Source organism: Sceloporus occidentalis, unplaced genomic scaffold (assembly GCF_023333645.1).
Source record: "Sceloporus occidentalis isolate IW3139 unplaced genomic scaffold, rSceOcc1.0.p SCAF_117, whole genome shotgun sequence".
Classification (NCBI taxonomy): Eukaryota; Metazoa; Chordata; class Lepidosauria; order Squamata; family Phrynosomatidae; genus Sceloporus; species Sceloporus occidentalis.
The window spans coordinates 775,440-847,528 of record NW_028317097.1 but is presented as its reverse complement, the minus strand read 5'-3'; the positions used below and the strand labels follow the sequence as shown (position 1 = coordinate 847,528).

Genomic DNA, 72,089 nt, shown 5'->3' with positions numbered 1-72,089 from the left:
TGTATATGTGTGTTTATGAGCAGGTGTGTGTAAGGGCAGTGTATGTGTGTGTGTGTGTGTGGAAAGCATATGTGTGTGTATTGACAGTTTTGTAAGGGCAGTGTATGTGTATATGTGTGTGTAAGGGCAGTGTATGTATATGCCTGTGTGTGAGGACAGTGTATGTGTATATGTGTGTGTTTATGGGCAGGTGTGTGTAAAGCTAGTGTGTAAGGGTCCTGGGAGGGAGGCTAACATTAGCCTTTTTTAATAAAAAAAAAATATCTGCTGTTGACTACTCATCCAATGATACCCAGTCAGCATTATGGTGGCCACCTCGCTGGCTGAGAATCATAGGAATTGTAGTTCACAGCTAGCATCTGCAGCTTTACTGTTGACTGCACTAACCTGATCAGCCAGCATCAGGGAAGCAGTATGTCTGGTTGAGCCTCATGTGAACTGCAGTTAACAGCAGATGATGACAGGTGTTAGTTGTGAATTTAAACTCCCACGATGCCTAGTCTTGTGGACACCTGGCTGGCTGAGCATCATGGGAATTGTAATTCACAGCTAACATCTACTGTTAACTGCACTTCCCATGATGCTCAACCAGCATCATGGAAGTAGTATGTCTGGCTGAGCCTCATGTGAAAGAGGGACACTTTTTTATCGCTCTCGCAGAACTCATCAATACAATTGCACTTTACAATGCCACGATTGCATCGCTACTTAAAACACGCTACATTTTTGTCAGCACAGTCATGCATATTAAAAATTAAGAAGACATCGAATTCCCATGTTGGGAGGTATGTTGGTGGGTATGAGCGCATCACCATATTCAACGGCCCTAAACATCACAATAACATGTATGAAAGCAGCAGATATGTTTTGATGCATAACATTCTGTATATAAAATTATCTTCTAAATGACTTTCTCTGTTACATAAATAATTATCAATGTCACATGATCACATAAAACACCAGGGCAACCCCCCAGCCTTGCCTCTAACTATACCTTCATGCCTAGAGCATGGAATGGGTTAATCCGACAATTAAGAATGTGCTCCTAGTGCTGTTGATGGTGTTGTTGCTATCAGCCCCCAAAAAAATCTTGTTGGTAATATTCCAAGCAGTGGATGAAATTGTGGATTGCAAACTGTAGGATTCTGTTTTCAAGTCATTTCCCGTTTCCGCAGATTGGATGAGTACTCTGAGTCAATGTAGACTTTTACGTAAAATGGAGGTGATGTCAAAAGTAGAAATTTTATCAAAAGCAGAGAGAACGCTGACTCTAAAAAGTAGAAATTAGTTCCAGAAACATGACATACCTAGAAAGATGTGTAAAATAACCCCGTAATCCACATTTTCAGTATTGGCAATTCTCCAATTTAAAACGTATGAGCATCTTTAAAAGTAACAACACAGGACTAAATGTCTTTACTGAAATTTTATGGGAGGTCTGACTTTCAAGGTAATTTGGGGGTAATGGGCAACATGCTATATCTCTATCCTATGGCACACTAAGCATTAAAAAAATACAGAAAAAGAATGAAACAATTGCCTAATTTATGCTGGTTCACACATTACAGCCTCTCAGCCTCGCCTAACAAACCTTCACTACTGTTTTTGGTAATAAATGGAGACACAGAGTGTAGAAGAAAAAAGAGGAGGAGGTGAGGGAATTCCCAGTGCTGAGAGTTTGGTACCTAATAGTGTTTATAATAATTTATAAACCAACATTGTTTAACCTCTGTGCCTCCAGAGGTCTCATTACTGGATTATTGGTGGACCCTCTGGTGTCTGTGAGCGAAATGGAAAAACGAGAGCAGCATGGATGTGTATGTCTCCTAACTCCTACAATGGTTAACCCCTTGAGAGTGATAAGAATGAGAAAACATAATGAGCTATGAGTATTTGTGCTTCGGAAGAGTTACAGAATAAAACCCAGCGGTGGGCGTCAGAGTCTCCCTAGTGTACTTCCTTTGGGGTATAACTACAGTATCTTCTTCCACCCAACCCCCTATCAATGTGTCAGGCTGATGTTTTGCAGCTGGCTCCTGGACATCGGCCAGAGGCTGCTCCTAAACTTTGTGGATGGAAACTCAGACAGGATGGGGAGACATTGATGAGGAGGGGGAGCATCAAATTCCTAATTTATCTCTTCACAAAAGAGAAATAGTAAACTGAAGGTGAACCCGGACTCAATAACTCAACCTGGGACCAGAACCCAGTGTATAAAGTAGCTGGTCCACCTTTACTTGAAGTGATGCTATCATTAACTAATGTATAGATGTGGCTAAAACATAAGATTTTACCTATTTATTCTACAAGCACAATCTCTAGTAAATAAATAAATGAAAAGATACAGTTCCTTAAGTTCTCTACGCATAAAGTGCAGTGAATTTAATCGCCATGCAAGCAGGGATCACTCACCAGCCACACATTTATACATTTATAAGATGTGCTTAAAAATATAAACCTGAACCAAAGTTAACACTGTTTATGTGCATTTGTTGGCAACATTGGCTGCTATAAAACCTGGGAACTCTCCAGGTTTGACCCAGACTCTCTGAGTGATTCCTGCTTTCCCTGGGTCTCCAGGTCAGTTTAGAGTATGCCCTCTCCCCACCCTATACCTCTCCCAACTACATTCAAACTGAAGGTGCTTGGAGCTAGCCCTGTCCCCTCAGAACTAATCCCTAAGAAGAGGGAGTGCTCCAGGTAGCCCTAGCATGCATGTTCCCAGGTATGGTTAAGGGTTAAGCATGTCTTACTTTCTTCTGTTTTGTTAAATAAGGGCATGGTGCCAGTGGCGACTCTAGAAACAATATATAGGGGGGGCACACAAGATACCACAGTCAAACTGGGGGGGCATTAATAATTTCCACCATTAAATCATACCACTGAAAAAACACACACACACATATATATATATATATTGCCAAAAGTAATGTGCTATGGAATGATACTTTTGTTATTGGACAATACAATACTTGATCATTCAGCATGGGAAGCCTGAAGCCACCATTTAGTACGACTAATCCTTGAAATCCTTTAAACAACACAATACCTTAACTTTTCCACTAAATGATTTCAGGGCCTAATATTAGTCCCTGCTGCCGATATATATACATATATATATATATATATATATATATATATATATATATATATATATATTAGACCCTGCTGCCGATAGCAGGCATAGATCAACACATTAACACACAAACCCATCTTTGCATGTATAGATCAATTGAAATTCACTTGTGATCTCAACACTGAAGGTATATATCAAATAAACAGAATCAGACATACAAATCCTGTATTTGCAGGTATACAATAATATATGAAATGTAGCATTGCAGGTATAGATCAAATCAATACATGGAAACAGCATTGCAGGTATTAATCAACTGAACAAGACATACAAACCCTGTATTTGCAGGTATACATAAATAATGTATGGAAACATAGTATAGCAGATATGGATCTACACAAGAACACACAAACCAAGCTTTGCAGGTACAGATCAATTGGAATTCACATAAAAACACGGCATTAAAGGTATATTTAAAACCCCTAAATTACAGGCATAGATCACAGGTTGCACCCCAACCACGCTGCCCGCATAGAACCTGGCCAGCACCCAGATAACACACATAAGATTTGCTATCTTTTTCCCCATATACACCCTGCCTGTGCCATCCTGTTCCCCAAGGCTCAAACATCCTGCTAGTGCCATCTTTGCCCTTCCACAATTATACATCTATGATACACAAACACATTAACTCATGCTCTCCCTCATTCAGACAAATCATCCACATATTAACTCATGCTCTCCCTCATTCAGACAAATCATCCACATATTAACTCATGCTCTCTCTCATTCAGACAAATCATCCACATATTAACTCATGCTCTCCCTCATTCAGACAAATCATCCACATATTAACTCATGCTCTCCCTCATTCAGACAATTCATCCATGTTAAAAAACTACATCCCTTGGAGCTTCAAATGAGGGGCTACGTGTATTTCTAGGACAAAAGTTGAGTGCACAAATAATGATGGAATATGCCGCTTTGGCTTGAAAATATGTTTTTTCTAACTATAGCGACATGTTCATTTGTGTCTTGCGCACTCCAGGTTTGTACTAGAAACACATGCAGCCCCTCATTTTATGCGCCAAGGGATGTGGTTTTTGCAAATGTGTACTTTTTGTGCCATAATTTAACTTCCTACGTGAGCAGTAATGCAAGGCGCTGCAGGGATGAGATGGTTACTCACGTACCGCACAGGCTAAATGGCTGATTTTAATAATATTTGCAGTTCATCAGGATTTCAAAAATTGCCTCCCTCTACCGTTGGCTAAATTTAACCCCATGATCAAAGGGATCATAGGATTAAAAATTAGTATCGGCCATTTTTAAAAAGGGAATGTGACTTTTTATAGCTATATGATCGCTGTGGTAACATTGGCTACCACAGTGATCATTTAGCTAGAATACGTAAACTTTTTTTTTTTTTTAAGTTAAACTACTTTATGTTTAAATAATTTAATTTGGGGGTCTCTAGGCAATTTTGATCTTTTTTTATCTGCCTTAAGAGACCCCCAAATCATTTTTTTTACATTTTTTTTTTTAACGTAATATTTTTATTCTTTTTTTACAATCTATATACCGTTGGGGGTATGTAACTGCTTAGATGCCTGAGATACAGGCATCTAAGCAGCATGCCCCCATACCTCTTTAACTGACAATTGTCAGTTGTTAATAAAGTTGCGCGGTGACGTCATCGCGTAATTGCGCGAGACGTCACCGGGCAGATCGGGTGGCCCCGGTGATGCCCTTCAGTGTGAGGGGCAGATCGCCGGGGTAGGTGGTGATGGAGGTCCACAGACCTCCATCAAGGTAAGATAGTGCTAGTGACGGCATGGTGCCGTTGTTAGCACCTGACTGGGACTGCTAACGACGGCACCATGCCGTCGTTAGCAGTCAAGGACTGTCCTGGGGGGTTTCAAATTCGGCGGGGGGGCAACAGGGGGGGCAAGGAATAACCTAGGGGGGGCAATTGCCCCCCCTTGCCCCCCTGTAGCGACGCCACTGCATGGTGCATAAGGCAGCGGGAAGGCTAGGCATGTGCCTAGTGGAGAAAAGGACAGGCTTCCCACTCCAACTAATTTATCCTAGTTTTAGATTGTAAAAGCCCACAACAACCTAGTGTTGCCGTGGGTTAGTAAGGGGAGTAAGGGAGTTTATTATGGAAAGTTCACAGTCAGGAGGATCAGGGGAATAGGCAAATTTTGGATTCCAGTATTGTTGAATGGATTTGGCAGTGGCCAGACACCAGAGGGTTGTAGTCAATGGAATATATTTGGAGAAAAGGTCTTGTTATCAGTGGGGTTCCTCAGGCATCTGTAATTGGACCCATTCTCTTTAATATTTTCATTAGCGATATTGCAGAAGGTCTTGATGGAAAGGTATGTCTTTTTGCTGATAAATATTTCCAACAGGGCTGATGTTCTTAAAGGGATAAGCCAAATGGCAAATGATGCAAGAAAACTAGAAACATATTCAGAGCTGTGGCAACTGACCTTTAATGTGGATAAGTGCCAGATAATGCACCTGGGGCATACAAACCCAAGGGCAGAATAAAGGATATTTGATACTGTCCTAACCTCAGCATCCGAGGAAAGGGATTTAGGGGTAATTATTTCTGAGGATTTAAAGGTAGGCAGACAATGCAGTAGAGCAGCAGGTAATGCTAGCAGAAAGCTTGGTTGTATAGCGAGAGGTATTAGCAGCAGATAGAGGGAAGAGCTCATGCCGTTGTACAGATCACTGGTGAGACCTCACTTGGAGTATTGTGTACAGCACTGGAGACCGGATCTCCAGAAGGATATAGAAATGTTGGAGAAAGTTCAGAGAAGGGCTACTAAAATGGTTCAGGGATTACAGGATAAAACTTACCAGGAAAAGTTAACATGTATAGTTTGGAAAAAAGGCATAACAAGGGGGAAATGATAGAAACAACAGAATACTTAAAGGGAATCAACACGAGGAGAGTATATAAAAAAGAAGACAAACTACCACAACAAGAGGACACAGTTTTAACCTAGAGGTTTAAAAGTGATATAAAAAAATATTACTTTACTGAGACGGTAGTGGATGAATGGAATATCCTTACAGCAGAGGAGGAGGTTAATACAGTGAAGGAGTTTAAGCATGCATGGGATAGACATAAGGCTATCCTAAATGTAAGATAAGGCCAGGGACTTAGAAAGTATTCAGAAATTGGGCAGACTGGATGGGCCGAATGGTTCTTTTCTGCCGACACGTTCCATGTTTTTATGTTAAATATACCAGGTAGAGAGGAAGGCTTATGATGCATGTGTGTGATGCATCGCATATTGTGTGTGTGCGTGTGTTGATTATGTGAATAGTGTATCTGGTTGGTCATCAATTGATACTCTGTGCCTGGCTCCTGTATGCATCCCCATCTTTTTGATGGCTAGTAAATGGGAGACCATGAATAAAAACAAGCATCTCGTTTTGGCCCGTTTTAGTCTAGTTAACCTGCAGAGGTTTGGGTTAGTACTGCGAGTATTTGGGGGATAAACATCTCATGGCATATTTATCTGTATTAGAAATTCAAGCTTTTAGTTTGTACAGGATGTAGCAATAATGCAAGTATTTCTCATTGTGGATGAACTGGATCATATTGCAGGACACTAATATCTCAGTTTGAAGATTTGACTTCACAGTCTGGAATTCCTTTGGCGAAAGAACACAGAAAAGCTCAAGCTCAATAGCTAGATTTTCGTTTGTGTTTTGTTTACAAACTGATGTTGCCAATAGGCTCAAAACAAATAAAGACAAAGGAGCTGATAAGATACATCCTAGAGATTTAAAAGGTGACACTGGCAATGTTAGGCATCGGTGTGACAGGTTTACGAGTGTTTACACATAATTTTCTGGCGATGCTAAGGTCAAATATGTACGGATGGTAAAATGTGTAGAAGGTTCCAAATCAAAAGACACATTCTACTATTTCATCTGGAATAGGTGATCTGTTCATAGGAACCTTGTGTGATGCTTGTGAGATTGTAATTGATTGCTAGACGCTTTTATAGGAACAAAAATTACCCATCTACAGAGCCCTTTGGCAGGAGCGGCAGCTTTCAGGATAGATTCGTGGAGATGGAGAAGCACTTCTGCACCTCTCTGTCTGCATTATTCTGGCCTCTCTGCACTTCTGCAAAAAGTCAGAGCAATGTGGATAACCCCCTTATGCTGAAGAGAAGCGGATGAGGAAAGAAGACACGGAAAGAAGCAGACAATGAAACAAGACAGAAGACAGAAGAACAAGAAGAGGCAAGAGAAGAAGTGGCGCTGCAGGATCGAAGACAGAGACATGGAAGCAGTCGGCAGGGAAGATAGGAAGACGTTAAGAGAGAGTGATAATGGATGTGGACGTGGTTTCGGTGGGAGGTGGCAGTGTTTCATGGGTGGACCCAGGCAGCACAATGTCTTGGGTCAGCCCTGCCCATAAAATTTATAAGAGGAGTGAATAGGTAACAGGGATGTGGCACACACTGGAGACAGGTTTAGACTTGCCGTTGGACATATTGGACACATCCCAGATGGGCCATTGCCCGATGACCTCTCCCCATACTGTCAGTCTAACAATGTAGCGTGTGACCACCATGCCTGCAAGCTACTCTTCAGATATAACATGATAGTGTAAGGGTGCATGTACCCAGGAGTCTACAACATGCCTGCGATCTAGTGAATGCTGGCTTTAAATTGCCAGGGCTCATTTTACATCCCCGTTCAGTTTTAACAGATGAGCTCCTCTTAGATTTCTTCATATAACTCAGTAGTAGAAACAAAGCATGTGTCACTGTGAGAAAAGGAGAAGGCTCTTCTAATTGTTCTTATGTGTTTTGGGGTTTCTGGAGACACAACATTTTTGTAAATACAAAAAATAAAATATATATATTTTTTCATGTTAATTACCAGCAAGGAGTAAAATCTGTAGCTCCCTCCGTTTCCAAAATGGCAGGGCTGCAGAGTGCAGACAAATTAAACAATTAACACCAGGTTTTTGGAAGGAACATGAGAAAATTTAAACAGTAAAGCAAAGTTTGGTATGTTTGGTGTTTCTAAGGAATCAATCGATATTTTTTTTAACCAAGTCCAAAATGATTTCTGAGACATGTATCACTCATTAGAGAACAAACTGAGGGCTGTGAAAGATCCCTAAAAAGTGGATTCCAGAAGCAACTGTATGATCCCAACTATTGATATGGACTGGTATGTTGGTTATAGTGAGCCAGTATAATGAGGGAAATTAAACATGCATTGACTAGGCATCCTATATGATCTGCCTTCAAATTCTATGTTTCTCTATAATATACTGTATGTAGGTGGCAAGTTGCTATTCAGACCTGATAACTGAAGGATGGAATACTTATTCCAACAGCTACTGACATTCCGGCTGACTGATTTTTTTCCATCCCTGATTCAGATAGAGAAGACAAGTCTTCTGTAAGTGAGATCAGATGAATAGTTCTTTACCATTCTTAGTGTGAGTGAGGGCTTAAACCATGGCTGCAAAACTCCAGTCATTTTTGGATATCTTAGCATGAGCATATGTATTATGTTCCATATTGCTCTTACAATAGGGTACAGTGAAAATAATGTAACATACGTTAAAACATACTGGTATAGAAGCAAAAGAGGACATGGCTCTTGCGAGCTTAAAATCTATTTGGTGATTGAGGAGGTAGAGATACAGTAGGAGAGTACTGCTTGGGCGAGGATGGGTTGATTGTGGTAAGGGTGATATGGAGAACAATGTCGATGTTGTAGCTGGACAAGCATCTCAATAAAAAATGCATTAAACTGCTGGTTTTCATTCAAGGATACAGAGAATTCCTGGCGTGTTTGCGGCCCTGGAGGACTGGAGTTGTGCCACCCTGCACTAAATTCACAGATTGTTGACATGTCCTTCTTCATTTCACCAAGTCCGATGTGTTACAAAAACCAGCAGCAGGAGGAAGTGTGATGGAGTAAAGAGTTTGTAGGTCGAAGCAGTGGTGTTTTAACTTTTGGGGCCGCATGCCGTCATATCCCGGTACGCTACATCATAACGGCACGCAGCGCCTTTTACTGAAGTCTATCGAGAGTAAATAGCTCAGTTGGGCAAATCAAAGATCTCTCTTGTAACCATCCCATTGTTCAGCGGGGCACTGAATAGCTTGATCGCCCAAGAGAAACTGCCTCCCTAGGCCTGGTCTTAGTCGGTCAAAGCCGGGACACGTCACTGAGTCGAAGTCACATTTCTAGCATACAGGAATTAGAGAGGCTCCTTTCCACAAGATTCAAATCTAACTTCTTTAAACTAGATTCAAATCCAACTAAAGCACACAGACATTTATTAAGATGTGATATATTGGAAACTATTTTCTCTAATTAATCATTTTCTCTATCTTTAACGTTATCTTCAATGTATACTGCATTCTTACTACAGCATATTATAGGCAGCTTTCTAGAGGCCCCACAACCTTCCAATAAAAATTCCTTTAAATTCACATTTGAGTTCCATTATAACTCCTCAGTGCTTTTACATAACTTTCTATATTCAACAAAATCTTGAGCCAAAAGAGTAAAGACTCATACTACATCTGCCAAAGCTTGCTTTTCAGATTGCTTCCCCTTCACTCTTACTTGCAAAGAAAGACTCAAAAAGTGAGATTTGGGACATACATCGACTAAAAGAAATGATAGCACTACATGGGAGCAAAGGATACTTCTCACAAACATCTTCCAAGTTATCCATCTTCCAAGTTACCCGTACTGTATCCAGTGTTCTGTAGTCTGACTAAATGTAAATGAGTAAATCCAAACCACCTGGGTTTTTCTGCCTGGCTAAGGCTTATGGAAAGTTTGTGAAGGAAAAGTGGTTTGAGGGTTAAACTTACAGTTAGTGACATCAGCTTGTGATAGGAGCCAGATGGGAGCAGTTTGGGAAAGGAGAGGGAGGGCAGGTTTGGAGGGGGAGAAACAGGGCAGGTTCAGAAGGGGAGAGGGAGGAATTTTGAACTCTGATTCTATTTGGGCTGGGATTGTAGAGGACTGGATTTCCCCCCTCTCAGCTCCGAGCCGCTTCCTTCTATTCCAGCAGCTGAGCCCTTCATCACTCTCTTTGCCAGAACCAAAGGAAGCAAGCAGACCACTCTGCCCTGCAGAGCATCTAAGGAGTCCCTGGAGTAGAACATGACTGGCACACGCGTGTGAGGCTGACCAGTTAGCGGCTATCACTCCAGCTCAGGGGTATGCATGGTGGGGGGTACTGCGCTCACTTTTATGGAATTTAATGGGTAGATCATTTTATGAGGAATATGGTTTCAATAGGACGATGCATGTTTTGTGAAAAGCTATGTTTTGTTGCAATTCAAACCCAAGACTTCATACAACAATACATATAATAATAATAAACATTCTACTGCATAAAGATGCATGGTAATTGATACAATTATATACATTTCATGCAGAGAATGCCAAGTAGTTCCTTTTTTCTTTATTCTTTTTTTTGTTAGTTTGTTATAATGACATAAAATGTTATTAAGTAATGTAGGATGTTATATGCTATATACTATTAAACAGTGCTGTCTACGCGGTATATAGCAATATGGAATTCTGTAACATTCAATGCAGGATAATACATTTTTATTCAGCACGATACAGGCAGGGTGACAAACTATTTTACAGTAACATAATGAATGGCGTAGAGAGATTCTTATTTTCAGATGCTATACAGAGGGATGCTCAGTGATATTTACATTCAGTGCTATGCAGAGAGATGGCGAGCAATATAGCTTTATTTATTTCTATACAGAGAGATGCAGGTAATATACTTATCTGATGACCTTTTACGAGTGTTGACTTGTGAAATATTAACCCTTTAATAGCTCACCCTGAAGATTCTATGGTAGCCGCTCTGTAATGGGATCACCAAATGGTTCACCAAATGGTTCTAATGACAGTCCTTAAGTGGTCTGAGTGAATTCACATGCATTCAAGCAGGGATTTCAGAAAATACAGTTAGGACATCACATTTCTTAATGCTTTGATAGCAGAGTAAAATAAGAAACAGCTGGCTCCAGACTGGCCATTCTGCCCCAATTTTAGACGCTGAAATTGGGACAGAAACTCTGAGGCTCAGGGTAAAACGCCGTTGAGTTACGGTCAGATAGCTGTGTTTCGTTTTGTACAGAGAGAATCGTTAATTAATTATTTCTATTTGATCTATTACAGTCATTATAAATGACTGGATAAATCTGACACTGCTTTTTCAGTTAATATTTTGTGCTGCTGTATTCTTCACATTACTCTGGTGATGAATGGAGTATGCCAATGTTGATCTTACTTCATTAGAATTAGCTTAAAATTGTACTAAATGACTAATAGGTTGCCTGATTGTGATGGGAGTTACGGTACGCCTCATTGTACACTGCTGTGGAATATGATGGTGCTATCATGATCTCTTTTCACCTTACAAGGTGCCATCTATGACATCTATGTTTTTGCTGTATGTAACTTATGGTTTAAGGCAGTAAGATAATTTGTGAGCTATAATGACATGGCCAATGTAGTGCCAGCTTTCTGGTTAGATCTCAAGACATTTGATGCATATTTAATTGGTTAACTAACTTGCTATGTGCCTGTCCAATATACAAGCGGTAATAAGTGAAAACAGAAACATACTTAAATGAAAGTAGCCAGATACAAAACCCAACATAAAAAAATGATAGAATCAACATTATATGTTTAACTTGTCTGTGCTTTCTAAATGCCTAAGCCTGTTTAGAAATTTTATCAAGGCAAACTATAAGAAAAAGTTTAATTTTCACTTTTCGCATACTCCCTATTCTGCAGTGAGTATGATGCATGTACACACACAATGCACTGGCATACCCCCAACATTTTGCATGTCCAAATAGGGACCCCTATGTTTGGGGGGGTGGCAGGAGGTGGGGCCAGCTGCAGAAGTGGGCAGGGAGAAAGCGCGGCTACCTGCCCCCCTTGACGCCTCATGACGCTAATGTCGCAAAGAGGCTCAATGAAGGTGCTGCTGCAGGACATGCCTGCGTTGATTTTTCGACTCCTTCAATTAGTGGGGGGAGTTTAGAGATTCTTCACAACTGATCCATGCTACCCCCTGTCTACAATAGCAGGACATTGAGGGGACCACACAGGAGAGCTGGCCAGAACCCTAAAATTGTGACTGCCTTTCAAAAACTAGGACTGTTGGGAACTATGCGCTGGTTACTAATCAAAAGTTACTAATTATTACTCACAGGTATACAGATGGAAATGATATCAGTAATAATAATTAGCAAGAAACTTGATATTAATGTATTAAAGAGCACCAAAACTATACACTTGCAGCATTTGGAATGGCTACAGAGTTAAATAGGTATGAGTAGGTTGCCGATCTCTACCAAGTCTTTTTATGTGACTGTGACCTGTTGGTAGCTACTTATGCTAAGTAAGCTATTTAGAAAAAAATTACAGAATCTGAATCATAATTAGACTGAGTATGATGCTGTTTCCATATACATAATTGTGACTTTTAGGGCTGTAAAACTGCAAGATACAGGACAAATATCTTCTTATGATAAATATATAACAGTATATATACTTACATAATAGTGTAATGTTGAAGAATTGTTCTACAGAATATAGGCATGGGGAATAAGAAACTTCTTCTGAAAATGAATAAGACATTTGAATTTAGTTGTGTTGCCATATAATCAGGTACAGATGATGTTCCCTAAAAAATATTCACCTGTGTGAACACTCTAGCGTGTGTGTTCTGTGTATTGTATTCTGTGAAACACATTTTGTACACAATTTAGAAGTTCACATTTGTAAATACTACGGTATATATTGTAATGACCTCTACTTAGTGTTTCCCTCCTCCCTAAAGCCCGCACAGTCTACATGTTGTATTTAAACCAGTTGTGACCTTGGCCATTTCTTCGCTGTACTCAATTATCGAAGGAAATGTTTATACCAACTTTATAAACATTTCGCATTATATGCTGTAGGAACATGAAGAAAGATAACTTGGAAAAAATAACTGTCAAGAATGCATAAAAAGGATTAATGTTTCAAAGGATTAAGGATTTTTGTTGTTTCCTTCTATTTTTTTTGGAGCGGTTAAGATTTTCTCCACTTTTTGCTAAACTGACAAGTGTAGAAGGCAGCAGCTTCCCATAAATGGAGCGTTTTCAGTGGCAGAGAAATGCTGGCATCTGAATGAGACGTTGCAATCCCATATCCCAGACACCGGGGGTAACCCTATCATTGCGGGGACAATATGTCACTCTTTTATTATAAACTGCAATTGTTATCATTTGATTGATGCTTAAAGGGACTTAAGGTTTACGGCTTATCGAGCTTACGTAGCTCACTGCTCCATCTATACGTCTTCTTAATGGTTATTCTAACCATTGCATGAAATGTAATATTACAATGACATAGTAGATGTAATGCTTAGAAATTATCCTGCAGCAGCTATGTACTAAAGGTAATATTACACTACCTTGGCTGGCAACTTTCACAACACAATCAACATCTGGAAAGAAGCAAGGCTGTGTATTAAGAATGTCATTATCAGTTCAAATCAGCAGAGGGCAGCATCTCATGCTGTAATCTCCCACTGGAACTACTGGATATTGAAACTGAACACGCTTTTGTGAATATGAACATACCAGTAATTTATAATTGCTATCAGAATCAATGATCTGTAATATACAAACTCTAGGTGCCTGCATGGCTTAAGTATTGGGGTTGATATAGAGTATGATTACAGTAGCCTAAACTTTTTTCCAAAGGAAAATAGGATCATTGTGGCCTTTGTTAGCGGAGCCACCTTTAATAGCAACAGGAGTGACCATTTTTTGTTTAGAAACAGTAAAAATGCCAATCATCTCCTTTGGAGCCTTATTTTCCAACTAATGTAAAGGTAAACCTTTGAGCTTTGTGACAACTAAGTTAAGGCTGTGGATGTGTTATGAAGTGGAGCTATTAACCCCTTAAGGACAATGGGCGGTCCCAAAACCCATTGAAAACAATGTACGTGCTTTGTCATTAAGGGGTTAAAAAGTTTGGTGGTGATAGATGAGGAGGATAGAGTAAGGACGTTTGTGAGTGTGTATATGTAAGTAAGTGTGGGTGATTGTGTATGTGTTTATACGTGTGTTAGTGTATGTGTTAGAGTGTATATGTGTAAATGCGTCTTATATGTGTTATTTACCAACAAGGGTGGGGGGGCAAGGGAAGAGCAGGCCACTCGGCTTTACCTGCCCCAGGCTAGACAAGATGAGAGGCTACAGAATCAACTACAGGTACATGTAGTCTCATTGTGGCCCCTGGTGTGCTGAATAAATTGGATGGATATAAAGACCTTAATTTTGTGCTTTGCCCGAGTCTGGAATTTGTGCACATGTGAAAAAGACATTGGCTTTAAATATAGAGTCTGATAAAGCAACTTGTTGTTTTGTTAGTCATTGACTACATTGTCTTTCTTAGCTCTCCCCCTCGCAACTGTCCCAGATCGGAGGGCGGCGTTGAACCCATTGTGAATATAAAACGTGTTTTGCTGTGGCATTTTCAAATTGATATCTGTAAGGTTCTGAGATTATGTTATTGTCATTGAATTTCTCTTTACTGGTGAAGGTTTTGTCCTTTGTGTTATAACGTGGTTAGTACATCTTGTTAACATCACATTTCTCCCTTGATTTCTGACCTAGTTTTTGGAAGTATACTCAACCATACTAACATAGCAACCATATGAATAGTACTCAAATATACCTACCATCAAAATACATTTTTCCATTAGCTTGTTGTCTAGGTGCAATAGTTAGGGCATCTCAGGGTGCTCTGATATAACTGCATGACTATGTTGGATGGAACTATTAATATATGTTATACTTATCTATACCTAAATGTAAAAATTCATTTATCAAGCCTTCAGTGATTATCTGTAAATAATATACTTAGATTTTATACATCTTTGTGTTTATTTCAACAATTTTAAACATATCCCCTGCCGCTACCATCGCAATGTGAATAAATAATTGTAGACTGAACACATTGAGACTTTCATTGTAGTAGTAAATGCCACCATAGGGATGAATGAGATTCAGCTCTTCTCCAGATGCGAAGGGAGGGTGTCTATAGGATAAGCTGGCCAGATCATTGAGTGCTGGTATCTTGACAAGCACAAATGAAATGTTTTATGAATCCCTCAGAACAAATGGATGCTTCCCATTGAATTCCATCACACACTGCTCAGCGCTGGGTATACAACTGGAAAATGCACATACAGTTTTTGTAAAACATGCTCATCAAAGGAAACAGCGAGGCCACCATGATTTGTTTAAAAGAGAACAGTCTGGATATTCCCACAGTACAGAAAGGGACAAGACATTGAATATGATAAACTTCTGAGTGTGTAGTGCATAGCCCCTCTCTAAAAAAAACTTCCAATACTTCCAATATAATGCCTGATGGAAAGCATTTTTCAGGGAGTCAATGAAGTCCTTAAACCTAAGTACATATTTCTTTACTTAAGTGATCAGCAGACTGTCAGTAAAAGGAATACTTAGATGAAGGGAAACCACGACTAAAGGGAAGAGGTATATATGAATGGATGTGGGATGGATACTCATTGTATGCTATGTCTTTTGAGAGAATAAATGAGTTTCATTGGCAAAATGGGAAAAAATCTTTAAACATATACCTTATGCTGAAAGATAAAGGAGCGCCTGATTAACATTTACAGTATATTTCCAAAGAAACAAAGCTTAGTACGAATATATATCACAGCACCTCGCCAACGTATGTATAACATGATAAAGGTTTTCCAGCTGCAGTCCCTAGCAGACCACAATGCTTGGCTTAAAGGGAATTATTACTTGACATTTGCCATGAAACACATGTATTTGTGACTTCCCGTCTAATGTGCACATAAATACTTTCTCACACCCTGACCAAATGTTGCACAAATGTTGGAAATATATGACAATTTTTTGCTGGGAATGCAAATGATGTTCATGAGTTGTGGTTTCAAATCCTTGAATTCACTATTTAGTATTAATGTCCACCCCTTACTAATGTATCTGCAAGAAGGGGTGGCTGGCCCGGCATAATGCATAATTCAATAGGGTATGGGACTTTCAAGACCTCACACTGAGTATGGTCCATATGGTCTAAACGGGACCATCCAACATGAAACCGTAATTAAACTTTTCTTTCATCTCCCTCTTTATTGAATGAATCCCACCATACATTACCAGAAATTAATTTAGGATGAAAAATGTCCCTGCCACAAGCTAACAGATATATGGGGACACAGGCTATACTGTCCCATTTTTGCAATGTGGGGGCCCATGTACCCAGCAGGCAGGCACACCAATTGGGAGGTGCTATTAGCCACTGGCCCAGTGGTCATTTGCCCAGCTTGCCCAATAGTAATTTGCCCAGTGTGCCCAATGACCTGTCTGTCCAGTCTGTAGGTGGTTTATTCTTTTCACTGTAAACCCAGGTACATCCTAGACATTTTGGCAGAATTTAGGGAGCCCACTTTGGGAGCAGGCTAAACTAAAGGCATGGAAGAACAGTGATCAGTAATACCGGGGAAAAGAATGGAATTCATTTATATTGATGTGGTAACAAGAAATTACTCTGGGATAATAGGATGGAAATGTCCCCAGTAGAGGAAATTAAAAGCCATTGTGTAATAGTGTCTGTCCTCCCCTCAGCCCCTGCTGAGTAAATGGTCCCACAGTAAAGACCCAGAGACACATGTGCAATGCATCATCTGTGCTGATGAACAGCTGGGCCCTGTTAACGTGCTCCTTATTTCTTTGAATTTGACATTCTTCAGAACTCCTCATCTGCTCGGCACATTTCATCCTTGTCTATAGCCCTATGTAAAGTAATTAAACATGGACAAAACAGATGAGGCATGACCTGTGTACCCATAGAGAAGGAAGATCAAAACAAGGGTGAAGCCATGGAAAACAAGAAGAACGTTATTAGTTAACTCTTTCCAAACAATAATGATCTCTTCCAATCATTTATTAAGTACTTAAGTAGGGCATGTTCTCGTCTCTAGTTTGCACAGATAATTAGACAAACATTTATTTTTAATGTATATTTATATAATACTATTAAAATATAGGTTGTGCACACTAAAACCTAATAGTTATAGTAAAACTATCATGAACACTATCCAGTCGTGTCACTGAGGGTCACTAATGGTGTACAGTAACAGAAAGCTGTAATAATGCTTAAACCTGCCGTAGGTATGTCTGCTACAGCAGATCCGCATTAAACCTAGTGTGATGTAAAGCATCTCATATACATTGATCAGCTGGAGAACCTCCATTCAGTGACTTTCAGAAAGATCACACTAGGTTGATAAGATGGTGACATGTTTTAGGGACAATCTAGCAACTGTAGAAGGCCATCATTTTCTTCTCTGCAATCGACAGACACCACATCTTACTATGTACTGGATATAAGTGTATGGAACCAAGACGGCACTGAGTGAATGAACTCAAATGTCCTGCATTTTGAGTTTCCTAATGTAAATTACCGTACTAGGAACACAGTTAATGTGTCAATGTGATGTCACACAGATGTGTTTGTACACCATAATCAACTAATTGACCAATTATTTATTGGCAGCTGAAAATGAATTTAGACCCAGTATCACCTCTAAAGATGTGCTGGGACATTTGTTCGTAGAAAGCTATGCTTGAATTTGAAAAAGTGAATTTAAGGATAACAGTCGTTTGGTGATTTCATTTATCATCGCAAAGGCAGTCAGAAGCAGTGATTAAGGATCGAGGATTGGTAGCTTCTAGACTGGCTGAGCAGTATGAGTCCAGATAACCAGTAGGACAAGAGGTTGTTCATTCTTGCATTAGGGTGGCCTGTATCCCCACAGTGTTTATGTTATCCTTTATAAAATAATATTAGTCAGAGTCATTTTAATTATGGCAAAAAGAAAGAGCCAGAAGAGCCAGTGGTTGTTGTATCTTCTGTATAAATATTTCCTTTGCAGGTCTTTATATATATATATATATATATTTACTGTTGATTTAACAGGTCAGGAAAGGTTAGTCTCTGTTTACACACAGAGGGATTCACTGGAGTTGCTCGGCTTAGTTAGAAAAACAGGCTTATTGACTGCTTTAGTTCTCTGCACGCCCCACTAAAAAACTATTAAAGACCTAAAAATGCTCAAGATTGGGCCCTGTAAGGATAACAGACCTTTGTTTCAACATATGTCATACACAAACTTTAGTTGCTAACATTCATGGGCTGTATAGCAAGTATGAGAACAAAAGGGATCCAGATCGTACTCCTTGTGGCCATATGTTGAATTGCAACAGTTTTGCTATTTTAGTTAAGCTAGAGGTGATTAGCCCAAAAGGCCAGTCTACCCACCTGCATATTAGGTTTTAAAGCCATTGTGCAGCCATTGCTGTGTGTTTCACATTAAAAAACCTACTCTGGTTTGTTTCAAACCACTTCTTCAGTTTATAATTCCATTTCTGTGTTCATAGACAAATGAGTTGTGAGTCATAAAGCCAAGTAAGCAGTGTAGGATTATGCATATTTTCTTGGCATAATTAATGGGTTTCCATCACCTAGATTAAGACCGTATGTCATTTGAGTAACCTATAATTACTATCTAACAAGTTCAACATTGAAGGAGAATGGAGGGTATGGTATCTGACAGAGATAGAGATAGAAGACAGCAATCTTGTTTGGTGATACAGAAACAGGGATAGGCAAAATGCCCATACAAGGGCACCAGTGTCAATGGCAAAGGTTGTGAAGGTCCATAGAACATCATTAAATTGTCCACTGCAAACTCCAGTAAGTGTGCACCACAGACTCCATGAGCAATGTTGGAGCCTGCCTCTGTACAGAAACATTCTATTTGAATCATGATCATTCCATAGTTTTTCTCGCAAACACTATTTATTTTGTGTGGATAAAAAAATACAACATCCTATGCTCTGGAAGATTTTGGAGTAATATGTTACTTTCCATGACAATGTTGCCTGCACAATGCTCATTTATTTGTGACAAATTGACTGTAGTAGTCAATAATTCTATAACTCCATGAATAAAGTTTAAATCTTTCTTGCGCAACTTTCACACTGGAAGTACTACAATAGAACCAGGCCTAGCAAATATCAGCATGAAGATACCATTTTGTTAAGGAAGATGTCCCATACAGCCCCACCAACAAAGAATACATTTTAAAGCGCTTTTTTTTAAATTCTTTAATATGCATTCTTTACCTGTAAAAAATAGATAAATAAAACCACTCTAGAAAAACCTACAGCTGCAGATTATTGCCCTCTCGCGCATCCTAGTTCTGCGCCAGTTTTGTCTCGAAGCAGCCAATCGCTGGCAGAAGAGTACTCCCAATGAAATCATGGGACCCTCTGGAAACCTCACCATGGCCAGCACTGAACTGGCTGGGGATGAGTATACTGCACATGTGTAATGATAACAATGAGGTACGTCCTGCTGGGGGCCAGAAATCGATAAAATAATGCACCTTCTCTAAAGTACAGGAGTACAGGACAACACACAAAACAAAGGACCATGGGGACCAATCTTCTTGCCAGGTTAAATTACAAGGAAGGGAGGTCTCAAGGCAAAAGCTAACCAGAACATCCATCCTTGATGTCATGCATTTTGCGAGTTCCTAAAGCCCTCAAGGTGAAGGCTTGGACCTGGATGTAATGTGGGTAATTTTTTGCCACAGGACACCCATTACAGACTGGGACTCACTAAGCATTTAGTCGCTATTTTAACTCAACAACAAAAATACAAATGTTTTAGATTGTCTGTCTTACACACTAAACCATATTTCTATCTCATTGAGAGTAAACATAGGCAGGCAACAAACAAAATATGGTCTGTTCTTGATTAATAAAACACAAACATGTTCTTATAGTGAGATGTTCTTTGTTTAATGCATTCCCTATGTAATTACTAAAATATTTCCATTTTATGTAATTAATTTTTTTTCTGTGTGTACATTCTTGGATACCCACCCAGATTGTGGTACTAATGACACTTTCCAGCCACTTTTTTTGTTTTTTTCCGAGTACTGTAATGAAAGTTCTGTAAATTATTAGTCTTTATGGAAAAGGGCTCTAATTGCCCCATACTCTGAGGAAATTTCTAATTTGAGAGGTGTGAAGCGTTTGTGCTGGCATAGAAAGGGACTGAGGTAATGTCCTACTTTAGCACACAGGCTGGAAAGAAGGCTAAGTGGCCCAGTATAGACGTGGCACTTAAGGATGGTTAAAATCACTATGGTATTTAATACACAACCAGTGCAGATGTCAAGAACATTAAAAATAATTGGCTAGAACATCTAGGATATTAATACAGAATGACGTGTGTCCAATGTGTACAATATTTAGCTTAATATTTGCATTTTACAGTAACATGTTGTAGTGAGTTGATGTTTTTCCTAATTGTTTCTAACATTGGATCTATAGTGATCTAATAGATATCTATTTGTGTGGTTAGATTGCGTCATTAGCAATCATTCTATAGAAAACATAAGACTTCTGGTTCAAACCATGTACTACCAGACAAGACGATTTATTCCATGGTCAACTAAATGTTTTAGGAAGTATTTGTAATAAGTAACATCAAGGACTTTATGAAAAGTGATTCTGGTATAAAGTTTTAAAATGGGTCTTATTACCACAGCATCCAATGGAATGGGCCACCCAAGAGGAAGATTCCAATTGTTGCTATGGAGATAAGACTAATATAAACCGTTGTACCAGAATTACTTTTAATACATCATGCCCCATCACGTGAACTTCTTCTTTCACAATGCTTATAACTATACATGCAGAAAAGATCTCCTCATATGTTTCATGTCTCTTAAATTAAAAAAATGAGCTCATGCCTACTAAAATAAAACCATATTATAAAGTTATCCTGAGGAAGGACGTTCTCAAAACATTTATTTTGTCTAACCGTCACATATGGTTCTCTCTGGTGGTTGACTCTCCCCAAACAAAATCACTGCACTTAAATATTAGCTTAGTTACAATCAAATGTTCTTTAATGAGAAACAGGCATTGTATGACCTCCTATAGATGCAGCAATTCATAGTAATTTGAAAGCATGTTTTGGGCATTAGGAAACTCACAAAAGTTTGATTGTTGGTATTTATTAGCAAACAGCAACTCCAATATGTGACAGAACCAGAGAGCGCTTAATAGTAAAGCAGGGACATATACATGAAGGCCGCGATTAACATAAATCTCTGGAACTATAACAGGAATTATGGATGTTTATTGTAAAAGTAATGTTACCAGAAAACATAATCGTTCCAAAATATTATCCTAAAGAAGTATTGCCTTTTTTGGTGATGCTTGGGGTAAACAAATCTAGAATCTAGAACCTTTAGGGATATAAAATGGTTTTATGATCCACCCATATAAATAAAATCTTAGCGTTAAAGAGATTTCCGCCTTACCATACTTTCATATATTTCGGCAGTGGAAGATAAAAGTACAGAAAGAACATAAGCATTTGACAATACCCGTCCACCTGCAACATTTTAGTAAAATGTCATTTTTTTCATCCTTAATTTTAGTTTCAAAATCTGGTGCTCTTCAACATCACTTGGCAAGATGAGGGAGCGTGGCATCGTGCCGTTGGTGGCTGTATTGTGTCTTGTGCTCTCAGGGATGAACAGAGTGGATGCACAGGAAGGTAGGTGTGAAATTATATGACCCGGGCCTGAAGAAAGGTAAGGCAGGGCTGTGGAATAACCGTATAATCGGGATTTGCAATGAGGTGCAGAGAAATGCTTCAAAAAACGTATTTAACCACCAAGTCCAAGAATCTGTTTTACAAATCTAAAACCTTGTTCCATCTGTGTTAATTAATGTCAGACTGTTATCTTTGCCTGCAGAGCCATACAGAATAACTATGCAGCATTAGATGCTATCAGGCAGATCTGAAGGCTCTTTTAGCAAATGTGTGCTAGAGTGTGCTATAGGCGGAATAAGAGGAAATTAAGAGCAAGTGAAGCCTAAGAAGAGTAATATTCTTGTCATGAAAGGCTATCAATCAGAATGAATGATCCAATAAAACAATTATGAAATGCACACGTCTGTGCTTCTAAAGTCTGATTAGAAGACGACCTTGAATATAAGGGATATTTTTCAGAGCATCTTATAATCGAGCAAATACGGTACATGAATTAGTGACTTCATATATTTTATTGCATAAAGAAAATCATTCAATACATAAGGGTAAGGAAGTTAATGCATCAGCCAAGTCATGACCTAAATCTATGACAAAGTAAGACTCTTTGGTATGAAAATATAGCATCAGATCGATGACATTTTCTTGTGAAACAACAATAGACAAAAAACTCAATAGATTATGTGGATTACTGGATTACTATGACAATACATTAGTGTGCTTCGACCAGACTCAAGGTGTTGCCGGATGCAGCATGCACTCCCTTGACTTGCTAATGAATTTGTAATTCCATGATGCTACATCTCTGTAACACACAACCCTTTGCCATGGAGATTACATAATTCATGAGGTTCAAGAGAGAACATCCAATAGATGCAAATTCCACCCAAGTGCCTTGCAGATGGTAGGTGTCCCAAACACTTCAATCATGGCCGACATCAGCTAATACCTGTTTTTAGCTGTCTCAAGATGCATGTTTATTGTGAAAAGCACCAGTCTGTTCCATTGTTGTCTACCAAAATATTCTCTGTGATGGTTTTTTGCATTTCAAACAGTGATGACTCTGATCACAAACCAACCATTGATCACTGCGTAAAGCTAATGTGTCTACATTTACTAATTTCATTAAAGTATTTAATTACAATTGCACATATTTTGATGAGTAAGTAGAGTATAGATTACATAGAAATCGCACACAAACCCATTCTAATATACATAGTATATTAACTTATATACTTTCTTGGATTCTCGATCATTGTTGGGCACCATGTAGCCTGTTTTGGAGAATGCAGTCCTATTAACCTTCAGTTCATCAGGTAGCTGATTTGGGACTTGTAGTTTATCAAAAGCATGTGTCCATTAATCAGAATAAGCTGAGGGTAATGGTTTGGCAGGAGATGTGTTTTGTCTTGTAGTTGTAAATCCCATTTTAATTCTGTTGCGTACGGTAATTGCTATTCTGAGTTTCCGATTTATTAACAAGTAATTTATACATGATGAGCTCAAGTAAATATTGCAAGCTCTGTAATTAGCATGCAATCACTGTATTGGTCATGGTTGTTTCTGATTGGTCATCACCGGTATTGTCATTTATGCCTTAACAAGATTCTGCATTAATTGGTTGAATAACTGCCTTACCAGATCTAATTTCATTGTTTATTGCGACAGATATAGTATTTTACAGAATAATGTACTATATATATTTAAAACACATTGCAACCTTTAGTAGTGCTGTAAAGTATAACATTGTAATTTAATGCTATGGTTATCTAAAAGTGATCAAGGTTATCTGAGTAACACTAGCAACCGATAGCTCATAATATAAACCTTTTAGTCAACATACGGTATTATCCACTGTAAACTAATTTAAAATAAACCTTTAGAAGTAACCCAAAGGACCCATTTACTACAATGTTAAATGTTAAAACCATTGAATACCGTAAATAAATGTAAAAAACAAGAAGAAAAAAAACATATAAACCACAAAAAAATATATTTTTAATTATTAAATACCTTTTATTAATAAATTTATTATTATCGCTCTCTGGTTCTGTGAGTGTCTCTCTCAGGAAAATGCTGTAGATACCTGCATTAAAGCAAAAATCATGTTTCATGCATAAGAGAGGATTTGTAAATCTATACATACAGTAAACAAATTGCAATAAATATTTATTATCCTGTTTTAAGTAAATAGCCAATAAGTGATCTGGTAACTCCTATCCAAACAGAATGCAGAACGCTGGTTTTAAATGTCACTGGTATGTAATGTTATATCATTTTTGTTGTATGTTGTGGCTGTTGAGGATATTTTCCTTTTTAGCTATACATGCTGTCATCTCGTTCCTGCTGTTAGCTACATCCTATAGCTATGGATGATAAGCTCAGTGTCCATTACATTCTAAGTAGACAACAGCTAGAGGTTTCAGAACAATAATGTTTTCCATCTCCATTTTTAGATATACATGACAATGCGTATAGCCAACAAATATGATCAGCATGCAGTTTAAGGCCTCTACATACATAAGCCATACCATTTAATATATAGAATTATTATTCATTACAAGACTTTGGTCATTTTTACTGATCCACACACACCACCTTTTAATCAGAAACACTTGTTTCAACATTTTATTGCAGAATGGAAAGCATAGCATTGGACCTGTAGCTAAGCAGGAACTGATAATGCACATTATGATATCCTCAGCTTCTACTGCATCATGTTTCTTAATGAGTTTTCAGAGAAACATGTATACACTGTACATCAGCATGTTACCACCGCACTTAAATTAACCCTTTCAATGTTTGCATTTCTTTTTTCCTCTATTCTTTTTTTTTTTATTCCACAATCCTAAATCCCCACCACAAAAAACTAACTGTTCCATCAAACAATACCAGACTCTGCTGACCTGGTTATCCTCATTGATGGCTCAAACAATGTTGGAGGCAATGATTTTGCTGTCCTTCGTGACTTCTTGGTGAATTTTGTCGAGAGGCACTTTGAAATAGGAAGAAGTCAGATGCAAGTGGCAGTGGTACAGTTTAGTGATGATGTCAAAATAGAGTTCACCTTGGATGAACATTCTACCAAAGATCAGCTCTTAGAAGCTCTGAGGAATCTACGTCCCAGTGGTGGGGAAGAGTCAAACTTAGGGGCTGCCCTTGAGTATGTGGTGGAAAACCTTTTTACCACTGCCGCTGGCAGCCGGAAAGAAGAGGGAATCCCCCAGTCCCTGTTGATCATTACTGCTGGTCCATCCACTGATGAATTCATAGAAGCATCCAATAATTTGAAACTTAACAACGTCTTCACATTTGCCATTGGTGTGGAAAGGGCAGCTACCACAGAGTTGCAGGATATTGCATCCCATGGATCCTTTGTATTTGTTGCTCCCCAGTTCCAATCGCTGGGTGATGTGGAGAATCAGCTCGCCACAAACATTGCTCTGGTAGCTCAAAGGACCATAGTCCTAGAAGCCCCAACCACTAGGATTGAAGGTAGGTAGGAGTCATGATGGGACCTGGAGGGAACAGTAGCATTGCCATTGAACTTCATCGTGAAATGCATGCTGTTCTACAGACCTTGGATCAGCTGAGCTAAGTGGTTAATTTCAGTACAAGCAGTGGAGAGCAGAGACTCTGAGGGCCACAGCTAAGCAATGGCCTGTTAATATAGCTGTAGAAAAATTAATTTGCCAGACAACATGCTACATACACTCTATCCGGTCCTTACCAACATGCATTTGTTGTATACAAATGCAAGGAAACAAACATAAGAAGCTCAGAAAGGATTTATTCAGTGTGAATAATAAGCGGTCCAAAGTCCCTTCTACTACTCTAGACTCCCTGTTGTCTACATTGGGAATTGCATGTTAAAATAAACACACATTTCTGAAAAAAGTCTCCATACCTTCAACTCAGAAGAGCCCATGGGGATATTACTCCTTTGCTAGTATATTTTCAAACAATATACATTTGAACCCGTTATAGTTCCTAGTATACATTCAAAATAAACATCAAAAACCCATTTACTCACAGTTTTAGGGGCTTTCCTCAGGGAAAGTCGCTGTTATTATAGTGATGCTACTTTGCCAGAGAAGATTTTAATGTAAATTCAACTTTTTTTTGGGGATTTATAAGTTTGACATAGCTATCTTTCAGGAGAAGTTACAGATTCTAATTATATTTATTATTTTGCAGTTGTTGAGGTGAACAGGAGAGACATAGTATTCCTGATTGATGGTTCCACTGCTATGGGGGCCAGCAGCTTTGCGGCAGTTCGTGAGTTTCTCATTAAAGTATGCAACAGGCTAGAAATTGGTCCTGATCTCATTCAAGTTGGATTGGCTCAATATGCCCGTGATGCCAGGCCTGAATTCTACCTAAACACCTACAGCAATAAGAAGGAGCTGGTGGCACAGTTAAAGAAAGTGAAGATCATGAATGGTGCACCAATAAATACGGGAGCTGCCTTGAACTTTGTGCAGGCAAATTTTTTTACTCCAGCTGCAGGAAGCCGCAAGGAACAAGGTGTCACACAGCTCTTGGTCCTCATCACTGGAGGACAGTCAAGAGATGACATTGTCCAGCCATCTCGGGAGCTGAAGGAGGCTGGCATTCTTACCTTTGCTGTAGGAGCCAGAAATGCTGATCTAGCAGAGCTCGAGCAGATTGCTTTTGTTTCCTCTCTGGTTTTCCAACCCACAGATTTCAAGACAGCACCTCTACAGGGTATAATGCCTTCATTTCTGACACCTTTGAGAACACTCTCCGGTGCTGTGATCATTGAAGGACCAACAGAAGGTATGCCACTTTTACTGTGCCTTCCATTAATAATCTGTGGAATGTAAAAATGATTCTGAATTGAGTTATATTTTAATTCAGATTTCTAAATCATCATGGAATTAGATTACTCAGGTCTAGGCTAGTTACTCCAGTGTGTGACAGAGTGTATGTAGTTCTACATATGCAATCAAATGTACCCAGTTTCAAAAAGATGAATTAATGATGATTGCCTGTGCCAACCGACATTGTTGCTGATAATATAAGCCATTGGTTGGCCTTTAGGACCAGACTTGAAGACCACCACTGAAATGTTTAGCAAAACAAATCATACCCGTACATGAGCAAAAAAGCATAATAATTAGGAGTGTTTTAATCACAGTCTTACAAACCTTGTGACAGTCTAATTACACGTACCACAAAGTAAAACCTTTACTTAAAATGTGTATTTTTATACAAGTAAGATATGTACGTTTAGGATATTATCAGCCACAGCAACTGCTCATTAGAAACAAATCAGTTGGGGTATATCTCTAATAACACTCACGCAAAAAAAAAGTAAACAAAGATGGAGAATATCTATATATGCCATCAAAAATGGTCTCCCCCAACAAAGTTTCCTGCATTTCAGTTATGTCCAGATACTTCAATGGACTATTGTAAAGTTAAAGCTTTAAGAACTTGTGACAACATGCTGGCCAGAAGTAGCACACCATACAAATGAGTGCTAACTGCATCTGTCACATTCATTGTACATAATATCTTTATTTGCAAAATAGAGTTTTAGTTTATGCCTAAGTGTACCCCTGACGCTGACATATCTTTATGAAGTGCTCCTTGCAGTACCTGTTAGTCTAATATAAAACATGAATTTCCAAATGTGGAAAGGTTGTGGATGAACGATGCTTGGATGAGCCATATGGCAAATATAAAAAGACTTAAGTTTGAATACAGAATTAAGCAGGGGTGGGAAAGAACCTAAACGTTTAAAAAAATAACGTATATGTAGCAAAATAGAAAAATGGCATGAAAACAAAACTGAAACATGCAGCATTAAGATTTCCTTTCCTCTATCCTCTGTCTCTTTTATTGTAATTTCTTTCAATCTTCTCACATCTCATCTAACTAGTTCCAACCTCATCATTTGTGATATTTTGTTCTTCTTAAAATTGCACTAAAACGGAAATTCCATTTGGGACATAGTTCTCCAAAAAGTTGCAAAAACATTTCAACAAGATTTATTTCTAAACGTTATAATGTGGAAAGTATGTGATAATATGAAGAAACCAAGGAAACCAATTAAAAGAAGAAATATTGAACCAAAATCAAATCAAACTAGTGGTCCATTGGTATAATGCTTACCTCACATGGTTCTTGCACTTAGATTAAATACCAAATATAGCCAATATACTAAATATACTGAAATGTTTTTCATTGCAAGAATAGAACATATTAGCAAAAGCAAGCATAAACAGCATAATGTTTCTGGAGCAAAATGTAATAATACATAGTTTTCTAAATCTCTGTTTCATTCTTAACTTATGAACACCTGCCCATGTTCATACATTAGATTGTAAAGTGTCAACTATGGTAATCCTATACATTGTGTATTGACATTTTTACTGAATAAGTACATGTGATTACAATATCTAGTAGATGAAAGTACTTCTCCTTCACTGTATTTTCTAGACTCCTTTTCCTCTTTCTGTACGCATTCTTAGCTTTATGTGTCTACGTTGTGTAAACACATGGATTTATTAATCTTGCTCTGCTGAATTTGCTGTGATGTCATGTTTATTGTTTTCTATATCCTCCACCCTACCACTTACAGTAATAAACCAAAGAGATATCGTCTTCCTATTGGATGGGTCTGTCAACGTTGGAAATGCAGACTTGCCTTTCGTGAGGGACTTTATCATCAATTTAATTAACAAGCTGCATATCGGCCCTGAAAGCACTCGAATTGGCCTTGCCCAGTTCAGTGACACTCCTAAGACTGAGTTCTATCTAAACACTTTAACTTCAAAATCTGATCTTGTGTCCCGCGTGGGGCAGCTGAAACTCATGGGTGGGGATGTCCTGAACACTGGGTCAGCTCTTCAGTTCATCATTCAAAACCACTTCACAAGCAGTGCAGGCAGCAGGTTGAATGAGAAGATTCCACAGCTCCTGGTCGTTCTGCTGGCTGGGAAGTCCTCAGACAGCATTCAGGCAGCTGCTAAAGAAGTTTTGAATTCTGGTGTCCTGACTTTTTGCATCGGGGTGAAGAATGCTGATAAGGCAGAACTGGAAACCATTGCGTTCAATCCAGACTTGGTTTATGAGATGGAGGCGTTTAGTTCTTTGCCTGGTTTTAGTCAGCAGATGCTTACACCTCTTTCAACGTACGCTAGAGAAATTACAGACGTGACAGGTAATTCTCTGCTCCCTCCAAGTAGTTTTGTCTGTTGAGTATGGAGGCCTCTCTGTAGATCAAGATGTTTAAGATTATATCCCATGAGTAAGAGTCTTTAAGTCAGACTTGAAAGTGTATAGTACAACGAGTTAAAAAAATAACAATAAATCAAACCAATTTTTAACAGCTTAAGCAACATAAAACATACACATAGGTTTAGCCAAAAGTAGGTATCCTAACTTCCAGAAAAGTAAGGCTTGGTAAATAAAACTTAACTATTAATTAATGCTAGAATTAAAAGCATAAATAACTATTTTATCAGATGTTTTACTTAGGAGATGATGTAATGTACGACCTGCAATAATGCAGTAGGGAATCTACTGTACCTAAATTGATGAAGAGATGAGTCAAAATAAATTAAATACCCTGGTATCTGCAAATAGACATTACAGAGTACGCCCATACTCTGTAACATCTATTTGCAGGTATCAGGGTTACTTTTGTAAAAACTACTAATTAACACCTCATTTGATATGAGAGACCATAAAAAAATTAATATGTCCCAGTTATCCTGAAGGCTAATCTCTCATAAAAAGAATCAAGTATTTTCTGATTGTTGGATTTAAAAGTCAATTGTCAATAACATACTTTTTCTTCAAAGTTCAAAGAACAAGGGATTTTCTTTTTTAATTTTCTCTAGATATGACACATTACTGGAGGTTTTGTTGGCCTACAAAACAGCTTCTTTGGATAAAAGTATCACAAAAACACAAAATAAATTACACTACTTAATTAAACTACTTAATCAATGTACAACTAAATCCAACATTGGAATCAGTATTTATTACCTTACTGAAGATGTAATGACTGGTTGGAGACTATGTGTACAATAATCACAGCTCCTTGGATTATGGTAGTTGTTAAAGAACAGCTGATGGTACTTGTTCAAAAATCAAACACCCTGGTTATCTCAAAATATGTTACTGATTTACTCCAATTTCTCCTGTTTCCTTTCTATAGCTGATCAAAGTGCAAAGAAAGATATTGTGTTCTTGATTGATGGCTCAAACGATGTCAGGGCCAGTTACCCATCATTTAGGAGCTTCATTGAGAGAATAGTGGAATATCTTGATGTGGGTGTGGATAAAACACGTATTGCAGTCATCCAGTACAGTGATTCTGCCCAGCCTGTCTTTTATCTAAACACCTACTCAGACAGTCAAGGGATGGTGAGTTCCATCAGAGCCATGGCACCCATTGGAGGATCTTCACTGAACATTGGTGCTGCTTTAGACTTTGTTACCAGGAATGTCTTTGTGAGTTCTGCTGGCAGCAGAGCAGCTAAAGGGGTACCACAGTTCTTGATCCTGCTGACAGGCGGCAGGTCCAGTGATGATGCCAGTCAACAAGCCTCAATTCTTAGAGCTGGTGGTGTCGTGACCTATTGCATCGGAGTTGGCAGAGCTGACCAGGCAGAACTGCAGTCAATTGCCTTCTCTCCTGATTTTGTTCTGTTTGTTCCTGATGTTGCACAGCTGCAGACTGCCTACCAAACAATCTCCCAAAGAGTAAGCCAGATAACCAGAAAGGAAATTCAGACTATGGTCAGCGCATTGCCAACTGGTAAGGATAATGAAAACGATGTTAGGATTGCACTTCTTGTGTAGACTGACAGTAGTAATACTAGTAATGCCATGCATTCTTTTCACGTTTTAACCTTGATCGACTGTTTATCTCACATTACATTATCTACAGTTTGTAACCAAGCAGGCACAAAGTTAAATACAGTAACTTACATACAAATATTAGTGAAGTAATTTAACTATTTTCTCTGTTGGGCTACATTGAACTAATCAGACAGAGCAAAATCAGGTTCCGGCAGAGCTGAGCTCTTATTATTATTTATTATTTTATATAGCACCATCAAATTCCATAGCCCTGTACAATGGGTAGACAGGAAATAACAAGTAGTATGTACCATAACAAATTGACTTACAGAGACAACAGGTGAGGCGGGCCCTGATCAAACAAGCCTACAATATAGAGGGAGTTAGGGTGTATTATACAATAGGTAAAAGGTGCCATTGCTAGGGATGGACCAGCCACACTTCTCTTTATTAGCTGTATATTCACCAGTGCTCTTGGTATAAGTAAGTGTGTACTACTTCCTAGTAATGTTATTTGATACTTGAAAATGTGGACTGAGCGTTAACCTTAGCATTTTATCTGTATTTTTACAGTTAAAGAAAGCAAAAGGGACATCTTATTCCTCATTGATGCCTCTAGCAATGTAGCTGGTAAATTTCCATTGGTACGTGACTTTGTACTTGGAATCATTGAGTCCCTCAATATTGGTCAAGATGACACCCGTGTTTCTGTGGCTCAAGTTGCTGAGAATGTCAAAGTGGACTTTAAATTCGACTCATTCCCTTCCAAGCAGGAGGTTGTTAATGCTGTAAAAAGGATGAGGTTGAAACCTGAGAAAAATTTCAATATAGGTGCAGCTCTCGAGTATGCCCACGACAATCTCTTCACGCCAGAGTCTGGCAGCAGAATTCTGGAAGGTGTCCCACAGTACTTAGTTTTGCTGTCTGCGAGTCGTTCAGAGGATAGTGTAGAGGCACCAGCAGCTAAGCTGCAAAGAGCAGGTGTGGTAACGTTTGCCATCAAGGGTTCTTCTACTGCCGATGCTGAACAATTGGAGAAGATTGTCCTGGCTCCGCAATTTGTGTTCTCAGCAGATGCCCTGACAGAACTGGCCACAATTCAGCCACAATTTACTTATCTGCTGAAGTCTGTGGAAAAGCCAACAGTAGTTACTTGTAAGTACCTAACTCTTATAACAATGTAATAACAAGTGGTAAATATATATAAACAAGCTACATGAACAAGAAACATTGAACCATTAAACAGTTTGCCCCATTTGATTTACCTGTGTATTTGACAAGAGGAATTTACAGATCTCTGGTCAGATCTTACCTAGAGTATTATGTACAGTTCTGGAGAACCCCATCTCCAGAAGGACATTGACATATTGGAGAGAATTGGTAAAAAATGGCAAATGTTTGCAGGATAAAAATGATCAGGGAAAATTTAGCGATCGTAATATACATATATATATAGCTTCTAGAAAAGAAGGGGGAAATGTAAAGATTTTAACACTTAAAGTGATTATTAAAAAAGAAACAATTGAAATAATATTAAAATGGTTTATGTTTTTGTCCTGTTTTGTTAAAGATGATATAAACAACAGAAAAGATATCGTTTTCCTGCTTGACGGCTCTGATGGTGCCAGATCTTTCTTCCCATCGCTCCGTTCATTTGTTCAATCTGTCGTGGACAGGCTAGATGTGGGTCAGGATAAGACACGCGTGGCAGTTGTTCAGTACAGTGATTCCGCCAGGCCAGATTTCTTCCTTAACACCAATTTCGATCGTCAATCAGTCGTCAATGCTGTGAGACGCTTAAATCCAATTGGAGGTTCTCCGCTGAACACAGGCAGAGCTTTAGACTATGTTACCACAAACGTCTTTACCCCTTCAACTGGTAGTCGGGCAGATGAAGGAGTCCCACAATTCTTGATCTTGCTGACCACTGGCAAGTCAAGGGATGATGTTTCTGGACCAGCTAGAGCACTCAAGAGTAGTGAAGTTGTTCCAGTTGCCATTGGTGTCAACAGAGCTGATGTGACTGAGCTGCAAACCATCTCCTTAGTTCCTGATTTAGCCTATTCGTTCTCTGATATTACTCAGCTGGGAAATGCATACCAAACCATCACAAGCAGAGTGTCTGAGCTTAACAGAGGACAAATAGAAATTCTGAAGCAGAGTGTCCCATCAGTGCCTTCCGCAGGTAAGTCTTTCTATGGCAAAAAAATCTCTTTGGACATGCATACTGCAGCACTAATAAGATTTAAGGTTTTGCAAAAGCTAGAAAAAAGGATGGACCAGATGACCCGAATGGTTAATGGAGAATTTGTGACAGTGACATTTTTTCTTTGCGTGTACTGACCCAAAGCTGCTGATAAACTACATTTTATAAGCTTTAAGTCAAAAATCCATAAAACATTTGCATTGCCATAAAAGCTGACAGTTCAAATAAACTTGGTAGCATTAGATCTTTAATTGTCGAGAGCGAATTGAGAGAAACTAATTTTTGTACTAATTACAAAATATACAATGGACATGCGTGGTATTTTGAACTGTTGTTCATCTGTTCTTATTCTACAAATATATTTGTCACAGGAATCAAGAAGGATGTGGTGTTTCTTGTTGACGGCTCAAGGGAGGCCACGCGCGACTTTGACAATGTAAAGGAGCTAATCAGAAGGATTGTGGAAAGAATGGACGTGAGTACAGACAACACAAGAGTGGCTGTTGTCCAGTATAGTGACGATGTTAGGGCTGATTTCGTTCTGAATGAACATTCCACCAAGGATGAGGTTCAAAGTGCAGTGAGGAATCTGAGACCCAAGGGAGGTAATGTTGCAAACACTGGAAGAGCACTGGAATATGTTTCAAGGAACATATTCACCAAGCCTACTGGAAGCAGAATAGAAGAACAAGTTCCACAATTTCTCATTCTTACTTCATCCGGTCCTTCTGCTGATGATGTTGAAGAGGGTGCAAGACAGATTAAGGAATCTGCCCTGGTTCCATATTTCATTGGAAAGAACATCAATTCAGAAGAGGCCAGGAAGATAACTCTGGGTCAAGAGTTTATATACCCTGTGTCCTCATTCCGTGAGTTGCCCAGTTTGGAGGGGAAACTTGTCACATCTGTCACCAACCTAAATCCAGAGCAGATAACCTTAATCTATGAAAGACAAGTAACACCTGGTCAAGGTAAGGAATCTTCTGTTGCTTGGTTGAATTGAACGCATATCTATGCATTTTTGCCTAAAAAGGAATACTAAGAAATGAATGAATAAACCAAAAGTGAACCCAGAACAAATGGTTGTTACCGACTGCTAATAAAGTCACACTAAGTAAAGAGAGTTATAAATTCATAGTGTTAGACTGGGCATAATAACATTGATAATATCATGCTTTGTTAAAAGTTCCATGGGAACAAAATGTAGCGCTATGGTTTAATACAGACATCTGGAGACACTAACTAATTTGGCACTTGTCTTGGCTTTCATACCTACTTCATCAGCTTTGAAAATGTGAGTGAGTGAGTTGGTGGACTATGGATCTCTCACGCTAAGCTAAAATTAGATCCAAATGTCAGAAAGGCAGTGTTAAGATGGAAAAAATGTTTTCATTTTAGCCCTTGAAACTAATCCTAGTTATCCTAACTTTTTTCAGCAAGTCACAAACTGTCTTTGATAACAGGTTTCTCTTAGATGTGATACTACCCTTTCAATGTTTTCAAGGCATATAGTTTAGTAAAGGCTACTAAAAATCTAGATTATCTGAGACTATTTTCTTAGTCTGTTGACTTTTAGTATGACTTGTCTTATAAATGGTGCAAGGCAAAAGTGACAGGAGTACATCTAGAAGAAGGAGGAGGTATTATTAGTAAACTCAAGAGCATTTAGCAGTTTTCTTATGCTTTTTACTTGTTGTTTTAAGGCAAAACATCTCATACTTGGAGTGTACTAAAAATGTGGGCATTCTAGTAGGCAGTGCAGGGGTAAAGAGACCCAGGAGACCACATGTTTTTCTATTTGTGATGTTCTGTTTTGCCTATTGTTAATGTTTTGAGCTTTGCTATTATTATATTTATTAAAAGGCACCAATAACTTACAAAGCCCTTGGCAAAGCTCATGATTAACTCAAATTGAGACTAACCTTTACATAAGGTAAAGAAGGAGTCCTAACCAGCGGTATCTATTGGTTAGGTGCTATTCTAGGCCTGGCCCAGGGCAGCAACCCACCTCCCCAGTAGCCACCCTCTCTGTTGGGCAGTGTGAAACGATGTCATATTCGAGTGCTCCTTCTTACAAAGACCTCAGATAGCAATTTAGCATCTTAGTGTAAATGGGAGACCCCTAATTTCCCCAACCAGCCCCCTGAGCAGCGGCACACATAGGAGCCAGATTTCCCAATAGAACTCTCTGTCTCAATTTCACCTACTGCCCCAGGCCTAGTTGGTTCAAGTACACCACTGGTTCCAAGTCCATTCCCTGAGTACCACCAGTGGATTAATTATTACTGGATAATGCCACCTATGTGTATCTGAATTAGTCCTGAACATTTGTACTTTTCAGAGTAGCTGACCCCTGGAGTTGTGGTTTTTCTTATATGTTGTTTTTTTTATATATATCTCATTAGTACCTGATGGAGAGAGACGGGATATAGTCTTCTTGGTTGATGGCTCTACAAATACAGGATCTGATGGACTGGTGCGCATTCGAGACTTCATATATAACATTGTACAGAACTTGCCAATCGGAGCTAATAAAGTCAGAGTTGGCGTGGTTCAATTCAGTAATGATGTCTTCCCAGAATTTAAGCTAAACACCTACTTAAACAAACCTAGCATGCTCCAGAACATCCGCCGCTTCCGATATGTTGGAGGGACACCTACAAACATTGGGAAAGCTCTGGAGTACGTTATAACAAATCTGTTTGTAACGGCTGGTGGGAGCAGAATAGAGGAAGGAGTACCACAACACCTCGTGCTTCTGACTGGTGGAAAGTCACAAGATGATGTGAGGAGTTATGCCAGACTTCTTAGAGATGCCAATATCAAATCCCTTGCAGTGGCAACCAGTAATGCTGACAGGACAGAGTTGGAAACCATCATTTCTGATCCTCGATATTTATTTACCATCAGAGAATTTACCGACCTTCCTAGAATACAAGATGTCTTGCTTAGGTCTTTTGAAGGCCCAGTTGAGCCTACTTTAGCGCCACCAGAAATCCCATCTGTTTGTAAGTATCCTTGCTTGACTAATGCTGCTTTATAAAACATCTACAACGGTCCAGTTCTTTAGACCACACCACTAGACGTACAATAGTGGGACGGAGAAAAGACACAGTTGTTATTGGGATTTACAGGAAGAAAGGGTTTACAGGTTTCAGTTAATTGTGATATTCATTAATCAGTATTATTCGATTTAGAGGTTGAATATCTCAAATGCAACTGTAGGGAGAGGCATGTGGATGTGCAAAGTAAGAAATACAATCAATAAATCATTCATGTGTACAAACAGGGCAGGCAAGATGAGCCATGTGTTAGTCCCACCTTAAATCAAGCACAGCCACAAAAGGGCATTTATTTTCCATTTAAGAAAACCATGTTTTAGCTGCATACTGTAACTACACAAACTGCACACTAGACTCACTGCTATATTGTTAAAAAGAAAACTATTGTATCTGTAACATTTTCTTTCTGTTTCAGCTGGGAGGAAAGAAGCAGATATTGTATTCCTTGTGGATGGATCTATTAATTTGGGAAGAGATAACTTTAAGGAGGTTCTTCAGTTTTTTTCTGGCATTGTAGATGCTATTTATGATGAAGGAGATTCCATCCAGATTGCATTGGCCCAATACAACTCTGATGTGACCGATGAGTTCTTTCTGAAGGAATACACAGATAGAGACGCCATCATGGAAGCTGTGACAAAAGCCGAATACAAGGGAGGCCGCGTAGCCAGCCTCAGCGCAGCCATCCGTCATTTGCAGGATAAACATTTTGTACAACCAGCAGGGAGCAGAATTGGAACTGGAGTTCCACAGATCGCATTCATAGTCACCGGAGCTAAGTCAGTTGATGAGGGTCAGGCTGCAGCTTTGTCTTTGGCAAGTAAAGGAGTTAAAGTCTTTGCCATTGGAGTGGGCAGCATTACCACTGATGAAGTTTCAAAAATATCAAGTGATGCACCAAGTGCTTTCCGAGTGCCTAATGTCCAGGAACTGTCTGAACTGAATGAGCAGATCCTGATTACCCTTGACACTGCTCTGACTACTAAACCATCTGTTTTGTGCCCAAGGGGAGATGTTCCTAGAGGTAGGTAAAATAGTGGCTTCATTCCGGTTGGCATTCATTACAGAATTTATTCTGTATAGCCCAAGCATATAATGTCCACAGTGTGTGATTAGATATAATGTTCTCTACTTGACAATCGTTATGTCCCAAATAAAACAGTTCACAATTAATATTTGAATGAGCCATGTCCATATACATCTCTAAAACCATAATTTAATATAGGATATCTAACAAATCATTGATTAGCCAGCCCTGTTAGAATCCATTGCCCCATGTGGACAATTGGCAGGGAGTGTTAACTATAGAACAAGCGTATGTATCATGCAGTTTCCCATCCTTTCTGATAAAATTGTAAAATACTGAGCTAATTTATCAATACCGCCTATGTTAGTAAAAGTGTAGAGTGGTAGGGTTTTTTCAGAACTGTAGTCAATTAGTAGCTGGAGAACACAGAACCTCATAAACATGATTATTGGAAAGACGAAAAGAAATAATTTGAGATTACGCCAAATTATTATTACCCTCTATCCCAACCTCACTTTGGATGTTATTTTTTTTAAGTATACATCTAAATTGTTTCCATGTGCCCATATTACCACAAATCATATTTTGATGACCTTTAAATGCCTATATTGCTCTTATTTTCAAAAAATACACTTTATGCTCTTAAAACTGTACAGGAAAAAAATACAATCTAATTTTGCATCCAATGTTTATTATTTGAGAACAGTATAATTTGTGACCATGAATGTAAATTTATACAATGTTTCATTGGTTGTAGACTGTAAATTGGAGGTGATTATAGGATTTGATGTGTCTGAAGTCATCCCCGGACAAAATATCTTCTCTGCACAGAGAGGACTGGAGTCTAAATTGAGGCAGATCCTGGAACGTATCTCTAACATGCAAAGCATTAGCTGCTCTGGCCAGCAGAAACCGTCAGTGAAAGTTTCCATCTTGGCCCAGGGCAGAACAGGAGCAGTGGAAGCGTTTGACTTTTCAGACTATCGTCCAGAGTTGGCTGACAAGCTTACGGCCATGGGCACCCGTGGGCCATTTGTCCTGACGGACCGGACACTGCAGACATACCTGGCAAAATTCAAGACCGCTGGAGATGATAGTAGTATCAAGGTGAGGAGCTGACACTTTCTACCTTGTTAGCACAGTGTGGCACAACTCCAGGCCTCAAGGGATTAAAGCATGGCCACATTGTTTGCTACCACACCTTGAGCACATACATCTCATATAAAATAATGAGAATAATAATTCTGTATAATGTTGACATAGATCTTGCTGTAAAACATACAAGCATTTAAAAAAAAAACTTCCAGAGACTAGACTGCAAATACAATAAAGATTTGAGGGTGCCCATATAATATATTCTGAAAAAATATTGTACTAAGCTATTATTTTGTGTCCAATTTAAATATCCAGGATAATTTTATGAAATATCCTTGTAAATATGTATTAATTTTTATAGTTATTAGCACATTCTTACCTGATTATATGCACAGACAAGAGTAATCTTCTTGTTTTCTAGGTTTAAATGCTGAGTATGGTTTTGGTGTTTTATATGGAGCCCTGTTGGAGCAAAATGGAACTCAGCTGGACCTAAACATAGCTTTTAGTCATGTATATATATGAATATGCACACCAGCTTTCATGTAATGTGTTTGCTTGTTGTATTTTGTCATCCATGACATGATTTCCTGGATGTTCCACAGGTGGTTATTCATTTGACAGATGGCGCGGACGCAGGAATGGCTGAACTACAAGAAGCATCAGCAGTTCTTCAGGGTGCAGGTACTGAACAACTGGGCATGGCGCTTTCTACAGGACATGAATACGATCTGGCATGACACTTTATTTTTACTGTTTCTCCATTTCACAGGTGTAAGGGCACTGCTATTTGTGGCATTGGAAAACGCTCAGAAATTTGATCAAGTGATGCAGTTAGAATTTGGCAGAGGATTTACATACAACAACCCACTGAGACTGAACCGAGTGGATCTGGATTATGAGATCATAGAAGAATTGGTGAGGCAATGCTACCAAAATGTCAAAAAATGAAGACAATGTTATGAGGCTATACCAGTTAAAATCGACATGCTAGTTCACATCCTGTATATTATCAAAGTACTTGAACAGACTAGGCCATAGCCATGACCCTTCGTATCAACTAGCGCACACATCTCAACAACAAGGAATTACTGAAAAGTGTGTTTTTTTCCTACTTGCTTTATCTGAGAATCTTCAACTTTTGCAAAAAGGCTCTCATGTCTTGTTGTTACCACTTGTAATAATAAGTCTACAGTTTAAAATATACTCAAATTAATCTTTACCTATATACATAACTAGTTTTTTTTCCAGACTAAGATGAAAGTGGTCTTCCTTGCAGGATAACATTGCAGAGAAAGGATGCTGTCATGTGCCTTGCAAGTGCTCTGGACAAAGAGGTGACATTGGAAGTCCTGGTCCCTTTGGGCCAAAGGTAACTTTTAAGATACATTTTATGAAAGTACTCTGTGATGGGTGGAATTGTTGGTGATCATTGGTGAAAGTTAAAATGATTTTGTTGTGTGGTTTATGTTCCATCTAGCTTTTAATAACTTATGATCGTGCCTGGGAACCTCCTCATTGCTCTACCTGAGGTGGGATGGGGACATACGTGGGAGTCAGTGGAACTGGGAAGTGAGTGGTAGATTAAAACACAGCTCCGGAAGCCTGTTAATCATTTGTTTGCCTCTGGGGCAAAACTAGAGTACTTCCACATTTAGACTGCGTAGAGATAGTAATAGTGCTCAGAGTACTGAGGTAACATCCTTAAGTGAGTCCAGTGGTCACTCAATTGATGATGAAACTATGTTATTTCCTTCCATTTAGGGTGTTTCCGGCCTTAAAGGTCACCAAGGATTCCCTGGTGAAGAAGGAGGACCGGTAAGTTTATTTATATGATAAAATGTTAGGGGTAAAAAAACTTGCTCCTCCTTTACCTACTTGCACATGTTCCCATGTATCTTCATTTGCTCTCTGTCCTAACTCTTTATCACTGAACTCAGCATCTCCAATTATTTTCAGATCTTTGCACTTCTTTTCTCTCACATTTCTGTTTTTTTTTTAATTGAAAACCATTAACATATTGGCATTTTTATTTTTTGGTAGGGAGAGCGTGGACCTCCTGGCGTCAACGGAACTCAAGGTTTCCAGGGCTGCCCAGGGCAACGAGGGCCAAAGGTAATCGGCATCTTACTAATTTACTATTTTGAATAATTCATGTGCATGTTCCCAAAATAATCTAACTACTTAGTGTATATTTTTAGTATACTACTACTAATACCAGCTTGGTTACGGTGAGTAACAAGACAAATATTAAAGCAATTTAAAAAAGGACCAATATAGGTGCGTTTAAGAATAAAGGAGAAGAGGTAGTGAGTTTAGTTAATTTTTTTTATGTATAACTCGGGATTTTTCTGTGTCTTTAACATCATGAAGGTAATATAATTTTTCCTCTGTTATTAGGGATCTCGTGGATTCTCTGGAGATAAGGTAAGATGTATTTCGTTTTTTTAATTCATGTCATCTAGACACCAATGTCCTAAGGTTTTCCCCATTTAAGGTCAATGAGTTAAGATAGCAACACCCATCATTGCTGTTTTGTTACGTAGAATTTAATGAATGTAATTACGTAGAATTTATATTTGTAACCCTTAATAGGAGAAAGTAACTAAAATTGTATATAGTTCACCCAACTTACTTAATATTTTATTGACAAATCTTTTTGAATTTGTATTTTATTATTTAAAGAAGTAGGTATTATAAACAATTGAAATACTCAGTCACAGCACTTGCTATCTTTGAATCCACAACTCCAGGCCAAAGGTATTATCCACAAACGTTATTTGATAGCAAAGGTTATTGTTTAGGGTTTTGGCAAAGTACTGGTCACAGCTATAGCCACCTGCAGGCTTTTTGAACCACATAACATTTCTCAGTGTTGTGTACAGTAAATGCATAATTCACATTAAGGTCAGGACCCGTTGGAGGAGCCCATTTTCCTGAAGAGACTGTGTGGCAACTGCCTGGTATTTAGTGGGACTAATGTTATTCTGTACCTCCCAGTCCTGCCACCTTTTGACTCATGGCTATTACATGGCTGGAACCACAAAATTCAACCATAATGATATATTGAAAAAAACTACAGTTTCCTACACTAGCCTGAGAAACTCACCATTAACCATTCTTTACCACCCACTGGTTGAGGCTTTGTAACATATATAATTAAGAGACATTCCACTATAATTTGCTTTTCTTCCACATTTGACTTTGAGCCAGTTCTTTATCCTGTACTGTAAACAAAAAACAAAAACTGTCTGCGCTTCTTACCCTAATAAAGTTGGCAACTTCTTATTAGGGTAAGAAGCGCAGACAGTTTTTGTTTTTTGTATACATTGTACAGCCAATACACTGTTTTTGCAGCATGCTTACACCTGTTTGGTAGGCCTCGTATTACATATTTGCATAATTTGAGCCTGTGACTAGCTTAGCGCACCGACATTTTTTCTTTTCCTGTACTGTAATCCATTCTTTTTTTTTAAAAAAAAGTTAAAAATGTTTTAAAAATGAACACTCAAGGTTCTACAGTTCTTGCCACTAAATTCCTCATTTAACACATAAAGTTCTTGTGCAAAGAAAATAATAATTAATACCATAGCATAGCATTTATTGATTGCCATGGTGATGAGACTCCTTATCAAACTTTCCAGACACTTTGAGATACTTTATTTTCTAAATCCCTTGCATTGTGCTGTTCCTTTTAGTGTGGTTAAAACTAATCAATTATTGGATTTCTTCAAAGGGTGAAGTTGGAGAAATTGGCTTGGATGGAATTGATGGAGAAGATGTAAGTTTTCCTCAATGCTTTAAACTGAACTGTGATTCACTTTTAAATATATGTTACTAGGCCAGACCACCCAGTGTTTAAGCATTCTAGAAAATATAATTAAGACATGCGCCCTGACACCAGTTAAATAAGCTTCTGTTACTAACAAAGAATATTTTGCCAATATTTCACGTAATAACGTTTAATTTAGAGCCGTATCTGGCTTTCTGTAGAAGGTTCTTGGGAGAATTAGTAACATTTGGACTAGCGAGATACCTACTGTTTATAGCACAGTGAAAGATTCTGGAAGACGTTAAAGAGATAACAAGAAAGGTCGGGAAACTGGAAGAGCAACATGTACAGATCAAGGAACAGGGTGTAAACATTATGTCGGACAAAAATATCAAGCTTTATGAATATTGGCATCCGCACAAGACATGATTATTATCACAGAAAGCTGCGTTTATTACTATGTTTTCAATAGACTTAAACCCATTATGGAAATAATAACCACTCTGTTACAAATGCTTAGGGAAAAAGAGGAATTCCTGGACCTTCTGGTGACAGAGGAAGCCCAGGATCACGGGTAAGTTCATCTTTTATATTACAGTATATTGATATTGACCAACGAAAAAGCGCTTCCAGTGAAAATACGATTTCATTATTTTTTGTTAACTTGTATAAGTATGCATCATGATTCTTTCTGCTAATAGGGTGAGAAAGGCTTGAAAGGACATAGAGGAGAGAGAGGAGACGCTGGACTTCGAGGCGACCCTGTAAGTAACTTGTGGAAACCCTATCTTTGCGGCAGCATCTTTATTTCTTTACATATTTGTTTAAAATAACTGTTCCCTTGCAGTGGTGGTACAAGTACGAGATTTCAATGGGATAAGTGCTATTACTTAATTCTTGGTGGAGATGTTTTCCATCACACTTTATTCTCAACAAAGACACACAGTATTCATAATCCCACAATTATTTTACAGAACTGTTGAACTTGTCTATAATATGGAATGGAAATGAAACAAAAGGATATTTTTGTAGCTTAACTTGACCTTAATGAAGGGTGCTGGTGAAGTTGAGCTAGTCCGTAAATATACGTCGTTACCCATATCAGTAAAACAGCAGATGGCTGTTGAATGACTCCACCATATAACTCATTCAGTATTTGTAGGTCATGAACGTTTTCTCACAGCTTTCTCTGGATGGAGAACTTGGGAATGTATCACAATCTCAGTTACGCAATGCATAGAATGTGATGTTATTAAGCTGTGTTAAACTGAAGCTAATGTACTACTGTGTGAGGCTCCACATAATTACATAGGGATTTAGCAAGGTTTGGTCTTTTTGGAATAAAATTTAGTCAATGTAATTTCGTGGGAGATAATTCTGCGTGAAATACATCATGTGAGCACCCATTAGGATGGGAACGTTCTGTTGTGTGTTTGGTTTTAAATATACTATTATTTGTAGCTATGTCCATTTCCTGGATTTTCTGCTTTTTCAGGGTGAGTCAGGCACAGACTCAACACAAAGAGGGTCAAGAGGACCAAAAGGAGAAACTGGGTCTGTGGTAAGTTCCTCTAATCACTTGTTGTGCTGGTCTACTTTGGGGGGAAAAGTGCAAATTTTTCTTGGATTAAGTAAAGCTGCTATATCGGATGAGGATGTCACTAGACTACCAGTGGACTTTCAAGGTGGTCCTCAGAATGTTGTTCAAATGGTTAGGCTTGGTATTGCATTAAAGCTGTCATTGAATCTATTTATCATATTTTTGGTAAATGCACATGTTATGTAATATGTAGGTGGTCCATCGAAACCTGTGCATTTTAAGGGATCCTTGTGCAGCAAATGTTGTGGCATGCTTGAATATGTAGATATTATTATCAACATTTGCACATGCTTGTCATTATCAGGGAGAGCCTGGAAGAGATGGTCCAGTTGGAGCCCCAGGGGGACCAGGCAAATCTGTGAGTATTTTATAAAATGCACAAACTGATCAAGAATTCGGGGAAAACTGTTTTGACTAATGTAACAGTGAATTATGATTACATTAGTGTCTTATTTAGAGTCTCCGTGTGACCAAATACAGGGGGCACACAGTTAAATTGTTGTGTGATCTGCTACCAATTTTGATGATGTCTTAGTCCATTTGCTGTTCCCTGCACTTTGCATGTCTGTATTTATTTTTCATCTTCCTAGATAATTCTGTGTTAATTTTTTTTTGCTAGGGTCCTGTTGGCAGAAGGGGGCCTCCAGGGGTTAAGGTAAGTGTTTACAAGGATGCACTATGGACATATTTACAAGCTCTGAACAATGTTTTGTCTATACAACTTTGTTCTTTTGAACTTTTAAATCTGTGTATTCTGTTTGTATGCTTTATCTTTTTGTTGTGGCACACAGTGGACAACCCAGACCCAATTTAAATACAGGAACACCAAAACTGCTTTAGGAAGATAGAATCTGATAGCAGGCGTGAACCTGATGTCTCCATTCTGTTGCATTCTCTAATCTGTTTTTATCTTTGTACAGTGATTATTTCACTATTATCATACTGTATCATAAATGTGTACTTCTCAGCCCCAACCTCTAAACCATACTGTATATTTCAGGGTAATATAGGTAATGCTGGCCTTGCAGGTGGTATTGGTGAACTGGGACTCAGAGGACCACAGGTACTGAAATCTCATTTTATGGTTAAAATAACTGGTAATTTAATGCAATCTAGATATTTGTGTCTTACTTCATCATGTCTATTGCACACAGGGTCCACCAGGACAACAGGGAACTCCGGGTACACGTGGAGAGCAGGGCAGCCCTGGGCCAAGAGTAGGTCTAAAAAGCTCTTTCTTTCATGGTGATTTAAAATATTACTAAAAATCTGAATCATGAGGACCTATACAGCTAATAAATTACATAATCCGCATCCCCTTTTTGCCATAACATAATATATCAGATTTTGCTATATGGCCCCATCTGCAACTTAGAGTCTACATATGTACTCTCAAATGTAATCACCCCATCTTTTTCATGGGGGCAACATAAAAGATCATGGCATAATCATAAACCAAGTTCTAATAAGCTTGTGTGTCTAATGTGGAATTCAGTTATTCCCTAAAAGAACTGGGGTGATCGAAGGGATGATAAAAAAAGGAAGACGGTCCAGATGTTTTGCATTCCAAGACGGATATGTATTGTCTTAGAACAGATGAGAGCTACACCATAATGGGGTTGATAAAAGGACAGCGAGAAGGGAAGTGTATATTTTTTGTAAGACAATTCTTCTCTATATTCTCATAGGGACCAGGCGGCACTCCTGGAGCTCCTGGTGATCGTGGCCGAATTGGACAACTTGGACGCAAGGTTTGTATCCAGTTGGCAATACCATCCCCCTCCCACACTCTTCCTTCCAAGCAAAAGATATATTACAATATTTGTTTGGTATTTTTTAAGACTGTTATATTTGGGAGAGCTCTTTATTACTGTTTTAGAAACTATGACCATACAGTGGCATACTAAAAATACAAAGAAATTTGGGAGTCTGTTACTCTTTTCCATCATCTGACAATTAGCCACAAGGGTTTAGGAACATTTATTATAGTCATATACTGAAAACAACAGCCCTACTACATTCATTAAGCACGACGGTAACAGACCCATTAGCAACATAATGCATTGGTAGACAGGTATGTTTTAGCTTTGTGTTTGTTTTATGTTTCTTATTGGTTTTAAAACTTAAATATTACCTTTTGCCAAATTCTGAAAATGCCTATATATTTCATGACTTAACTTTCAGGGTGAACCTGGAGATCCAGGACCCGTTGGATCCGAAGGACCTGCTGGCCCACGAGGAGAGACAGTAAGCAGATTTCATATGCTTTATTGCTATGCACGTACTGTTCACATATCCACACAGGGATTTATGCAAGTTCTAATGATTCTGTATCAATAACGCAAGAAAATTCACTTAAGCCATAGTTGCATATAAAGGAGGGATGTACACCAGAAATTATATAGAGACCCGCACTACTCAAAGGACATTATTCTGAATTTCAGGCTGTATTCCATTTAAAGTTTAATACATTTGATTTTTTTTAGATCAGTTAATGCTTCCAGAAAATAAAGTATGGAAAACAATCTTATCACGGGACAACAAGCTTTTTTAAACAAAACTATGGTTACATACCATAATGTGCTAAAATATAAATTACCAGCTTTGTAATGTGTGTCTTTATGTTTAAAGGGGGACGATGGGCGGGATGGAGTTGGAAAACCAGGACTTAAGGGCAGAAAAGTAAGTAGAGATGTGTCCTACTGTATCTGGAAGACCAGTGCTCTACAAACCACATACAACTATCCACTTCAGTGCGTGTTATCTCCCAAGAGCCTAGCAGACTGTCTGAGGCCTATGTGAAGCCCTCTCTGGCCATTAAAGATTCCCATGAACCTTATTGCTTGTACATTCATGCTATAGTGCTAAGTGTTAGCTGACGGATTTTTCCTACCAACAAGCATCTTTAGCATAACATTTTTTTTTAATGTTAGGTAAATTGACCTTCTGTTTTAGTAAAAAGAAATAATACAGATTGCAATTAGCGCATGGCCGGTTAAAAGTGTAATATAAAATTAATATATCCGTATCATATCAATGCCATCCACTATGAAAAGGATTCACACTGCACTTTTAATTGTGTTCTTTTCTAGGGAGAGACTGGATTCCCAGGATACCCAGGATCAAAGGTAATATTTAGTAAATGAAAGAATAATGAACTTAAGAAGTGTTTTTGCCACTCTAAACTTAACTTTAAAAAGTTACTAGTACAATTATTGATATTTTACTGTATTAGATATTACACAGAGCTAGTTAAAATATTTAGCTGAGTATTTACTCAAAAGGATTAAGGATAGTTTGGGTTCTACTTGTTTGGATATTGCTAACATTTGAACCCTCTACTTGGGTGGGAAGGATTTTCAGTAAAACTTGTCTAAATTGACCACCATGACGATATAAATAAAGGCCCAGTGTCTGCCATTTGTTTAATTGCCCTATGAACAAATCACTAAATCCTTCAGCACATAATAACATGAATGGCTGATATATATATATATATATAGAGAGAGAGAGAGATAACAAATACAATACATTTCCATGCATTAACAGCAGTGCAATTACAGGGAGATCCTGGTGACAGAGGAACAAATGGAGAGCAAGGACCTAAAGGAAACAGAGGCCGTAGGGTAAGTGATACGTCACGAAGCAATATGAGAACCATCTACGCTATACATGGTTTGATTTTGCCTAACAACTGTATTGGTGAAATTGGTGATTACTAAGTATGGCATTGTTGCTAGTGATCATTTCAGGCATCTCCATGCAGGATTGTGTAACGTCAGAACTGTCATTTGTTTTATATTAGGGCAACGCGGGTGATCCTGGGATACTCGGAGTAAAAGGAGACCAAGGCTATCCCGGGCCAGTGGTAAGTTACCTTGCTTATAGAGGTGGCAGTGTTTCATAAACAGGTCTCTTTTTATTTTTCTTGACGTGTACCGGTAATTACGAGCATTGATAGATGTTTAAGGTACTTCATTAGTGCTTTTTCACTCCAGCATCACTGCATCATGGGAAAACATAAAGGCACAGCTTGATAATTACCTGATCAGTGCACCAAATCTGACAGGGAAACACCTTTCAGCCACTGGCATGTTAGATGCCTGCCAATGACACCGGTTACCTGCATTCACCTTTATGACTGGGTTCATTTACAGTGTCAGTAATGGGCAAAGCTAATATGCTTGGTATTGAAACATTGATGGCAGAGGATTGTGCTGTACAAATGAAGTAGGTAAACTGGCCATGGTGCAGGTGAAGCACAAGCCAACCTATCTCTGGGGGTCCACTGATACAGGTGGGTGTTTATGCTGGCCTGTGATTGTTCCTTCATGCTTGAGTCCACACTGGATGTCCCAATAGTATTGAGGAGCAAGTTATAGTTTTTTCTTTCAGTGCCTCTCTAAACTGGAATTTAGAAGGAACACTGTCCCTAATTTCAAGTTATTCATTTGTTTTTTATGAGCACATATTGTCAATATTTTACAAATTGCAAAAAAACATCTTATCAGCCTTTAAGGACCTTTAAGCTCATCATTTCAAACGAGCATGTGTCCATGAAACTATGATGTAAAAAGAGACATTTGCTAACTGAAAGAAAATGTGTTATTTTTTTAGGGACTGAAGGGTGAGCGAGGAGGCTCCAGGGATGTAAGTATAAGAACCTACTTTATTTTATTTCTGTGTATCATCATCTCTGACAATTTCTCACACGCCTTCATTTTTGCTTCAGCAATGTGCCTTGGTGAAGAATATAAAAGATAAATGCCGTAAGTACCTTTAGCTTTCTCTTAAACCCAAGTACTACTGGTTTGCAGGGTTTTTATTCCAATAAAGTATCCAATACTCATATCAAATACATGGGTATGTGTCTAGGATGTATTTTTGTTGTACTTGAAAATATTGAATTTTTTAAAGGCACACCTCCAGGCCCCAATGTAGGGTTTCCACCTCCTTAGTTCATATATATTTACCCCCCCACGGCCCCCCCCCACACACGTAGTTGCTTGCCCAGATAGGAAAGAACTTCATGTAGGTGCTTTGCCATGGCATCACTTTAGACAGCCACCTTGTTTTCATATGCGGTCCAGCTTTGCAAACGTCCAAGCATTTCAGTGGCTGTGGCCGGAATCATGTCTAGTAGGTAGGACTTTGTTTAGATATATATGTAACTTCACGACCTATTCAAAAACGTTCATTGGTAACAAGTATTTTGCCTGCACACATGCATTTATAAACACATACGGTTAATGGGGAGGTCACAAAAGTAGAAACGACAGATGGTTGAATTGAAGGTCCCAGGGATAGACTGTCCCACCAAATGTTTGAAGTATGCCAAAAATATATGTCTATAAAATAAAATTCTAGTTAGATCCTTATTTGATGGGCTGAGTTCACAACATAGAATGTACCTGATGTGTCACCGGTTCTGCAGCCACTACTAATGAGATTTATTGATTTGTATGCAATGTACAGTAATCACAGAATTCGAAAAATGTCTTCCTAAAGAAAAAATAAAAGAGAGAGAAAAATATTAAGAGATAAAATATATTGCTAAAGAAATCCAAAGTTCCAACTATGCCTGACAGTTATGATTAACTTACTTCATCCCCAGTTCACGCAAAGTATTCAAACATGTCAAAAGCAATAGTATTTGGTGCTTAAAAAACAGATGTTTCACAAATCTATGTTTTAATTCGTCATGACTAACACATTCTCTCCTGCTTTCTCCTTACAGCTTGCTGTTATGGTAAGTGAATTCAAACACCTCCATTATAGCAATAAAGCTAAAACCAAGCACCATTTGCTTAAAGTGCAATGTTTAGGGGCACCTGGAGAAACTTTTAGACCTTTCTCAATTCATCATGGTAAATCTTCTATCAATGCTTGGTTCCCACCACCTATTCCCTGCATAAAATGTTTCTGATGTATTAATTCATTGCAATGGAACTTGGTTTAGAAATACCGTTGGATTGTATCACAACCAAGTTCAGATTCAAGCTGAAACTAGCCCATAATGTTAGCACTGGACTTTGCAAGCTGAGCACTAACAAGAAATCCTACAGATCTGATAAAAAGGATTTTGTGTTTAATGCATACCTTAGTTATAATAGTAAGAAAGCTACCAGGTGTTCTGATAATGAATAGTCTTGTTGTTATCTGGAAGCCAGCAGACCAGTTGGGGAGAAGCTATTTTTTAGACTTTCTGGGCTTGCCTCTTAAAAACGTTAAATGTGTACACATAGCTACAGAAAGACGCTCTCTTTGGGAAGTGTCCAGACACATATAGTAACATTCTTAATTTCTCCACAGGTCCCAAGGAGTGCCCTGTTTTCCCCACTGACCTTGTATTTGCTGTGGACATATCTTCTGATGTAAACCGCAACCAATTCAACAATATGAAGCAGTTAATGCAGAGGGTTATAGACCAGCTATCCATTACAAATAGCAACTGTCCTAGAGGGGCCCGTGTTGCAATGCTAACCTACAACTCTGATGTCATAACTGAAATCCGTTTCTCGGATGCTCTGCGGAAGCCTGCGCTTCTGGAGAGAATCCGTAACATGCAGATCACGCAAACAACCAAGCAGCGCAACCTGGAGAATGTCATGTCTTTTGTGGCACGGAATACATTTAAAAGGGCACGTGGAGGGTTCCTGATCAGAAAGGTTGCAGTGTTCTTCAGTAATGGACCAACAAGAGCATCTCCACAACTTAATGAAGCTGTACTGAAACTGTATGACGCTGGGGTTTCATCTGTCTTCCTTACCAATAGAGAAGATAGGCCATTGACAAATGCCCTGCAGGTAAGTTCAGCGATGAATTTACATTTCAGACACTACTCATGGAAGAATGTTGGACTGACTTATATGGTTCTTATATATAGGTAGATATGTAAAAAAGAGAAATGGATACTTGGGTTTATAATTGTGCTGTCACTGCAAGGTGAAGTAAGAAATAAGGTTTGTGACTAATTGTGTTTCTGTACCCCTTAGGTCAATAACACTGTTGTGGGTCAGGCCATAGTTCTCAGTGCTGGTGCAGCTCAGTTTAATGCAACCATTCGCAGAGTTTTGGCATGCCATGTCTGTCTGGGTAAGTGCATTTTTTTTAAACACTGTTTAAAACAGACTATTTAATCTTAGCGTTTCTGATACTAATGGCTGAGAAGGTTAAAACTGATTAACTTACTGTTACTTGCCCTTAGCTTGTTACTTTTCTTAGTCTCTTCAAGTTGGTAGAAAAAAAACTCTTGTGTTCAATCTTCTTTTCATAGATGTATGTGAGCCTGATAGCTCATGTGGCGTTAGTCCCCCTAGAGGAGACTTACGTCTGAGACGTTCAGCTGCCACTGATGTTGATGTGGACCTGGCCTTCCTGCTTGACAGCTCTGAGTCCACCACACCAGCTCAATTTGCAGAGATGAAGAAGTTTGTAGCCTATGTTGTTGGTCAGTTTGAACTTAGCTCCGATCCCAAATCTTCACTGCACCATGCCAGAGTCTCTGTGTTCCAGCATGCACCATATGAGCACCTGAGTAACAAAACCATCCCACCTGTGCAAGTAGATGTTGGGCTAACTGAATACACCTCGAAAGAGCAAATGCAGACCTTTATCCAAAGTAAGATGACCCAGCTTTATGGAACACGAGCACTGAACAGTGCCATCAGATACGTAGTAGAAAATGTGTTAGACATTGCTCCTAACCCAAGAGCCATGAAGGTCATATTCCTCATCCTAACTGGAGAAATAAAAGCTGACGAACTTAAGCAGCTACATCAAACAGTTGTTGAAGCCAAATGTAAAGGCTACTTCTTTGTTATTCTAAGCGTGGGGAAGAAGGTAAATGCTGGTCAGTTGTACACTTTGGCCAGTGAACCTCATGATGTTTTCTCCAAGAAGGCAGACAAACCATCTGAGCTGCATGAAGAGACACTGCTGAGATTTGGTATACAGCTACCAGGATTCATTAGCAGTAAGTATTGGGAAAGAATACTTGCATCATTCAGCTGTTTTAAGAAGAATGCTTTAATGTGTTCCATCAAACTTATATTAGGGAACTGATCATGTTACTACGTTCATAATCTATTATAACTTTAACAGATCACTCCATGGAGTTTTTTTAATTTTATTTATTCATAGGTGAGAATGCATTCCATCTCTCTCCTGAAATCCAGAAGCAATGTGATTGGTTCCAGAATGACCAGCCAGTGAAGACCTCAGTGCAACAGAACGAGAGTCGCGGAGATCTGTGAGTTCAAGCATTTATATTATGTGTTATGAAACATGTTCTGTAGCAGCATACAGTTTTTTTCCTAATAAAGCCTACATTTTTACTTTGTATTTATTATTTACCTTCATTTATTTGGTAGACTTAATGGTTTATCTAAATAAAAAGGCATTAAACAGTATGATTATAGTTTCCCTTGCCTTTGAATCCTCACACATATTGCCCTTTAGATGTGGCATTTGGCTGCTCAGTCTGTTACTAAAAAATATTTTTGTAGGATTGGAAAAGTTTAGTTCCCAAATATCAAGCGAAATAAGGGCTGAACTTTGTATATGCATTATGCAGAATGAACTAAGAGTTTCTTGTATAGGGATATAAGGGGTTTAAATGCTCCTCCAGACTCCTTCCCTTTATTGAATATAAAATTATATAAATAAGAAGACGATAGGGTGATACCAAGCACTAACCTGGGATGTGATGTCAGAAATACAACCTGTAACCAAGACAAATTCAAAAGTTGTTTGTCCTTCGTACTAAACTAAATTTCCTGAATCTCTATGCTTTAGCACAGGTGGTCTGAGACTTTAGTTAAATAATGTTTATTTAAATTGTGTAATTTTTAGCTATATATTTGTGAAAAGTTGATGACATTGAGAGAAATCCCTTTAATGAACCGAAAACATTTTTCGAATTCCAAACTGTTGCCAAATTGTCATAATATATGTGCATTCACTATTATGTTTCTACTTCAGAACACTCACAGCTGTAGTACCAGATGAGATGATGTCCAGTCAAAAGCCCGAGGTTCTGACAGTACGTACAACCACAGAAGCACCAGCAGGTAATTCTACATCTTACAACCTTCATCTCTTTGTTGTCAGGTAATACATAGTCATGAAAATAATCCAGCTTTGTAGATTCAAAACAAATTTTATTCCCAAAGGAGTGTAAGTGGGTGTTCAGAAATATGTGATCTCCAACTGATATTGATTCTTTACAAAACAGTACTCTATCGCCTTATAATTTAAGGTATTTTTAGATGTCTTTTAACATTAAAATACAGCTTAAATATTATGCTTTCAACATTTAAGTCAGCCAACGGTTTACATTTTTTTAGAACCCAGGCAAACAAGTCAGACCTTTTATCCCTGTAAGCAAAATGCAATGACATTGAAAGGTGCTGTGTTGAATGTAACATTTCACTTCTTCCTAAAGATATTACTTTATCAACACAAGATACAGGAACGTCAAGGACTGAGCTCCAGGTGTTGGATGTGACAGAGAACAGTGTACATTTGAGCTGGGCCAGCTCAGATCCCAATCAACCTCACCTCTATGATCTAAGTGTGACATCTTTGAGTAATCAAGCCCTAGTCCTAAAGCAGAATGTCACAGGCACTGATAGGATCATCGGAGGGCTAAAAAGTGGAGAGCAGTACCAGGTCACCATAAGTGGGCACCACCAGACTCTTGGGATGGTCATCTACCAAGCAACATTCAAAACCAGTAAGTATCACCGCATCTTCAGGGTCTAATAATTGAATCCAGTAAATAAATAAATAATTAAACACAACATGCAAATAATATCACTCAGACACAACAAGACTGTGCCACCAATTAACTGTGATGAGGTTTCATTACTTATTTTGTCTATCCTGCAGGTAATCCTCCGCCCAAGCCAGTAGCTGTAGATAATACTTACCTAGCTGGGAATACAGACCCACTGGACAGCCCGGAAATAGGTGAGAACAAATAGTCTAGGTTTTAAAAGAAAGATGACTGATTTTCACAGATAGTAACATTGACTTGGAAATAAAATATTTTATTGTACTGTAGTTTTAAGGAGTACAAGGTCTGGCTTCAGACTTACAAACAATAAGAAATAATTTTGACTATATGCATTCTAATAGGTTCCGTAATTTCACATTAATATGAATCTTATTACCTTTATGACTTAAAGATAGGTAAGGTCTCTCAACATTAGGAGCCATTTCCTTCACACTTTAAACAGTACATCTTAACTCCAGTTGGGAGCTTAGTGCATCTTCCTTCTTCTAGACTTACATTAATGCATTAATGTTTTTGAGCAATACATCTCATAGCTCTATCAATAATACTGCATTACAATATTTTAGCCGGTCTGAAAATTCCATATGTCAAAGTAATGATCTTGCATTTAGCAAAAAAGTCTAGAGCGTCATACTATTCTTCTATGCTCAGCTATTCTTCTATAGTATGGCATGGTGCTTCTGGGGGTGAGGGCACAAGAACCAAGCTTAAGCAGCTGGAATGTCCTTGTGGTGCCCTTCCAGACCCAAGCAGGAACCCGTGTCTCCAAGGGTATATTGGTTGTTGCAATGGTTGGCCCTTTCACATTCACTGTATGTTGCTTACTAAAGGGTTAATATTTCGTAACATCTCAGGGGCAGCACTTTACAAAGCTACATCCCAGGTATGGCGTTTCTTTCTTTCCAGCAGCAGGGGGGTGACGAGTCCAGCCCCCCCAACCTACAAGCAGCCTGCTTCTGCTTCTCTTTAACTGCTACTTTTAACCATCTGCACACTCTCTGAAATTCCGCTTTAACAGATCCTTGCGGGCTAGATCTGGACATGGGCTCCCAGTGCAAAGATGTTGAGGTTAAATGGTTCTTTGACAAGACAAACAAGATTTGCACTCAGTTTTGGTATGGTGGGTGCAATGGCAATGCCAATAAATTTGACACAGAAGCTGAGTGCCTCAGCAAGTGTCGAAAGATATGTAAGTATCAGCTCTTTGGATACATCCTAATACTTTTTTCCTTACTTGAAAATTGCACTTTTTCATTCTTAACCAAACACATTTCTTACTTCTCAGCTGGCACCAATTTGCAGCCACCAAGGACTACAATAATAACATTTTATTTCAGGGTTCTTTTTAAACCTTTTGTAAACCAGAGATCATAGTTGGGACACAACAGAAGAGTTGTTAGGCAAAAGGCATTGTAGCAGAAAAGGGGACATGCTGGTACACAGTGTTGAAGAATATAATAAGACCTTATAAATGCTGATTATTTCCTGAATTTCCACACATTTCCATCTCTATCCTTTTCAGATGCATATACATGGTTATAGTCATTTAAACCAGCCTGCCAGTTATTATATTGAATCTGGGTACATTAATATATCTTAAGCTAACTTATTTTCTACGCCATGTTACACTGTTAGAGTTGTGTTAGAATGAGACACTAAGGAGACACTACCCATCCATGTCGCTAACATCATCATTTACTTGGTGTCCTATGTGCATCATGCATAATTTCAACAATAAAACCATTCGTAATTATATAAATATTGGGAAGATTGATATTTTTTCAAAATAAAACATTGTGGAGGATTCTATGGGGAATGTATAATGATAAACACAATGTGCCACCCTTTCTTTCAAGAATATGGCCTGATTGTGTGTCAGTTTAATGTGTGCCACAAGCCGAACAGAAACATGGCTACCACACATGCCTTTAGCACCCCTTTCTTCCTCATTTCACCTCCCACCATTTGGCCTTTAACCTGTCTCTTAAACTTTTGTTTTCTTAATATTCATTATTTACCATTCAACTAGTGCCTCACATATTGCCACAACTATGTCACTTCTACCTAGTTCCTAGTTAATGTTAGGCCCCAATGTTTGTATGTATGTATATATACATATATATATACTGTATTTATATACACACACACATATATATATATTGTACACTAGTTTAGTACATTTTGGTACAGAACATATGAATATTCTGAATAACGAGTCAACAGAGATTACATTTCAGTTTTTGTTCCAAGCCAGCTGCATTATTTTTCTTGAATTTTCTTATTCTTTTACTAACCATTTTTTTCATTTCTTCTAGATCAGTTGGTGCCTGGGGTTTAATTCAATCACCTTAATATAAACCTTAAATATTGTGACATATTTCCCTTTTTTTTTTTTTTTTTAACCATCATTTTCCAGTCTTTAAATCATTCTCACTTCACCATGCACTAATTACTAATTAAATACATTTATTTTCCTCAACAGTGATCCAGAAAACTGTTCGGACACCAGCTTCAGAAGAGAAACAACTGCCAGGTAATTACTTCAGACGCTCATCAAGGAGGGCAAAGACTTCCAAACTACCCAGAGACAGGAGGCATCCACTACCCAAAGATCGTCCTTTTATGAAACGGACTTTAAAAAAAAAAGATTTAAAAATAAACACATTGATGGATCTGGGTAAAGAACCATCAGTAACCGACTTAAACCCTTAATGTTTCTATATCCGGATACTCCGGTCACCAGACTACTCCCGTGTATAGTCACAATACCAATTGTTCTACTTCCAAGGTTGAGATGTTAGCAACTATGTGATTTTAGGTTTCTTCCGACATTTATAAACAGTACCTTCAATAATCCACAATATTAAAGAAAGAAAGTTTATTTCCACATAAGCAGAGACTCAATATGTTAGATAGGCAGTTTCATGGAGTTGGTATCCAGTAGTTGGCTGGCATAGTTGTTTACAGTAATTTTTTGGAAGACATACGCATTAAGTAACTCTTGTAGGAAAGGTCTCTTATCTATCTGCAGTGTTAGTGGTAAACAGTTGTGGTCATATGTCTTAACAAAGAGGAAGCTGTTGATCGTCAAGCGTGTTACTGAACTTCTGAAGTGTGCGCAATTTAGGACTGCGCGCACAATTCCCAAAAATCCTCCAAGACCTCTTCAAGGTCCCAAAGCTGTGAAAGAGTTAATGCAAAATCTGCTTTCCATTTTTTTCTCTTTTTTTGGAAGTGGGGGAGACTTCCTTTGTTTCTGTCCCAGCAGAGTATTCCCAAGGAATTGTTTCAGTAAATACAAAACACATATGTGAAAAAAATCTGTAGCTTGTTTTCGCAAATATTTCATTAAAATGATTCATGGATCTGTTTTCAGTTTTGGTCATGTAAGCTGGTCCCAAACAGATGCAAACTCAATAAAAAAAAAGAACAAAAACGATAATAAATTAAAGCACATGTGATGTATAATACTTGCGCCATTTGTAAAAGCTTCGAGAGAAAAGGCTTCTCAGATCTCAGACATTTTCATTGCTTAAAAGAGAGGCAGGACATTTTATTAACACTAGGTATTACTCGTTAAACAGGATCACATACATGAAATGAAACAATAATTCTAAGGTTGTCTTAACTTTTCAGGCTTATTTAAAGATTTTGCTCATCTGGTATGAAGACATTTTGTTTATGGAAGGTCCAGACTCCACTACCCGGAGACATTTATAATACAGCTGAATCTATATATTTTGCCTGGTAGATGTAAAAGAATGAAAAATGACATTTAATTGCTATTTAGGAGTTCCATAAAAAAGCGATCAGATAAAGGTTTGTTTTTACATTGGAGTAATATAGTGGTAAATTATAGCTACCTGGCACCTTCCAAAGCTCCAGGACGCAAAATTATATATATAATTGAAAACCCTTGATTCCTTTGATGTTGTAAACCAAGTGAAATATACATTTCTTTGGTGGGACACACACAATTGTTGGCAGCAGTATATCCTTAGTAAATAACTGTTTTTCATGTATTCACTTGGCTCTTTATTGTAAATTCTTGGCATAGGTTAACGAACCAAGATAACCTTCAAGTATGTATTAAATGACAGATCATGGACATCAGTGAGACCTATTTGTATGATAAGAAACATTTGTAAAAATAATTGGATGGTTTTATTTTCTAAACCACACAATTTTAAGTGAAGACGAGAAGAAATATTTGAAGCACAGTTAGTTTCTCCTGCAAAAAGTGTTGGTTTGATCAATGAGAAGACGTTCAAGAAGTCAGCGTATTTTAGAAATATATTATGCTGGACCAACTCTGCCCTAATTGCAAGAGAAACCATAATGGCTTATTTACTTTAAATGTCCCCATTCCACAGCTCTGTGGGATATGATGGTGCTATGATAATCCATAAATAATGTTTCAGCTCACCGACATACTTACTTTTTAATGAAGAAATTCCCCCGTGTCTTCGTTTTATCTTTCTGCAAAAATCTCCTTCTCCCAACAACCTTATTTACCTAACTTTTCGTATGGATTAGTAAATATTATAACACAAGCCAGGAAGGTGTAAACACCATAACAAGGATATGAGTTCAAATACATCAATGAAAAGGCTAGCACCATATATTTTATAGATTAAATATGGTTTTGGACAAAGTGCAATTGTACAGCAATCTCTACTTTCCCCTTGGAAGTAGTTGAATACACTAGACATATGGGATATCTGGTCTATCTGGGTGGACAAAACCAGTGCTGGCACATAAATAAAGATTTTGGTGTAAGATCTTTTTTATACAGCTATGCCCCTTCATTTAAAGATGAGTTATTTGACCTGGAATTATATAAATTTTCTACAAATTACCTGGTCCCATCTCATAAAGAGCCATTAAGCCATATCTGCATATTATAAGAGTCTATGAAAGCCAGAAGCACATGTCAGGGTTCTCATTCAGTTTAAAGCAATATATACTGTAAGAACAATCCCACCTATGACATCATCTTTCCATCATGGATGTAAACTATAAAATGATGCTTGAACAATCTTGAAATTGAACCAGGAACATCCTAAGCACGTGTTTTTGGCTATAACCGTGTATGAATTTCATAGTATATAGCCCTCTGTATACACACAATACAGATCATCCATATAAATAATGGTTGCATCTTTTATTATGAAGAATAAATCCCTCCCAGTACCCTGTAACTTAAGATACATATATAAATCCATATACCTCAATGTACTCTGGAGTCTTTTTATATAGAGAGCCAAGGCATTACGCAGAATATGTTATCACTTAGACGTCTTCATTCACATATGTTACTGACCACGTATGGAGAAAGTACCTTGGCACAGTAACATCTAACACCTTAAACACCGGAAACGCGTGCATCGGTATTCCAAAACTATGCGTCATCTGCCGGTCAGGCATTCAGATGCCAAAAGTATATTTTTATTGCTTAGAGATAAAACATTTACATAACGAGCCAAAACTAGATTAAAACCAGGCCTCGCTGTATCAGATTTAGACTTGAGATGGAATTTCTTTCTTTATGGTGAAGGCAAATTTTGGATCAAATCACCTTTGGGGAGTGTCCATAGCAGTCACAATTTCAAGGATTTATGACAAAGTGGAACGTATTTGGTTTCAATAATCAAATTGATGGGAATAACAGAGCCAAGTAGTAATCTAATTGAGATTATGCATTAGGCACAGAGTTACCAAGCATATTAATAGTGTACTTCTTGTAAATGTCGGATGTTTTGGCTGCGGAGCCCGGCGGTGCTATTTTCTATGGGGTTTTTCGCTCTTTTTAAAAAGAAAAAAAAATCATCTCCTAGCTTTTCTATTTACTGCAGGTCAGAGCTTTTTGAAAGTGAATAAACAAGTTATCGATTGTTAGATTTTCATGTGTTGTAAACTACAGAGTGAATAGATTAGGTCATTTGCAATTTAAATACCTGATCCTTTATTCTTTGATGGGGGGGGAACGTGTAGTCTATAAATTATTTGGGCTTTATCTATAAATGAAGGGGATACATATCTGGAACTCCATGGCTTTCATAATTAAGAATAGAGGTTCCGTCGATAAAGCTTTGTACAATCTCTAATGCCAAAAAAAAATATGAATTTGTATTTTTATTGAGTGTGGTTTTATATTGCTTATAGGTTTAGAGATCTGTAATTTGCAGAAAGAGGAGGGAACCTGCAGGAAATTTGAACTGAAGTGGCACTATGACAAAGAAACCAAGAGCTGCACCAGGTTCTGGTATGGTGGCTGTGGAGGCAATGCTAACCGGTTCAACACACAGAAAGAATGTGAAAAGACCTGTATCCCAGGTAAGAGCTTCCACCAACATATTCTCATAAAAGCTTGCGATCTAATGTGTATGTTTACATCATCAGGATAAGTAGTGGGGTACCAATCATATGTAAGGGACTTTTATGATATAATCATTGTTTTAACCTTTTACTACTAGTATAAACCTAAGTCCTTCCTTTGGGCACGCAAGCAACCAAGAATTAAGAATCCCTATAAAAATACAAATGGTTTACAGTCTGGCATTGATTCAAATATCTAAACAGGAATAATATGTCTGATGTACATTTAAAAATGTTAAATTAATCAGAGTAAATGGAACATTCATTTTTATAATCTTGAACTGTTTAGTTCAAACAAGTCGTATGTATTTTCACAGTCTCTCGAACTAATAGCATTATGGAAGTAAGGAGGTTTTTTTTATTGTACTAATTAGGATGATTTTCACAAACCATTAGTTTGATGAGACCATGAGCGGTCAGCTACCAAGTAGTCTTGTGTCTGAAATATACCAAGCAGTGGGTAGAGTTGATCTTAGTTTAAGGTCATTCTACAGTGCACCATGCTTGAAAACCATGTAATGACTTTACTGGCTGCATATTCCTCTCTGGAAAACCAAGATCACATCCATCATTCTCATCAGTTATATTTTTGTGTGGGTATAACAAATTCTTTAGTTAAAATAAAATTAGTCTGAATCATTGTTAGGAGATGACTCATTAAACATATTCATAAATGAGAAAATAGGTTTTTATTTATGGAGGCCAAACAGAAGCAAATGTGGAGGAATGAAAGCTCCAATCACAGTTTCCTTTTCTAAACATTCTAAACATACACATCCATTATTCCCTCTCAATCAAATTTTAATTTACCAGTCACTGCACTGCTCCTCTCACTTTTAATCACCCTCTTTTTTTTTTACTCTTTACAGTGCCTTTGAATCCCGCTGTGGTCTCTGCTATTGGAACATAAGGAGATCACAAAAATTACCTCTCTTGGGGAGACAGCCCACCATGTACTGCCCCTCTTCTTCCAGTCTACCCTAGCCAGCTAACCCCCTCCACTGGGTTAGGGGCTTACAGGATTTATCAATATGGTGCTAATTCTTCTGTGGACTTGGTGACAACTGCTGCTGGCATCTTAAACCCTTTCACTGATGGAGAGAGAGCAGCTCCACTCCCTGTTGCTATGTGGAGCAACGGTCGTTGAGTCTCTGCAACAATGAAAGGGTTACCTGGCACTTACATAGCAGCAAGTACTTTTAAGGTTTTACCCTTTCTTTATGGCACACATGCAACCCCAGCTGCCTATCCAAAAACACCTTACCCTTCTGAACAACTCCTGACGCCACCCTGAACTGCTTCATGTTTCAGCCTCTCCTTTCATCGCTCCATGCTCCAGAATAATATTAAGTTCTTCACTATCGGGGTGACTTACAAGTTGTGAGTTCCACTTGTAGTGAAAGAGTCAAGTAGAAGAATATTGAGATATCCTATAGTATAAAGCACTTAACTTTCACATTCCTTCTCACCTGCTCAGCATTGCATAGTGAATGCACATGTCCTCACCTTAAGCTAAGCTGGTGCCTTGGAAAATGACAGGTTTTAACCTCTACCCTGCCAGTGTCTCTTGCAATGCACTGCACAGCTATGGATTGCAGGTATCACTGGCAAAAAAAGGGTTTAAGCCCTTTAGGTTTTACCACTTTTTAAAATGTAGAAATTGCATTTGGCAGCCTTAGGGCTCAGTCAATGCACTGCCGCCAAAGCCAATACAGAAGAATGCAACTTTTCTACTTTTGGGTATATTTTTTCTACTTTGGGGTTGGAAAGCTATAAAATTGGTAATGGGGGCATTCATGTTCTGATATGTTTTATGATTTTTTTTAAATAAATGGAGTTGTTACAAAACATGTTTGAATAAAGGCTGAAGAGGTGTTACATGCCTGTGTCTTTCTTCCTTTTTAGATTTGCAAGAACTTGGTATTTGCACACAAAAAAAATTCAATGAAGCAAACAACACATTGGGGATTAAATTACTAGGCATTGACATAACCTAACCTGTACATGTAATACAGTACTAAGAAAGCACCATAGCATCTACCCTGGTGCTGACTGTACAGAATAGCAGATCTTCACAAGTTGGCTTGTAGAAAGTAATTAAAAAATGCATTTAACCCTTTAAGATCATGTGGTAGGAGGTGTTACCCCTAGATCAAATGTTCAAGTCAATGTCCGAGTTGACTTACCGGTAATTGGAAAATCTGTCAACACATGAATCCAAGATCAAGCCTATGAAGATGCAAACTTGTAGAGGACAAGAGTAAGGTCATAACATAAATTACAATGTTTTTGTGTATATGGGCCATTTACTAAGTCCAAAGACTGTTAGCACATTCCCCTGGTGACTCTGATTGTGTCCCTGATAGGAAAGACACAAGATAATTATATACCAATGGTTTAGGAATGTGAATTCACTACAACCTGGAGGTGAATCACTGCTCCTTGGCAGCATCCATACTGCTCTAATACATTAATGAAACATTCGATTTCATAATGGTGTTTATTTATCTAGTTGTACAACTTGAAAATATTACATTTTTTGTGTACAGAAAAAAAGTTAAAACAAATTACTGGGAATTGTTTGAGATTTAAGCTTCTACAAGATAACCCACAATCAAGATGTGGAAAAAGTAGGGTGAAGCAATAGTTAATAGGGTGCAATTTTGAGGAAGAAAACAAGCTGTTTTAAAATGCAGAACATTACAAGGAGTGCAGGGCCTGAGAGGAGAAGGCTCAACGGTAATGTGAGAAGCAGCCAGCAGTGATTTAAAACATACTTACTTTAACGTCCTTACATACATGAAATAAAACAGGGGGCTATGCATGACTCATCTTTATTGAGGTGGACATTGTGAGGCCAAACAGATGGAGAAATTAATTTTAAACTTGAGATATAATGCGTTGAATAGACCCATTGTCCTAGTGGTATGAAATGCGACTAAACTAATGTCCCCTGAGTCAGTGTGTCCAAGAGCTATTCTTCCCATGAGTCATGTCATCCTACACTTAGATTTGAGAACCTCAGAACTTCTTCCATGAGTCACTGTGTTTGTGGGTTGACAAGATGTTTGCTTCCTCAACCTACAAATGTACAAGAATGCTGTCAATATGAATTATGGATTATAATAAGAACCATATGTAGTAAAGGCAACCATGATTCCGAGATATATTCATTGTTTGAAAACCATTCCATGATACAGAGCATTTGTTGGTGGTTGTGTTAGTAGCCAAAAATCTCAGGTGATACAGGACATTATTTCGATTTAACCCACCTTATGCTTTAAGGCATGCCATGTCATCTATAGAGTTGGTTAAAGCTTATAATTGGCTAATTCTTTAATGTTACATTTATTGTACTCAGCCAAAGGAAATCATCAGAGATAGAAAAGTGAACTTTTTTAGTGTTTAACTCACGAGTGCTGAAAGAGTTAAAACTACACACGAGAAATGAAAAAATGGGAATATCTGTGTGAGAGTTTGTTTAACATTAGAGAAAGAGAGAGAATGAGAGGGGTGGAGGGGTTAAAAGGAGCTAATGGAAAACTGAAATGCTTTCCAAGATCAGCTTATTAAAAAAAGTAAGGCAGGAAATGGAGTTCTCTCTATACATTGTTATGCCCTTGTTGCTATGGAAACGTCTCAATAAAACAACATGATTTTCTAATTTTTATCCAAAAACTGTAAATCAGCTCAAAGATTTGTGTGAACTGCTCTTTGCTGTAGAAATGTCCAGGGATATTCATTCACATCATTCAGATAATCAGTACAATTGAAGAATAATAGACAAGTTCGCATTATACAACTAAATCCTGTATTTGTCCTACAATAAATTTGAATGCAAAGAGGCCCAGACACACTAGGCTTTCAGGCAAGGCCACCATCTAAACATTTTGGTCCAAGTATGAACATAGGAAATTCCCAGGGCAGGCTACGTGAAGCTCTCACTATAGGGTCCGGGCTAGCGGCACATAAGGCTATGGGTATATGCATGTAGAGAAGGGCTAGCTCCAAACCGACTTTGGTGGGTGGCGAGTCGCAAGGATTGGGAAGGAAGTGGGTGTTAAATAGGAGGGGGTACCACAACAATACGGCATGCATGAAATGGGACACATGGAAAACTACAGGGCAGTATTTATTTAGTTATACGTCTCTTCATTTACCACTTTCTAACACAACTTATTTATCACAACTTACCCCAACATGAAAACAGGGTTGATTCATTAAACAATTCAAGTTTTAAAGAGCACAAACTTAGCAAAAAGCATACTGAAAACAATCAATATATTGCAAGAATATTTGATTTATATGTTACGTTATTAATTATAGTCTATTTGGTAGCCTACATTAGCATCTGAATCAAACGGGTTAGATTTTCTTTTTGTTGAGGAGCATGATAATAATTGCGTGTAAGGCTATCATCCCAGCACAGCGGATTACACACTATCAGTATCAGCTATCTCCCATAGTGACCAACTGGCTTGTATCTCTGTGCCAAAGGATATTTAAACACGCGTCATTACCCTAACAGTAAGTAAAAGAAAAATAATCACTAATGTGTATCGTTATTTTCAAGACACGCAATACTCGAACTTCTAACTATTACTGTAGAATCCTTTGACCCATTTACACATTGTGGCAAGCTATCGTCACAATCGGGCTCAGGATCCTACCCTGTGTCTCTAGAACAAGGCCTTGGATATGGATATATGTAATTCATATGATCAGAATGTCACCGAGCCCCTGGCTACATTTTGCTCTTTATATAAATAGTTTGTTTTGGACTTGCGCTGCTGTATACAGATCAGCCTCTGTTCTTTGAGCAGAGGGATTATCTAATGTGGGAGTTTAGAATAGCATAAAACAGTAACATTTGTGTGTGACATAGGCATCCTGCGTTAATCTAATGATTTATTAATTGACTAAGACTTAATTGACTTAGTCCTTATGTCTATAAATCTCTAGAGTAAGCAACCATAATTTAGTGTCAATTGTTTGCATCATTTCATTGTATTTTATCCTTTATTACCTCTAGAAAATTATATTAACTACAATAATGGGGTAGATGGTGAGGGGTATATGTTCACAGAATTTATCTCTCCACTCTTTGCATGGGACAGTCCCAATGATGGCACTCTATCAGACTGTGGGATTGAGATCCCGAATCCCGCTGTCCCGCCAATCTCTCAGCAAGACAGCAGGATTCGGGATCTCAATCCCACAGTCTGATTTAATTCTACTGTGTCTGAGAACTCACTTCCCCATGACGCTTAAGATACCATACTGGCTGAGAGAGTCGTGAGAAATGTAGTTTTAATTAATCTACCCTGCGTCTGCAGCATGCAAACTGTGTGTCTGCCCAGGCGGGGACTCTTCACCTGTGAAGGACCAGCTGCCAAAGTGAGGAGGAAGAGACCAGCGAGAGGGTGAGGAAGACAGCAGACCAAACCTACTGTTTCTTCCTCCCCTGTTGTCCAGTGGCCCCCCGGCCATGTCTATACTGCAAATGATACCAAAACATAAACATTCCTTTCTAATATTAAAAGTTTTATGGCTCCTATTCAATTTGTCTCTTCCAGCATACTTGTACATCCGGTGAGAACATTTTCCCTTTTTTTCCACATAAATACACCTAGGGTCTGCTGCCTTTTCCTTTTATTATTATAATATAATTTTACATTGAAGATGTATATAGAATGCCTTTTTTTAACACAAGGCATGGCATATAGTTCAAGTCACCAAAGCCTAAGGTACAGGTGTACCTGAAACCAATATTGTCCGTCTAAAATTTTACTAATAACATATATGGCATTAAGTCCAATTCTGAGGCTAATCTTCATGAGGAATTTCAGTAGCTGGAACCTTGTGCATTTTAATGTTTTACTGTATTTTGCATCTGATAACTTCCCTTTATTCTTAAAAAGTTACCAATACTTCAGGTGTTATTTGTTTTCTCTTACCCATTTAGATAATTTCTGGGTCAAGCCAAACCAGGGGCAAGCCATGAACCCCCAGTTGTAGGGTGGTAGCAGTGTGCCACATAGAGCATGAGCTGTGTCAGTTGCACTGATGATGGGAGAGTGAGAGAGATAGCGTATGAATGTCGGTGTGTATGAATATTCAGGTCTATGGTGTCTGAGAGTGTGTATTTGTATATGTATGATGGTAGAGTCAGTATGTACTAGTGTATGATCTAAGCATGTGTTAGATATGATGTTAGCGTGAGTGTGTGTTACTGTATGCCATCAGAGTATACATGTGTTAATGTATTTAATTGTTATTAAATGGTGTTAATATATGCAGTATGCATGAGAATAGCAGGGGAGTAACTAGAAACCACAGGCAAAAATTGACCCCTGGGGTCTCCAATTTCACTAAGCAATATGTCCCACTGTCAGGAACTGGGTCCATACAGACGACTGTACTGCCCCAGAGCGCCCAAGGATGGAGAAATGCAGGGATTCCACGTGCAGAAGCGGAGTCACAGAATAGGGCCTGGTGCAGGGCGACGGCACTTACCCGGGTGGTGAGCATCTAGGGTTGTGCAGCCACATACTAGCGCCCTGACATAGCAGCGGATGTTGTCCAGAACGAAGCAAAGTGATATCCTGCAGGCACCCTGGAGCAGGCATGAGACGCAGCACTAGAATCATGTGCGGGATGCTTCAGGCTGGGAGTGTGGAAAGCTAATCAGAGTACAGAAGAAACATAGCAAGCAAGGGGGACAGAGCAAGTAGCATAACAAACAAGGTATACATAAATACAGGACTATGTCATAATAATTGGGGATTATATGGCCATACTATGCTTAGCCCACCACTACGCCAAAGTACTCCAGTATACGGTGGGTCCTAACGCTAAACCCTGCCTACAGAGGTACTAAACAAACCAAACATGAAATCTAAACACATATCAGAGAGACATACCTGTAGACTGCAGACTGAGACAAACATAACGGGTGGGGCACACCTTATAAAGAACAGAGCTGAAGCAAAGTGCAGAACTGGAATCAAGGAATCAGAAGCACAGAACAAAGCATATGGAAATCCAGGAATGGATCACAGCAAAGGGGAAACTTTAGCAAGACGGGAGAACAAGAGAAGCAGCTCCGCAGCCTGAATGGAGCCTGACACCCACAGTGCCATCTTTACTATAAACAGCTTGTTAGCTGCACATTTGCCCCAAGCAGCTTATCAATGGCATCCTAACCCCCAAACATTGTATTTGTGCCATCTTTGCACCAGCTTGTCAGTGCCCCCAAACAGCTTATATACGCCATCATTGCCTTCAAGCAGCTTGTCTGTGCCATCATTGTTCCCAAACAACATGTCTGTGCCCTCTTTGCCCATTGCCCCCCTTACAACATATACTCTGGCACAAATATGTAAACACACGTACACAAATTACGCACACATACACATACACACATACACATTCGATTCTTACACACTCCGTCTCACCCCACTTACACATAATTGCTCACACACAATTACATATCTATGCTCAAACACACAATTACACTTTCATGCTCACACACACACGATTACACATCCATGCTCATACACACAATTATAGATTCATGCTCACACACACATACACACATTTGCACATACATGCTCACACACACAATTGCACATTCATGCTCACAAACACAATTGCACATCCATGGTCACACACAACTACACATCCATGCTCAAACACACAATTCCACATGCATGCTCACACACAAGTATACATAGACATACATGCTTACATACTGTCATACCTGCCGTGTCCGCCGCGGTCCCTCGCCGGTCTGCCGCTGGTGGGCGGCGCTTGCGCGCTGACGCGCTCCCGTCTCCTCGGTATGACGTGCCAGCGGCACGTACACTGAGAGGACGTGCCGCGGGCACGTCTTCTTGGTGTACTGTGCGCGCGGCACAGAATGAGGGGCGCGTCGATGTGGCGCGTCCACGACGGACGCATGATGACATGCGAGCCGCCATGGCACGCCCACGACGCACCAGTGATCATGAGCGAGCCGCCGCGACGAGTCGGCGGCACTCGCAGGGTTATGAGCGGGTTGCCGCGACTCGTTCGCGGGGCTCGACTTCGGCGGCATCTGCCGATGTGGCACACCCGCGGCGCTCGCGGGTGTAGCACACGCAGATGTCGGTTTGTTTATTTATTTTTCGCGCCGACGCCATTAGTGTGCGCCGGTCGCGATGACGTCTTCCTATGTTGTTTCTTTTTGGTTGCTATGGTGTTTCCCGCCCTTCTTCCTATTTTAACCTCCTGTTCCATTAGTTCATTGCCCGTTCAAAGAGTCACTGTTGTGTATCTCTGGGTTATCGTGAGTTTCTGATTGATCTACGTGTTCCTGACCTTGGCTTTGTTTTCTGACTTCGATTCCGTGCTGCCTGCCCCGACTTTGGCTTGTATATTGACCTTGATCCTGTGCTGCCTGCCCCGACTTTGGCTTGTATATTGACCTTGATCCTGTGCTGCCTGCCCCGACTTTGGCTTGTATATTGACCTTGCTCCTGTGCTGCCTGCCTCGACCGTGGAACTTCCTATACCCGTTGTGCTGAGCTACGCTACCGTCTCTGCTTTGTGGGTGCATAATCCGTGTTGTCCTAGGTCCCGCATAACACATTGAACGGGCCAAACATGGACCCCGCGGAGATGGCAAGTGTTCTCTCCCGTCAGGAGCTGCAAGAACAACTGCTGACGTCTCATTCTTCCCAGCTGCAGTCGCTGTCGCAAAAAATGGACACCATGACAGAGTTGCTCCGGTCTATGGCGGCTGCACCACCCACCAGGTCCCCTTTTGCACCAAGGGAACCCAGTCCCGATGAACAGGATCCTACAGCACGGTTACCACTCCCAGACAAGTATTCGGGAGAACCCAAGGAATGCAGAGGATTCCTGAATCAATGCCTTCTGCACTTCCGGAACAATCCTCGGGTTTTTCGTTCACATGCCAAACGAGTTTCCTTCATCATCTCGTTACTAAAAGGCGAAGCATTACTCTGGGCCTCTCCCTTGATTGAGCAGGGTTCAGAGCTACTCGATGACTGTCATGCCTTCATGGAAGCCCTGCGGTCTGTCTTTGATATGCCTGGCCGTAGAGAGACTGCAGAAGCCTCCTTGCTGGAACTCCAGCAAGGACATAAGACTTTGGCCCAGTACACCATCGAATTCCGCACTCTGGCATGTGAGCTCAAATGGGATCCAGGGGCCTTGAGAGCAGCATACCGTAAAGGACTAAATGAGAGAATAAAGGATGCGCTCTTATTTCATGATCCACCATTTGACCTAGAGGAGTTTATCGCTCTGTGTCTTCGCGTCGATAAACGCATCCAAGAAAGGAACACAGAGAAAGAGAGAAACCGCAAGTCTCGTCCCTACACGCCTCAGTCCTCGCCCCTGCCACCACCGATCGTCACCAGGCCTCCTACTGACGAACCCATGGAGATAGGCACCATACGCCATCTCTCGGACACAGAAAAGACCCGAAGGAGGAACCTCGGCCTTTGTTTATACTGCGGACAAACAGGTCACCTCCTGCGTTCCTGTCCCGTACGTCCGGGAAACGAAAGGGCTTAGGGAGCAGTCGAGGAGAACCCCTAAGCGCGACTATTTCCACTCCTCCAAACCGCATGTTGCTTTCCATATCGCTTAGGTGGCACGACCACACTGTGGTCACCCAAGCGTTCATAGACTCTGGTGCGGCGGGAATGTTCCTCGATGAACAATGGGCAGCACAACATCGCGTGCCCCTGCGTACTAAGAAAACACCCTCAGTCGTTACTACCGTAGACGGCACCCTGTTGGGTCCAGGCGTAGTCACCCGAGAGACCTCGCCCCTTACCATGTTCATCGGAGCTACCCACAAAGAAACCGTAGTGTTCGAAATAATCCAGTCCCCGCATGCGCCTCTCATATTGGGCTACACCTGGCTGCAAACCCACAACCCACGTATCGATTGGCAAAGAGGAGAGATCTTGGCTTGGAGTCCCCGATGTCACCGTCTTTGCTCCGTTCCATGTCGACGAGTAAACCTTGTCCTGGAAATCAAGCCTACAGATCCCAAACTCCTGGTACCCAAGCAGTATTGGGACTTCCTGGATGTTTTTTCCAAAAAACAAGCCGAACGACTACCTCCCCACAGGCCTTACGATTGTGCCATTGACTTGCTGCCTGATACCATGCCGCCTAGAGGGCGTACCTACCCGTTATCAGAACCAGAAAACGAAGCACTGGAACAATACATAAAAGAGAGCCTGGAAAAAGGGTTCATACGGCCCTCCTCTTCACCTGCCGGTGCCGGCTTCTTCTTTGTGTCCAAAAAGGAAGGATCGCTTCGACCTTGTATTGACTACCGAGGTCTGAATCGCATCACCGTTAAAAATCGTTACCCCCTTCCTTTGATCACTGAAATCTATGACCGGTTGAAAGGAGCCACGATTTTCACAAAACTGGACTTGAGGGGAGCCTATAACCTGATCCGCATAAAGGAGAACGATGAATGGAAAACCGCGTTCAATACACGATTCGGCCACTACGAGTACAGAGTCATGCCCTTTGGTCTCTGCAATGCACCAGCGGTGTTCCAGGCGTTTGTCAACGACGTGTTCCGAGACATGCTACTCACGCACGTAATCGTATACCTCGATGATATCCTCGTGTTTTCGCCCAATCTCGACATCCATCGTAAGCATCTCCGTTCCGTACTGCAGAGACTACGCGACAATGGCTTATATGCGAAAGCCGAGAAATGCGTATTCGAACAACACAGCCTTCCCTTTCTGGGATATATCATCTCTGGCAAGGGATTGGAGATGGACCCCGCTAAACTGACGGCTATCACAGACTGGCCGATTCCACGAACCGTGAAAGCGGTCCAGCGGTTTCTGGGTTTCGCGAACTACTACCGGCGATTCATCCGGAACTATGCCAGTATCGCAGCTCCCATCACCGCTTTTACTAAAAAGGGAGCAAACCCCAAGGTCTGGTCCAGCGAGGCCATAAAGGCGTTCCACCTGCTCAAACGAGCATTCATCTCAGCCCCTGTGCTACAACGCCCGGATCCTGCCCTTCAGTACATTCTGGAGGTAGATGCATCAGAGAACGGTGCGGGAGCTGTCCTGTCTCAACGTCATCCGACCACTTCCAAATGCCTCCCTTGCGCCTTCTTCTCGAAGAGCTTTTCCTCTGCCGAACGCAATTACGACGTTGGGAACAGGGAGCTGCTAGCAGTGAAACTCGCCTTCGAAGAATGGCGACATCTCCTCGAAGGAACTAAACAACCCGTCGTGGTCATGACAGACCATAAAAACTTACAGTACATAGAAAGTGCACGGCGAATGAATCCACGACAAGCGAGATGGGCCCTGTTCTTCACCAGATTTAACTACGTGATGACCTACAGACCCGGCTCACAAAACAAAAAAGCAGATGCCCTCTCCCGACAGTTCGACTGTCACCACGACTCCCAACAAGAAGAACCCATCATTCCACAAAAACGCATCCTTTCCTTTCTGTCCTCTGCCATCATGGCTAAGATCCGTATACAACAGGCCCACATCACCGCATCTCAAAGACCCCCTGCGGGACGTCTATTCGTACCACAACGCTTTCGCACCGCAGTCCTGCGTTGGGGACATAACTCATCGCTCGCTGGTCACCCCGGCACGCGTAAAACGGAGTTCCTGTTACGGCAAACGTTCTGGTGGCCTTCCTTGTCTCATGACGTAAACGCGTTCATAGCCGCCTGTCCCCAGTGCTCTCGTCACAAGACACCACACTCCCGTCCCCACGGCCTGTTGTTACCTCTCCCTGTGCCTAGGACTCCCTGGACTCATATTTCCATGGATTTTATAGTAGACCTCCCTGTCTCACGAGGACACACCACCATACTCGTGGTAGTGGACAGGTTCTCTAAACAGGCTCATTTTGTCGCGCTACCCCGACTTCCCACAGCAGCACAACTGGCAGACGTCTTTATACGAGAGGTGGCTCGGTTGCATGGCCTTCCCCTACACGTGGTCTCAGACAGAGGTCCACAATTTATTTCCCGGTACTGGCAAGCCCTCTGTCATAGACTGGGCATTCGCATGCACCTCACGTCTGCCTACCATCCTCAATCCAACGGGCAAACGGAGCGTACCAATCAAACCCTTAAGCAATACTTGCGTTTGTACATCAACGACAGGCAAGACAACTGGTCTTCCCTCCTACCCTTGGCCGAGATGACCTATAACAATTCCCTGCACACTGCCTTACAGTGTTCTCCCTTTTTTGCTGCTTTAGGGTACCACCCTGTCGTCCTACCTCCTCCTTCCTCGTCCCGTGGTGGAGGTTTACCGGCAGTGGAAAAACGGGTATCCGACCTGCGGGAACATTGGAGGAAGCTGGGTGCACAATTGGTGAAAGCTCAGGTTCGAGGCAAGAAAGCTGCCGACAAGGGACGCGCTCCTTCCCCTCGTTATAGAGCCGGTG

General features: G+C 39.5%; 2 protein-coding genes across 2 annotated transcripts; both read left to right on the top strand.

The window, feature by feature from the left end:
• Positions 1 to 21,750: 21,750 nt before the first annotated feature.
• LOC149282390 (collagen alpha-3(VI) chain-like) lies at positions 21,751 to 60,519 on the top strand. The gene is made up of 44 exons (XM_089498265.1): positions 21,751 to 21,832; positions 24,725 to 25,324; positions 26,027 to 26,629; positions 28,440 to 29,021; positions 31,244 to 31,825; positions 32,241 to 32,855; positions 33,248 to 33,841; positions 35,282 to 35,884; positions 36,354 to 36,962; positions 37,723 to 38,072; positions 38,666 to 38,744; positions 38,833 to 38,978; positions 39,340 to 39,432; positions 39,825 to 39,878; positions 40,104 to 40,175; positions 40,461 to 40,487; positions 41,797 to 41,841; positions 42,353 to 42,406; positions 42,534 to 42,596; positions 43,328 to 43,393; positions 43,737 to 43,790; positions 44,052 to 44,087; positions 44,433 to 44,495; positions 44,587 to 44,649; positions 45,121 to 45,183; positions 45,617 to 45,679; positions 46,064 to 46,114; positions 46,525 to 46,560; positions 46,996 to 47,058; positions 47,238 to 47,300; positions 48,050 to 48,082; positions 48,165 to 48,201; positions 49,170 to 49,181; positions 49,745 to 50,238; positions 50,428 to 50,527; positions 50,709 to 51,407; positions 51,575 to 51,683; positions 52,415 to 52,503; positions 52,878 to 53,168; positions 53,324 to 53,404; positions 54,250 to 54,420; positions 55,714 to 55,764; positions 59,397 to 59,567; positions 60,479 to 60,519. The coding sequence occupies exons 1-44, from the start codon at positions 21,751 to 21,753 to the stop codon at positions 60,517 to 60,519; spliced, it is 8,853 nt and encodes a 2,950-aa protein (XP_089354391.1).
• On the top strand, positions 29,981 to 30,670 carry LOC149282391 (collagen alpha-3(VI) chain-like). Its single transcript, XM_089498241.1, has one exon. The coding sequence runs from the start codon at positions 29,981 to 29,983 to the stop codon at positions 30,668 to 30,670; it is 690 nt and encodes a 229-aa protein (XP_089354367.1).
• Positions 60,520 to 72,089: the final 11,570 nt, after the last annotated feature.

Bases quoted from the DNA above. Each gene is read 5' to 3' on its own strand.
- LOC149282390 (XM_089498265.1), top strand. From the start codon at position 21,751: ATGAGGGAGCGTGGCATCGTGCCGTTGGTGGCTGTATTGTGTCTTGTG. The intron at 42,407-42,533 runs GTAAGTTCATCT...TTCTGCTAATAG, and splicing joins GAGGAAGCCCAGGATCACGG to GGTGAGAAAGGCTTGAAAGG. The intron at 51,684-52,414 runs GTGAGTTCAAGC...TTTCTACTTCAG, and splicing joins AACGAGAGTCGCGGAGATCT to AACACTCACAGCTGTAGTAC.
- LOC149282391 (XM_089498241.1), top strand. From the start codon at position 29,981: ATGTTACTGATTTACTCCAATTTCTCCTGTTTCCTTTCTATAGCTGAT.